We start from the raw sequence: 63,717 nt of genomic DNA, 5'->3' as shown, positions 1-63,717 counted from the left end.
AAGTTCAGCTAGCATTTCTTCATAAGCTTCGTCTACCTCTGGTTGTGATTCAGCAAGTCCAAAATTTCTTCTTTCCGAACGGATCCAATCTCTGAAAAGTACTGATTTTTCCAAGCTCTCCCTCATAGACGCTCTATAATCACCGAGTTGAAGTCTTGCTTGACTGAAAGCGCTCTCTGATGCCACTGTTAAAGCTTGAATAATTAAAATATCTAGGGTCATCCTTGAAAGAATCAGAAAGTATTTTTCTTTGTCCTTCCACCATTCCAAAATATTAAAGGAGCCGTCGGGATTCACTTCCTCAATTCCCTGTGACAAATAAACTTCAAGCTCATTTAGTTGTGAAAAATCACTAGTACTAAAAATAAACTGCCCTGTGTGACGTGAATTAATTATTCTATAAGCAATAATGCACTTTTGCATTATCCAATGCTCATCAATCCAATGACTGGTAACAGTACGGTAATCACAGTCATTACCACTTCTACCAATATCAGTTGTAATAGCAAGACGACAATTTATATGAGTAAATAAATAGCGCAAATATTGTTCATATTCATGTTTATATTTATAAATATCACTCTTTACGGTTGTGCGAGGAAAACCTTTATAAGTAGGATTAAAAAAATTTCTAATATAATGCACAAAGTGGGGGGTAGAAGAAAAACTATAGGGTAAGCACATAACAGTGCCCATCTCAACTATGGAGGATCATCTAGATTATTATTAGTTGGGTTAACTTCAGGAGCAGGACTAGTGGGTGTATCATCATCCGGTTGCATTTCATCAAAATCTATTTCTTCATCATCATTTTCATCAATAGTTGGATTACCATAAAGAGCATTCATATATTCATGGTTTAATTGTTCATCGGGTGCTATATTATGAAAAAATTGACTCTCGGTAAATTGTAATAAACTATTATCGCTATCAAGAATAGGAGGTGTAGGACGGGTAACATGTTTGGGTCGTGGAGCCGGGGGAAGTGGAGGAGGAACATATTGGCCACTAGATTCACCACTCTTCGATTTTCCCTTATTTTTACTAAACATATTTTTTAAGGAATAAGCCATCTTAATTAATCAAGCAAAGTAAATAAAACAAACAAAATTATAATATTAAAACTTAAGAGTTGGAACGAGTTTACCGAATTGACGAACAACTTGTTGGAAATTGATTATCGTTGAAGACTTCAATTCACCAACTTCACAATTGTTTCACAAATTGTAACAATAAAGTAAGCAATAGTAGAAGTAAATTAGAGAGAGATTGTGATAGATTGATGATTTTGTAAGAAAAAATAAAATAATGATAGGGTATTTATAGTTGAAAATAGGAAAAAAGTATAATTATAAAAAGTTTGGGATTAAAACAAAGTTGAGGGGTTAAATGGCTATTTCATAAATAGCCAACGGCTATTTTTTACAGTCCAAAAAAAAGAAAAAGAAAAAATTAAAAAAATTAGCCGTTGGGCTCGCTAGGCCCGCTAAGGGGACCGGTCCGGTCCCGGGCCCTGGCGGGCCAACCGGTCCCGGGCCTGACAAGCCCAATCATAAGACTGGCCCACGAGACCGGACCAGACCCGCTAAAATCGGACCAAACGGTCCTGGCCCGTTTAGCCGTTTGGCCCGCGGTCCTGGGCCGGTCCCGGGCCTGGACCGGCCCACTTGCCAGGCCTAACTTAAGGTCAATAAGTCTAAAGTGAAAAATTACACTTCAGATGCACTTAAGGCCAAAATGTTTGAAATCCAACAAACGTTTTCATACACTTAAGACCAATAAATCTGAAGTGAAAAGTTGCACTTCATATGCACTTACGGCCAAATAGGTCTGAAGTGTAACTAATGGTTTTATGCACTTAAGGCCAATAAATCTGAAGTGAAAAATTGCACTTCAGACGCACTTAAGTCCAAAAGGTTTGAAGTGTAACAAACGTTTTCCTACACTTATGGCCAATAAGTATGACGTGAAAAATTACACTTCATATGCACTTAAGGCCAAAATGTGTGAAGTGCAACCAACGTTTTCATGCACTTAAGATTTAATATCTAAATCTACTCCAAATGAGCTCAAATTTGAAACATATAACCTCTAAGAGCCCGTTTGACATAAAATTTGATGGAAGATTTTTTCAAAAAAAATTCACTTTTTTCGAAATCAACTTTTGTTCATAAAATTTTCAATTTTCACTTGACGATGCATTTTGAAAATTTTCGAAAATTTTAAAAATTACAAAAAACTGTTTTTCAAAATTTTCACTCAAATCATTCACAAAACTTCAAAAATAACCCAAAATAAAATTTATGTCCAAACACAACTCTAAATTTCAAATTAAATACCATTTTCACTTGAAAAAGAATTTTACCATTTTTTCGAATTTTACAATTCTTATGTCCAAACGCCTACTAAATATCATCAAGAACAAACTTCAATCATCAATTTGTCAAAATAACAATAAATCTAACGAACCCATTTTGCAATTAAGAAAAAAAAGATATAAAGTGTCATAATAACTCACCACTGTAAAACATCATAAATTACCTTAAAATATGTTTATAAACACCCTATAAAAAAAGAAGAAGAAGAAGAAGAAGAAGAGGAGGAGGAGGAGGAGGGGGAGACCTAGAATTGTTTAAAAAATAGACACAAGTTAATATTTTCTTTAAAAAGTAGGTACAGGTTAAATGAGGACGATCAAATAGAGCGTCCGTGCAATCTTTTGCTGCAAACTTGTAGTAACAAATAAAAATAAAACTTATTCATTCCATTGCACTCAATTAGGGCCCGTTTCGCAATAAAAAAATTCACTTTTTTTTTGATTTTTTATTTTCTTTTCCTGAATCAGCCATGAATATTTTAAATTTCACAATTTTTAAAAATTCCAAAAAACTATTATTCAAATTTTTAACTTCAAATCACTCACAAAAATTTAAAAATAGCTCCAAATTTTATTTATATCCAAACACAACTCTAACATTCAAATATTATTTTCAATATTTTTTTTTCTTTTTTCAGAATTTTATAATTTTTATGTCCAAACACCGATTTATAGCCTGTTTGGCCAAGCTTCTTTTGAGGATAAAACGTTTATTTTTTGTTGTCAAAAGTATTTTTTTCTAAAATTAAGGTGTTTGGCCAAGCTTTTAAAGGAAAAAAGTGCTTTTGAGGAGAAACATAAGCAGTTTTGGAGAAGTAGAAAAAAATAGCTTCTCTCCGAAAGCACTTTTTGAAAAATACACTTAAAAACAGTTTTTTAAAGCTTGGTAAAATACTAATTGTTGCTCAAAAATACTTTTTAAATGAATTAGTCAAACACAAACTGCTTCACACCAAAAGTATTTTTGAAAAAATTAATTGTGTGATTTTTTTTTTTTGCTATGTTCAATATTTGACTGATTAGAAATTTTGACCAGCCATCCAACCTGACTACTCCCACCTATGTTTAATTGTTCATGATATCAACCTGGTCCCACAATGTTCTATGTGTTCCCTTTTATTTTCTTTTTCTTTTTACTCGACTTAAATTTTGTCAAGGCCTCACCTGTTGGTTCTGTGCTTTTAGGAGGACTAAAACCGTAAAACCCATTTTACTCCTCTAATGTGTATTAAATATAACATACAGTATTTACAAAAATCTAATCCAGTACTGTTAGATGTGTGAAAATTAAAACAGGGCAGCTAAACTAATCACGAAAACTTTCTTTTTCCATCCTCTAGCCACCAAGTTATGCCATTTGAAATAACGCACGATTCAGTAATATTACTTTGAATTATGCTTATACATATAATTGGTCTGATATAATTAAAAAAAAATAAAACAATTAAGGCAACTGCGAAGCAGGTGCCCTGAATCAGACAAAGTAATTTAGAAAACAAATCTAGAATGAAATAGACAAATATATTATTATATTAGATAGAAGTTGTGAATATAAGAAAAGAACTTCAAAAGACGAGATAATCTAATTTTCTAAAAGATGGAATAACAGGTAAAAACTTGTAATTTGGTTTACTAAATTACTGAAATACAATGAACATGTTGTTCCAATCAGTAACATTGACACTAATTATCGTAATCTCCCAAAAAAAGTTTCCTCCATGTTAGGAATTTTATGGGAGTAATAGCGTGGGATAATCACATTTCATTCATATAATTGACAAATAACAATTATCATGGAGTTTTAAATTTCACAAGGTAAACCTCAAGATAATATTTTGGATAATGGCTATTCTTCAATTACAGAGACTGTAAAAGTGGCTATTTATGGATTTTATCCCATTCTATGGCTTGGGTGGGGCCGGGCTCGTAATATCATGGACCAGACAACTGGAGAACTAGAAATATTGGGCCTACCAAGAAAGGAATCAGCCCAAAGAAGACAAAAAAGGGGAATCAAACTTTTAAACTTGGTGAGAAATAGCAGAAGAAAGAGAAAAGAAAACCAAAAAAAAAAGAACAGTAATCGTAGAAAAGAGTAAAAGAGTGTTGATTTGGTGCTGACAGTAATCAACACAAAAAGTAGTGAAAAATGGGGTCGAGGAGAGTGACGAAGACACTGGAAGATCAATGGATGGTGGAGCGTCAAGTTCGGGAGATATACGATTTTTTCTACAGCATTCCTCCCAATTCCCAGTCCGTAATGTTAGCTCTCAACTGTTTTCAATTTCTAGGGCTCTTTTTTTCTCGCGATTAAGTCAGTTTGATCATTTACGAGCTTAAAATTCCTTTGTTGATGAACTCATTTTGTGTTAATTTGTTTCTTTCTTATAATAAAGCTTAGAGCTTCAACGTGATAAGCACTTCGATTATCTCACTCGAGGTCTCAGAAAACTTGGTCCGTCGTTCTCCGTCTTGGATGCTAAGTAAGCCCCCTCCCTCTATGCTCGTTTCTGATAACTCATTGACTCTGTGGAGTTCACTTGCAATGTTGGCGACTCTAATCTTAATGCTTAACTGGTGGCTTATAGACCAAAAGAAAAACGATCAAAATAACTGATATTATTTCTTATAACGAGCTTAAAGCGCCTTAAAATAACAGCCTCTCTACCCCTCGGGGCAGGGCTAAGGTATGCGTATACACTAACCTCGCCAGACCCCACTAGTGGGATTTCACTGGGTTGTTGTTCTTGATCTTAAAGCGCCTTAAAAGGAAAATTATTTTGTATTGGAATGGAATTTACTTGAATAAAGCTCAGCGGCTCAGTTAATATAGTTTCATATATCTGATTTCACCTAATTTGGGATCTAGGCAAGTTGATTGATTGAATGGCTTTTTAGGAAGAACGTCGTTTGCCTGTCCGATCTTAGCAAGAGAGTTGAGATTGAGCTTTTACTAATAGAAGATTTTATAATAAAGGGAGGAAAGAGCTAACAGGCTATCGTGGATGAATACATGACCTTCAAATATAGCTCTCACCAATGTTTAATTTCATTTTTTTGATAAGGCCAATGTTTGATTACATAATACAATCTAGTAGGATTGTTTATAAGTTCATGTTGACTAATCTTGTTGGTGTAGGACATAGTAAAGGTTATTTGTTCTTTTTTTTCTTCTTCTTGGGAGGGGGGGGTCACGGTGGTGTTCGCCAGCTTGCTCATACCTCGAGTAATCCATTGGTACCTACTATCTCTCACTAGCACATGTGCCGTCTAGCATGGGAAGAGATCACCTAATGCTTTTTGACTTTGTTGGGATTAGAACGCTGGTCTCCCACTTCCTACGTGCAGTGGCGGAGGCAGGATCTCCGCGAAGGGGGTTCAAAAAGAAAAAAGTTTTAAAAAAATGTAGCTAGTGGGAATTAAACCTATGACCTTACAAAGGTTTTGAACCCCCTTGACCACTAAGCTACACTTTTGGGCTGTGTTAAGTTGATTCAAAACTTAATATATAGAGATAAAAAATAGATTTTGCCTTACATATACAGTGTAATTTTTCGGCGAACTCCTTCCGCCCCCCTAACACGGGGGGGGGGGGGTCACGGTGGTGTTCGCCAGCTTGCTCATACCTCGAGTAATCCATTGGTACCTATTATCTCTCACTAGCACATGTGCCGTCTAGCATGGGAAGAGATCACCTAATGCTTTTTGACTTTGTTGGGATTAGAGCGCTGGTCTCCCACTTCCTACGTGCAGTGGCGGAGGCAGGATCTCCGCGAAGGGGGTTCAAAAAGAAAAAAGTTTAAAAAAAATGTAGCTAGTGGGAATTGAACCTATGACCTTACAAAGGTTTTGAACCCCCTTGACCACTAAGCTACACTTTTGGGCTGTTTTAAGGGGATTCATAACTTAATATATAGAGATAAAAAACAGATTTTGCCATATATATACAGTGTAATTTTTCGGCGAACTCCTTCCTCCCCCCTAATACTGGGGGGGAGGGGGGGTCACGGTGGTGTTCGCCAGCTTGCTCATACCTCGAGTAATCCATTGGTACCTACTATCTCTCACTAGCACATGTGCCGTCTAGCATGGGAAGAGATCACCTAATGCTTTTTGACTTTGTTGGGATTAGAACGCTGGTCTCCCACTTCCTATGTGCAGTGGCGGAGGCAGGATCTCCGCGAAGGGGGAAAAAAAAAAAAGTTTAAAATAAATGTAGCTAGTGGGAATTGAACCTATGACCTTACAAAGGTTTTGCACCCCCTTGACCACTAAGCTACACTTTTGGGCTGTTTTAAGGGGATTCAAAACTTAATATATAGAGATAAAAAACAGATTTTGCCATATATATACAGTGTAATTTTTCGGCGAACTCCTTCCGCCCCCCTAACACGGGGGGGGGGGGGTCACGGTGGTGTTCGCCAGCTTGCTCATACCTCGAGTAATCCATTGGTACCTACTATCTCTCACTAGCACATGTGCCGTCTAGCATGGGAAGAGATCACCTAATGCTTTTTGACTTTGTTGGGATTAGAGCGCTGTTCTCCCACTTCCTACGTGCAATGGCGGAGGCAGGATCTCCGCGAAGGGGGTTCAAAAAGAAAAAAGTTTAAAAAAAATATAGCTAGTGGGAATTGAACCTATGACCTTACAAAGGTTTTGAACCCCCTTGACTACTAAGCTACACTTTTGGGCTGTGTTAAGGGGATTCAAAACTTAATATATAGAGATAAAAAACAGATTTTGCCTTATATATACAGTGTAATTTTTCGGCGAACCCCTTCCGCCCCCCTAAATCCGCCCCTGCCTATGTGCATTCCAGATTCATTAGTCCACACCCTTGCGTCCCCTTTCCCATATCACACCACCGTAATGTAAAAGTTTGGACAATGTGTTCATCAAGGTGGGATCTTGGCCTATGTTCTAGTGCAAGGGAATAGTGACTATTATATCCTTATAGTACTATACTGACATGGAACTGAAGGTTATTTCATCATTATCAGCTATTACTTTTGCCTTACTTAAGTTTTTCTTTCTAGTCGACCATGGCTTTGCTACTGGATACTTCATTCAATCGCTTTGTTGGGAGAATCTATTGATGCCAAACTGGAAAATGATGCAATTGACTTTCTGAGCCGTTGCCAGGTCTGTTCATTTTGGATTCTGTTGTTTAAACTATTAAATTCATCTGCTAATCAAAAGTATGGATGGGCTTGGCCCAGATAAAAATCAAGAAACTTAGATTATTATATTTCGAATGGTAGCATTATAAATTATTGGAAGAAATGTTGATTGCCTGTTTTGCAACTGTCAACCTTGAGTTAAAATGGACCTTAGAATTAGAACTAGTTTTTGTCATAGCTTCTTGTATCCTAGGAGAGCATACTGACTAAACTAGTAGAAGTCAACTTAGTTATCCCCCGGAAGTAACTGTCTTTCCAGAATACCTGTGTAACTGTTTCTTTTTCTTACTTGCAATTCCACCTAATATGTTTCTAGACTTCTCGTACAATAAAATGCGATAAAATCTAGTTCATGTGTTGTTTGACATCATCACAGGATAAAGATGGTGGCTATGGCGGTGGACCTGGTCAGGCAAGTCAAATTCTCCTACTCCACTTTGAATGCCATTGTCAGATTTGAGTCAGCTGCTTTGTGCTTATTTTCACATTGAGTTTGATTTTGTGATGTTTCATTTGTATTTGGTATGCTTGCGCATCCATGTTTATCACTCATGTTAGTTTCGTCCTCTGGAGATGATGGTTGATTTGACTATTGTAAATATGTGAACTCTAAATAGAATTCTGTTAGGACTTATAATAAAAAGTTAGAGGGAAATAGTCATCAATTGATAATTACACATCTAATTATTGGCGTTGTTCCTCGTTCATTTCTAAGTTAGCTTGAAACTCTTTTTCTGTTTCTTTAGAGTCACATATATACAGTTACAAGCTCTCTTTATTCTGGTCAGCCTGTTTATTTTAGACAGTTCTTGTGCTTCCTGTCGTTAAGGTTCTTTGAAGTGATATTTATAATATATTGCTTTGTTCAGATGCCTCATCTTGCAACTACTTATGCTGCAGTCAATTCACTCATAACTTTGGGCAGCCCTAAAGCTCTGTCATCAATCAATAGGTGCACAAGCTATTCTATGTTCTTACTGGGATCTTATCTATCATCCACTCTTGTTGACATTGTCTAATAATATGCCTCAGAGAAAAATTGTATACATTTTTGCTGCGAATGAAAGACACAAGTGGTGGCTTCAGGTATGATGTTTTTCTACTTGTTTACCTTAATTGATCAGCTCTGCAAATTATGTCTTCCCTTGTATCTCCTTCCTAGTCTGCTGTATCTATCTCCTATTCCTTTGCTGACTACCAGAAATTTATATTGTCTTTATAATCTAGGTTCTTTTCTTTCAATTTGTAACTCATTTATCCATTTTAAAATTGCCATCTCTCCATTTTATGTGCTAATGTGATTTCATTGGCGCTGATTCTCCTGATCTCAATCCGAACTTCTAATTTGTTCAGTTTTCACTTATTTCGAGGCGAACTAGGCTTTTGGATGAACTGCCGTTGTACTAGACACTTTTACCCTGATCTGAAAATTAAGCATATCTGAGAATGTAAATGTATAAAATATGTGTCTGTGTGTTGCAGTACATTTTTGAGTCTTTAGATCCAAATGGATTTAATAGTCTATTTCATCAGATGATGAGAGACTTGTCTTTAACATTTTGTTTCAATATTCAATTTCACCAATGACAACTTGCACCATCTTTGCTAATGTTCAGACTTCAATTATTTTCTGCAGGATGCATTATGGTGGAGAAGTAGATGTTCGTGCCTGTTATACTGCCATTTCTGTAAGTGCGATCTCCTTGGTAAAGTGCCAACTTTTCCTATGATTATGCATTTGAATTCCAATGATATCATCATCATATTTACCGTGCTTAGATGGAAAACTCTTAAATAAGCTTAAGGCCGAATATAAAAATTTTGATCGATGAATCATGCATGCTACAGATTATTCTCAAACAAGAAAAAAAAAATCAAAAATCATGAAAGCTACAGATATAAAAACTTTAAATAAAATTCGCAGTTCCCCCTAGCAAACATTCAAGTCATGCCTCATCTACTCCTACCACAACAGCTAGCCGCAATCCCAAGAAGAGTTGGGATCGGCTACGTGAAGTCAGATTTGAGTTAGAAGCAGCTGACTCAAATCTGACCTAAACCCTCGATTCTGCATGTGTGAGCTTGCTCACATTGTCTGCCCCAAGCCCGGATAAAGGAGGAAAGTTGTAGTATGTTGATCACCAATGTAAAGATATCGATTCATGATGAATCCTTACCATACCTGAGACCTTGTCTGCTCCTACTGAAGAGACTTGGATATAATGAAGTACTCTCACTTAATGGCTTCTTGTGCTTATCAAGGGTCAATTTGATAAAACATGACTTTGTTTTCAAAAACAAAATTTAGATTCAAATGTCTCCAAGGTTTCATCTGAAAAGCAACCAAACCCTCCTGATGCAGGCCTCTATTGCAATTTAAATAGTGAATACTTGATTACATACACCATTCATGCATGTTACATCTCAACTTTGGTCTTTTTCTTCTTAATTGTCTTCGGAATAATGTGCTTTCATGTTAATTGATATATCGTGCTTTAGGTTGCAAGTATATTGAAAATTGTGGATGATGAACTGATTAATGGTGTTGGAAATTACATCCTAAGGTTGGTTTCAGCCGTGCCCTCATCTACTACAGCTTATTCAACCTACTCTTTATTTCTACCATATTTCATATTTATTGCCTTATCATATACTGACAATATTATCTTTCTATGATTTAATTAAGTTGTAATTTTCCTTTTCGATTAACTGATGGTAATTGTCTTCCTAGAGAATGACATGATGTATGATGATTTAACATATAGAATTAAAGAGGATGGCTGAAATCCTGACACAAAAAAAAGAGGATGGCTGAAATAGGAGTGCTGGGCAATCTGATAAAAAGATGCCTATCAAAATGAAAGGCAAGTTGTATACATAACGGTTGTGAGCTATGTTGCTCAGTTCCTCCAAAAATACTGCTTAACCCGCGTTGGTTGTTCAAATATGCATAACTTTTGGAGGATCCAACATGCACCCGGCAATATTCTTGGAGGATCCGAGCAACATTGATTGTGAGGCTAGCGATATTATATGTGAGTGATTTTTTTCCCAACATAACCACTAGATAAGTGTCATGAAATGCAGATGTTAAGATGGATATGCGTGAGGCTGTACATGATTAAGTCAGATTAAAATGATCAAAACCAAGAGAAGATGTCGCACCATAGATAGGGATCAGATCTTATCGGCCTCGGGAACCGTGCTTCCTTGATGTTCCTCATCGCCGATACCAGCTCCACTACGCTGACACTGAAATTGTACTCGGACAGTCTAGGATAGGTGGAATCCAGGGAACCTGATACCTCTTTGTCCTACAATGACCTGTTATTCTGGTCACGGTCAGTTCTTCTATCGGGAGCGAACCTGTCCGCCGACCTGAAACCTCTGCCGCGTCCTTCGGCCCTTTTGTAGGGTAAAAACTGGCCCTTAGAAGATCGTTGATCTGCGTCAAATCATCCTTCGACTTCAAATGTACTGGTCCATACGTACTATGTTAAAATAATTGAAGGTGCTATAAAGGTAACGAGGTTGTCAAAATCACATGTAAAAAAGTTATTGAGAAAGACCTACAGTCACCCAAAATCCAGGATATCAAGTTGATATTAAGAAAAAATAGGATTAGTTGTTGTTATAATTACGTTAGATCTTGTGTTTGCCAGAAATCCTTTTGTGTGGTAAGATACATGCTTATGGTAGAAACAGCCTAAGATTTAAAAAGCTCCTGATGTATCTTAAAGACAAATTATTGAGTATTGGAATTATCCGAAGTAATGGAATTGGAGGATTCATATAACTGAAACCAACTACTTTGAAATTGATGCTAGTTGATTTGATAGATGTTCACTGATTAGTTGTCAGTTCATGGTGGATAGTTAATTATATGTACTAAATGCATGACAGAAACTGGTGCTTTAGTTGCATTCATGATTCCCATTGAATTCACCGCAAGTAATAGTTGATGACAGCTGCCACACGTCAGGGATTAAAATATGAGATATAGATGTCGTTTCCTAATTATTACCATTGTCCTCATTGAATAAAAAATAGTGAAGGAAATATTTCTAGTTTGTTTTCCTTCTTGTTCTCTCTAAATTCCAGTCTCATCATAAGACTTATTTGTCTAGGATAAAGAAGAATTTATTCCTAGTATCAGAAATACAGGATAAGAAGCGAGCGGAAGCTCTTTCTTTTCCTTAATTAATGCGCCTCATTTTTCGTTCAATTTCATTATAAGAATATGTTTGCTTGGATAAGCCTTTCCTAAACTCTCATTTTTGCTTCAGTTGTCAGACTTATGAAGGTGGAATTGCTGGCGAACCAGGTTCTGAAGCTCATGGTGGGTAAGTCTCACCTGGGAGATATGCTCATGTTTTTCAATCTAGTTTTACTCTTTTCCTTGCATTTCTCTTTCAACGTTAATTGTCATTGTAGCACTATAACTTCTCAGCTTATGCTGTTACTGAAGCCCTTTACCTATAATTCATTTTCTAGGTATACTTTCTGTGGTTTGGCTGCAATGATTCTGATTAACGAAGCGAATCGATTGGACTTGCCAAGATTAATTGTAAGTTGCTTTTTTTTGCTTTAGGAAGGTGTTGGGGAGCAATGAATGTTGCTAATTTAATAATCTATGTATCTTCTCTTGTTCTCCATCTGGTTTACTGGCCTGTAACATTCCTGGCACTGTCATGAAGTGGAATATTAGCATATTGTTTTGTTACAGGTTTTCGTGACTGATAAAATGAAACTGAAACTAGAAAAGTGTCTTGCATTGTTTGTTTTAGTTCGTTTTCACAATGTTCCAAGTTACATTTTTATTACTTCTCATAAGAAGGAAGGGGGAATAAAAAGAATGTTAAAATGAGCTGTCTCTCAGCTGGCAATTGAAGAAATGGAGATCATTCTAGTACTCAAGGCGGATGCCACTGTGGTTAACTTAAATTTTGGTTTTAAAATGGTAGGTTATTTTGTTTTTACAGATAAAACTAGTTCTTGTATAATTATGGATAAAAAGTGAAAATAAAAAGGAAAGATGTTTGATGCACTGGAAAAGTAAACATATGGAAAAACTGAATTTTCTTATCAAAAAATGAAAAAAAGTGAATTAGATATTAACAGCTGCAATAATGTGCAGCGTATAGGTCGTTGTCCTTCATCCGGATCGCTGGAGTATGAGACTTGTGAATGCTTTTTATTACCAGTATATGGTGGATAGGAAGACATCTAGAACCCAGAAGTAGCCTTCTTGCCTTTAATTTTGCTTTCGACCTTGGTTTGACCTTATATTTACTTGAGTGGTTCATTTTTAAGCCGCTGCATGGGATCCCTTTACCAGGTTCTGCTGCTGCATTCCTGGGATGGTTGGGGTTCGATTATTAACCAATATTAGTTCCTTTTCCTTCTATCTTTCATATAGTAGTACCTCTATGTGACTTTCTCTCAGTCTCGTTACTTCTCTTAGTAGTTTTCTTCAGTGCTTCTTTTATGACTATTCCCAAGTTGAGTTCAATCGACCTGTTGGTGATGTGAAATTACTTAAATTTGGTTCATCTGACGGTATTGATTGGCATGAGATGCATTACCGTTGTGTATCTTAGGATTGGGTGGTATTTAGACAAGGAGTCGAAGGTGGATTTCAAGGCAGGACAAATAAATTAGTCGATGGCTGCTATTCCTTTTGGCAGGTGACTACCAGTTTTACCTTTATGTCCTGAACACTTCCATTTTGTAGTCCAAGTATTACTGAATTAAAGATGACTTTGATTGACCAGGGCGCGGTAGCTTTTCTTATACAAAGATTAAAATCGATAGTCCATGAACAACTACGGCTGTCAAATGAACTCGGTACAGAAAGTGCTGATGATTCTTCGGAGTCTGAGTTATCTGATGAAGAAGAGCATTTGGAAAGGACATCATCTCATGTTCAGAAGACTTGCCCTCTTGGACAAGAAGGTATATCAATTTGAGGAAGAATAACTCAAAGGCAAAACCAACGTAATCTTGTACGATTTGCTGGTCTACCCTTTGTTGCAGCGATATTTAAATAATTCCTTGGAATCTGAAAACAAAAAAAGGTGAAAACATCATGTGATTAAGGACTCCCAGTGGGCAGAATTAGATAAATGAAGGGTGGAAGAATATACTCCATTTTAAACCGCTTCTCTTGTCACGCCTTTGCATTTGGGTTGTATATGAACTTGATATTTCTAGATTGGAAGGTAATTAGTAACCTATAATGCTGTCAGCTGGGCTTCTCCTTAACTGGGTACTATATGTTTCATGATCCAAACCATGGGTGCGCACAAGTAGGGAAAATCAAATGGGTAATATGTTCGTTGGCCTGATTCTATTATCCATTTGACTGTGAGCCATGTGCACTGAGATGGTTTGGGAGAGCATTTCCTTGAAACTTGAAACATCCTTATCTTTTACTTCAGATAATGTTAGGTTATCAAGCTTCTATCTTTTTCTTTTTGCATACCCGGTCCTTTCTCTTAGGCCTAATTTCTCACACTTATTTTCTAATTGCTTTTTTGTTGTTTTGGCTGCAGGACAGGAAAATGCTTCAGATCCCACAAAGATAGCAGATACTGGATATGATTTTGTCAATCGACGCATAGCTATGCGACCTGTCTTTGACAGCTTTTATCTGCAGCAATACGTTCTTCTCTGCTCCCAGGTGCTTAAAATTTTGGAAAATATATTCTGAGGATCCCTACTCGCTGTCACGGCTCTTTGCATTAGTGTATGCATGCGCCCAGAAGCACAAGCTGGAAAATAAGTAATAAAAAAAGAGTATTTCAACGAAATCATAAACTTAGATGAAGCTAGGATTTTGTCTACTAACATCATAACATCACTGGTTTGCCTATATGTATTAGAAGCTGCTGTATGTGGAGCATGCTAGGCACAAATCCTCTTTCCTATTTTTCTTTTAAGTTCCTTTCTGATTTTGGAGCATCACACCTTTTCTCAAGAACAGCTTGAATATCATTTGTCTAATAAGTACCATTCTTTTCTTTGAACATACAAACTCAATAGCCTTTAAGAGGCACATACTATCATTTTCTTAAAATTCAATAAGATGTTCTGTATATGTTTAAAATGTGCAATTAGAACTCTATTTTCATGTACATTTATTCATTCTTCAAAGGAAAAAGAAAATTAGTGGATTTAAAATATTCTATATCAGAAGCTGTGACTCACCAAACCCTTTGAAGATATTGCATTTTTGGCTTTAGCAAGTGTTACATGATGCTCTGTGTTAGATTCTTTGGCAATATTATTCCCTGTTTCGATTGCTTTTTTGCTTTTATATCTTTTTTGAGGATTCTGATATCATATTGGGGATGTAGATAGATGGAGGTTTCAGAGACAAACCTGGGAAGGGTAGAGACCACTACCATACGTGTTACTGTTTAAGTGGTCTTTCAATTGCTCAGTATAGCTGGACCAACGAAGCTGATGCTCCACCATTACCCAAGGATGTATTTGGTCCTTATTCTCAAAATCTCTTGGAACAGATTCACCCACTGTACAACATAGTGTTGGATCGGTATTATGAAGCTCGCAGGTTCTTCTCATGCTTGTGAGAATATTTCACTCGGTAGGTTTAGCTGGAATTGTGCCACTAGCTGTTCAGAAACAGAGACAATCAAGACTTTAGAGGCATTGGATTCAGAATGGCTGTGATCAATTATGTATAAAATTTTATTTTTTGCTTATGTATACATGGTTTGAGTTGAAAGTACTGAGTTCGGTTGAACCTGCTGAACCATCTCTAGATCCGCCTATAAATTGGAAACTCACTAAAATTATTAGCTTGGAATTGCATATGCATGTTAAGTGGCTATGATCTACGAAGCTGGAAGCTGGTGATTAGTGATCTTAAATTTCATTTTTGGAAAGCAATCATCTGTCACTTGTTATCCGGCTGCAACTTTTCTCGGAGAGAATTTTATAATTGCAACTTCTATTTGCTATGTTAATTACACAAATTGTGCACTACATTGCCTGTAATCTGCGGTCGTTTGTTTTAAGATTCTGAGTAGACCAAATTGGCAATCTCTATCATAAGTAATAGAGAAAAACGCCACGTGTGTTCTCTTTGTAGTGTACTACCTTAATTTTAGGTGCTGGGATAGTGAGATTAGTAGTAGTAGTGAGGGTGAGTTGGACATTAAACTAGTTCTTTAAAGGAACTTTTACCTCCTATAGCAAAGGTATATGTCATATTTATTATAAATCAAAATCATTTTAAAATATTATTTTTTATAGCTACTTTTTATATTTTATAGTAAAATAAGTATTTATGGTATATACTATCATTGATGCATGAAATAAGGCATGAAATATGCTTTTATGTTTTTCCTATCTCTTAGACAGCTGGACATACCTATTTTTAAGGTGATTTTCGTTACTGTATTCATAAATACATAGGCTATTTATATTTTTCTTCTCTCTTAGAGAGCTGGACATATCTATTTTTAAGGTGATTGTCGTTACTGTATTCATGAATACATGGCACGAATACATGTGAATACATGCGCGTACAGCTGGACGACTCTGATTTTAGGCGCTTTTTACTGCTGTATTCATGAATACATCGCGCGAATATATGTGAATACATGCGCGTATAGCTGAACGGCGATGATTTTAGGCGCTTTTTACTGTTGTATTCATGAATATAGCAGCACGAATACATGTGAATACATGCGCGTACAATTGGATTGCCCTGATTTTAGGCGCTTTTTGCTGCTGTATTCATGAATACAGCTTCGCGAATACAACAAATACACTACCGTAACAACTGAATAGTAGCTATAGGAAGTAATTATGTATATGGTAGCTATAAGAAGTTAATAATCACTAAACAACAGTGGTTTCTGAAAATTTCTCATTTTTAAAGGTAAAAATCTTGTATTATCCGGTAACTCCAGAAAACTACAAGGCAAATTCCTCATTGTCAACTTGTAATCTTTTTAAAGTAACTAACTGGAGAAATCAATTAACTGGAGAACGGCAGCAATTGAAAATTGTATTATATTTGTCTTTCACGGGACTTCTCAATTTATATATTTCATTTATTTGGCTTGATTAAATAAGCTAATGTAGTACTTAGCTTTGGATGGGCAGGATATAACCGCAACTACTCGCATCATTTAGCGAGCTATCTGTCCCCTTTTTTGGAGAAAAAAAAACAGAAAGAACGAAGAAAAGCACAGTTTCTTGTTTATAAGTCGTATTCGTCTGTTGATATTTGTAAGTTGCATTTCTCAGTTACAATTTGTAAGTCGCATTTGTGTATTGTGATTATATTAGGAATGCGTCTCTTTTGCGTATGTTAATATTTAGTAATTACTATTATTATTGATATTCTTAGTAAATGGGAGGTATGACCAAGATTCATATAGTTGACTCTGATTCAAACTTGCTTTGTTGAGGCGTAATAGTAAATATTCGTATTTTATAATAATAGTATTAATGAGTCGAGCAATTATGATATTTTAACCTTTTCTTTTTTTTTCGTACAAAGTTGCGATTATAATGGAGTGGTACTTTCATATCCTTTCTAGATATATCATTCTTTTTTTGAAAGATGGCCCTATTTCATGTTATTTCTGACTAGGAGAAATCGAGAATACTAGACACGTGAATACAATATAGTATTAAGCAGTCCTTAAGGAGGAACAGTCTTTCCCAATTTCAGACGTAGAAAACGAAACCGCCAAAACCATCATTATCGCCGCGACCTCATCTTTCAACTCCCATTTCCCATTCATTATTTACTTTCCGTTTCAACCCATTTTCAATCCCTTTGTATCACAGTTTCTTCAATATGGAATTGAATCACACCAATAACAAGCAGACTCTGCAAGCTGCAATGGAGAATGAAAATCATCACTGCCTCTCCGATTCAGATTCTACTGACTCTGAAACAGATAAAGCTATTAAATACTCTTCTCCAGCTCGTTTTCATAGTACCGATTATGATTCAGATGATTCTACTAAGTCCGACGCAGATAAAGCTAGCAATATTAATACTAATACTGCTGCTGCTGCTCATACTACTGTTAATAGAGATTCTACTAAGGTATCTTCCCCGCCGGTGGAATCTCCGGCGAGGTCATCGATTTCCTCCGATCAAATATCTCTTCCTCACGAGTCGTTCCATCCAGAGGATAATAAACCTTCTGCAGCTCCGACGAGGAGTCCGCCGGAGAAACCTCCGTTACCGGAAGTAGTGGTGAAACTGTCTATCAAAGAGGAGCCACTGGCTATAGTGAAAGCGGATCTGGTGGTCAGTGATGGTACTACTATTGGGGAAGGTGGCGACGGAGGCGGGGGCAACCGGCGGAGGAAAGTAAGGCCGCCGTTTTCGATTTTAAGAAAGGCGAAGAGGGATGAAATGGTAAAGAAAGCGGCTTTAGGTTTTAGGATTTTTGGGTTTTTGTTTTGCTTGGTTTCGTTTTCTGTACTGGCAGCTGATAGGAATCAAGGTTGGGCTCTGGACTCTTTCGAACGTTACAAGGAGTTCAGGTTTGTCACTTATTTTCTCTTTAAATTGATTAATTTAATTCCTTAGCTCATTGAGTTCTTACGAATGATAATATTGGTCGGTGAATTTGCATTGGCAGGTACTCTATGTCAGTGAACGTTATAGGATTTGTGTATTCGGGAGCTCAGGCATTCAATTTGGCCTACCAATCTGCCACAGGCAAGAACGTCGTGCAGCACCATTTGCGCTACTTTTTTGATTTTGCCCTTGATCAGGCAAGTTGGTTCAGCCCAAAGCACTAAGGATTTTTGTTATATACATTGACATTGTGATATTCTTGTATTATCGGTATAATTTAACATGTTATTATAGTTTACTTATCATTATCTATGGAACCTTTTAAAACCTGATTGTGTAAATATTTTTCACGCCATTAGTGCATAGAATTTAAACTCTAACACGAATACATTCTTTCGCTCCCGCCTCTCTGGGACATGTGGTGTCTATTCTAAAATAATGAATACAAGACATGCCTTTATGTACGCATGTTTCATGGTCAAGTGGGTACAATGACTAACTACTATAATGGTTTTAAGCTTTAAAAACTTCTCTGACTTTTTTTTTTTGCGGTAATGGGAACTATGACTTTTATGAAGTATGATATTGCGAGCCTTGATTGAGAGGAAAAATTCGTTAATGGTGGTGATGGATTTGCACTAGCCTGGTGTGAGACTGTTCTAGCTGTCCGCCTCTTTGTAAAATGAATAGGAAAGGGGATCATATACCCCATAAAAAATGTTTATTTGTCATAGAGTTGCCTCAATTTGTTTTTTTTGATAACTGGAAAGTAATCTTAAAAGAGTTCACTGAAAAATATTCCCACAGGGTTGGAGGAATTTTTCCTTTGTGAGATCATCTGGGTGCCTATTAATTGCTAGCTTTCATTGGCTGGAAAATTCTAACAGGTCTATCCAACTGTAGAATCACCTTTCTTTTTTGTGGCATCTCATTCTGAGCCCTGTATTATTTGCCATATACTTTACTACCCCTCTGCTTTATGCCTAAGAATAATTCCTTTTCTGTTTTCATTTATCTTGAGGAGAAATTTCTTCCATTAACCAATATTGACCCCTTATTAAAAATAAACAAATAGATAGTATATTACTCCCTCCGTTTCAATTTATGTGAACTTATTTCCTTTTTAGTCCGTGTCAAAAAGAATGACTACTTTCCTTATTTGGAAACAATTTACCTTTATGCAATGATTTATAGCCACACAAAATATGTGTCTCATTTTACACCACAAGTTCAAAAGTCTCCTTTCTTTTCTTAAACTCCGTGCCCGATCAAATGAGTTCACATAAATTGAAACAGAGGGAGTATTAGATTAATGACATCCCTCTCTGAAAGGCCACCTTTTGAAAGCAGAAACCCGTGAAAGAGGGTGTTTATATCCGTTTCTTTTTCCCACCTTAATAGGTCCCAAAGTCTTAATCTAAGAGTGACTAAGCTTGTTTGCATACTCTGCACTAGCAGATTGAGTCTATAGGCTTTGTTTTGTGTGCCCTCTAAATTTCGAAAGGCTACTAAAATTACTAGAACTCTGCTATCGGCTAACTTAATCTGTACAAAACTAAAAGGAATAACACACAGTAGAGATTGGAAAGAGGACAGGTGATAGTTTTTAAACCTTCAGAACCTTCTTTTCTGTTAGGTGCCTTTGTGGATTGGTAGTTCTATTGGGCGCTAAATAGATCTTTAAAATATTTTAACTTATTGAGGTTTGCTGTTTCTTTTGTTGGGTTTTCAAGTGAGATCCTTTGGCAGTTTTTATCTTTCCATCCTTTTTTCGTTATTTGTTTACGAATAGCTAGTTTATTTAGTCGTACTCAGTGAATACTTCAGGTTGAGTGAATCTAATTCTAAGAACCAATATTTAACAGTTAAAAGGTTATTTTTTTATGTTGTGGATTGACAAACTTACCTGCACCTGGGCATGCACCAAAGCAATACATGCATGATAAGATTAATTTGATCTTCAAAAAGAAGCAATAAACTATCACTTTTATATAAAACGTATATACTTTTTATATTTTAGAGTGGACTTGGACATTTGTTGATTAGCCATGAGATGGACTTAGAAAATGCATACTTCAGCTCTAGTTAGCAGCTAAGTTGCTCGGACACGGGTGCGGATCTAAAGGTCGGATCCTTCAAGATGTAAATTCTAAGATTCGGGGATACGGATCCTAGTAAAACAGGTGCGGGGATCCGGCTACAAATAATTCAAAAAACTAAAAATATAAAAATATCTCTAAATTATGAGAAATTTGTAGAATGTGGATTTCTTTTTTATTCTCAAGATGCAGATAGGTAAATGATTGATTTCCTAGATAAGGTATGCTACTTTCTTCAAATTTATCCTAGTTTTGGTTATGATTTCGGGAATCAAATTGTATCTCGTTTCGAATTTTCCCGTCTGTCGTGGTCAAAGTACCCAAAATTGTTTGACCAGATCCGGTACGGATCCCATATCCACACCCACACCGGTGTCATGTCGACACGGGTGAGGCACCTAAATCTTCCATAACTGATCAGTTATCCTACAGTGCAAAAATAGGTGACCAACTGTTTCCACTTCATTTTCTCAAAGAAAACATCTTGAGCATAGAGTCCACTTCCTCTTGTTTTGAGTTTTCATGTGTGAGCACAACTTCCTTTTGCCAGTAGCCATGAGAAGCATGCAACCTTATATGGTATCTTGGTCTTCCAAATATGTTTCCAGTGCTAGTTGGTGACTTGAGGTATTGGTTGGTTTATCGTTTTGTAGGCTGCATTGACACTGAATTTTCCACTACGATGTCCCTGCCATCTCAATGTGTCGTCTTCATTCTGAATTCCTGTGAAGTTGTCCAGTTGTTTGTAGAACACAATCATTCTATTTATCTTCCAATCATTCAAGTCTCTTATGAGTATTAGTTCCCAACCTTGAGGTGACCACATTTCAGCTATAGATCTCTGTTGGTGATGAGCTAGAGCATATATGTCAAAGAATAAATCATTCAGAGCTCCATTCCCCAGCCAATTATCATTCCAGAAGGATGTCCTGCTACTATTTAGCACTTTAATAGAGACTTGATTTTTTAGAGCTGGCCATAATACCCTTATAGACCTCCAAAGACTAACTCCATAAGCTATGTTAACTGGTTTAGTCATCCAGTTGTCTTCTACTTCATATTTGGCTTTACTTACCTTGCTTCATAAACTTTGAGGGTCTTGAGAGTACCTCCATAACCACTTTAGTTTGAGGTCTTTGCTGTGATTCTGTTAAAATTTACTGTTTTTCTATATGACAGATGGTAACATATCTTCTGATATCAGCATCATCTTCTGCTGCCACTCGCATTGATGATTGGCAGTCCAATTGGGGGAAGGACAAGTTTCCTGATATGGCAAGCGCCTCCGTAGCAATGTCCTTCCTTGCATTTGCAGCTTTGGCCTTCAGCTCCCTCATATCTGGCTATGTACTATGCAATTCTAGATCAACATAGTCATGTGCTATGTTTTGGTCTTTATCATACTTTAAAGTTTAATGCAATTGTATGATATGAAAAATCAGTTGCAGGTTGTTCAGGTGAGTATATACTGAGGTATTCTTGAGTTAATAGTGTTGTAATGCTCCTTGTACAAGCTTTAGAATGATGTTATATGTGTTGCGCAGTTTTATGCTCTTGTTAGTGAGATCTAATTATGGGACAGACTAGATGCAGTGCAACTTGTGTAAAAGTTATCGGTTATTGTTGTCTGGTTTTTTCTAAGGCCTTTGGAATACGTAGGCCAGTGACCTTTCGAGAATCACATCTTCATGAAGTACCATGACGATATTTTTTCTGGAGAACACAATTTTGTGCTTGTTTTTCTTTGTAGTTTCTGGTAGAGCGCAATCTGGTAATTTCCTAGATATACACACATATTTGGAAATTCAAACTTATTATGCTGTCTTAATACTTGTATATATCATCTTTCTATATTCTCTGAATTAACTCAAGTGGAGCTAATTTTGCCATAAATGATTAAAGAAAAGAAAGGACTAGGGGTGTTCCACATTCACACTGCGAGATGAAAGTAACAAACCTTATGCCAACTGCCGTCTGGACTGATGATAATGATACTTAACCTGCTCCTGTCCCATCTCTAAGCTGTTAACTAAGAGTCCAGAACCCATTTGTGGTTCTTTTTGACAAAAAGAACGGAAATGCATGTAAAAAAAAAAAAAGTTACCTAACTATGTATAACGCTCTTTTAAAGAGCGCTATACCTTAACGGACTCTTAACGGAAATGTTTTGGACGTTAAGGTATAACGCTCTTTAAAAGAGCGTTATACATATAACGCCTTTAGAAACAACGCTATATATGTATAGCGCAGTTATAAAGTGCGCTATACATGTTTTGTGGGCCCACCAATAAGTCTCATGCGTTTAACTGACATAACAATAATTCAAATGGGTATAGCGCCCTTTAAAAGAGCGCTATACCTAAATAAATTCAGCCCCCCGAGCTAGGCATTGCCTTATTTAAAGGCGTTAGGATTTAACAAAAATCCATTCAAAAATATTTCTAACTCCCGTTCAATTTTTTCTTCTTGTTAAATTCTCAAGCATTTTTTCATAATGTCTGAAGAGCGAAAAGTAAGGGTTTCATTATATTTGGGGGGGGGGGGGAGGGAGGTTGTGGTGAAGTACGATACAATGATACCAATGTAGGGGGGAGGTTGTGGTGGCGAATAACTCAGTGAGCTATAGTTTATCTCTACAGTGTCATGTTAAGTTGCCACTTACAATGGAGTACGATACATTAGTATCATTGTTATGTAATAAAATGAGTGTGAGGAAACGTTCGGTGAACCTTAAAGTAACCGGAAGATATCCATATTTCGTCACTCCGCAAAGGATTGCTTGTTACGCTGAGTTTAACATCGACGATGATGAAACTTTGAGGGATTTTTTGAGGACTCCGGATGAATACCGGGAATTTCTTGTGATAAAAATGTTGGAAATGTACGTCAAGGTCGAAGACGTTTGCAATAATGAGGTTGCGCATAGTAGGGATAACCTTCAGTCACCGGGTGGTTATTCTGGAGTAGTTTTTGCCGGACAGGTTCCGGATGAAAGAGTTTGCCCTGATTTAAACTTATCACCACCGGCGAATGAGGAGCGAAGAAATAATTTCTCTCATGCTTTACATAATCCACAAGACGAGTGGTAAACTTCAATTTTCCTTTGTGTTACGATGTATATTTTTGTTGTATTGAGTTTGTATTAACGCTCATATATTCCACAGGGGGTACCGGCCAGATATGACTTTTACAAGTTATGAACCCACGACCAGTTGGAATATGCGTAGTTCTGGTGTGTTGGATCATGGTGGTCCATCCAGGAGTCATCACCAACATGATAAAGTCCATCAAGGAATGTCAACACATTACGACTTGTAAGTGAAGTGATACAGCTATATGGAAAGTATTTATTAATTTTAGTAGCTTATTATTTTGTTGTTTGTGCAGTGAAAACGAGCAAGTTGAACCACCTGTCCTGACTCAATTGCCCGACGACGACATATTAAATCGGGATCTGGCAGATGCACAGAGTGAGGAAGAGAACAGTGATTATGACAACAATTCCGATGATTCTGGAGACGACACACCCTTCCCTCGTGAGGATGGTGATGAGGAGGAAGAGAATGAAGGACCTGATTTGACGAGGGAGTATGCTCCACCCCCCGTTAGACCAAGAGTGTACGAGTCCCAAGTGCCGTTTCATTCAAGGAAGATTCCCTACCTTGATCATTTGTCAAGTATGCCGGATATGGATGCTCTGACAAGGGATTTTGATGAAATTCGGACAACAATGTGGGATGATTCTAGACCAACGGTGCTGGCAAAGGGCATGCTTTTTCCTGATAAAGTGCGCCTAAGCAAGGTGGCAAAAATGTACCGCGTAAAAGAGTGTCGTGAGATGACGGTATGTGAGTCAAGTCCGAATGTATACAAGGTTGTTTGCCGCAGATGGTTTGCGGGTTGTCATTGGATGCTGCGTGCGAGCAAGAAGAACACAAGTCTGTGGAAAGTGGATAAATATATTCCCACCCACAGATGTGAAATGGACACATTCAATGGGAATCACTACAACTTTGATATTGACTTGATTTCTCTTGTCCTTATTCCACACCTTGAAGCGTTCATAAGGTATAAAATCAAAGAGTGCATTACATCAGTCCACCAGGAATATGGCCATACCATTACCAAAAGAAAGTCATTTCTCGGGCGTAAACGTGCGTTTGAAATTGTTTATGGTAACTCGGATAAGTCATTTGCAGCTCTACCCAGGTACATGGCCGCACTGCAACACTTTAACCCCGGGACGGTTGTTGAATGAAAGCTTGAGCGGAGTACGGGAAGACCAGAATATATATTCAATTACGTGTTCTGGGCATTTAAACCACCAATTGATGGTTTTCCGCATTGCCGGCCGGTAATATCCATAGACGACACTCATGTCTATGGAAAGTATGATATCAAGCTGTTGATCGCCGTTGCAGTAGATGCTAATGGACAAATATTTCCTTTAGCTTTTGCTATTTGTGCCAATGAAAGCCAAGAGACGTAGACGTTGTTTTTGAACCATTTGAAAGAGCACATTGTCAAACAGCGTTCCGGTATTTGTCTAATATCTGATCGGCATGGTGGTATCTTAAGTTCTGTATAGAATTTGCCTGCATGGCAAGAACCTTATGCCTACCACCGTTACTGTGTGAGGTACCTGAAGGCCAATTTTTAGAAGGCACATCCCAACAAGGATCTGCATGATTTGATATGGATGGCAGCAACAAAACACCAAAAGCATAAATTTCGGAGACACATGGATTCTATCAGGCAGGAAGACGAGAGAGCCTATCGTTGGTTGATGCGACATGAGCTTGACAAGTGGACTCTACATGCGGATGGTGGAAGAAGATGGGGAATTCTGACTACAAATGTGTTAGAGTCTTTCAACGGGTTATTGAAGTCGGCAAGAGGATTGCCTGTCACTGCCATGGTGCGCATGTCGTTCAAGCAGATGGCGGAAATGTTTGTTGAAAGGGCTGCAACTGCAACGTCATTGATGGAAAAGGGTGTTGAATTTATGCCACTGCCGATGAAGAGATTTGAGAAATACAGGCGGCGAGCATATTGGCATTCATTTTTACAATATAATCACGACAGAAATATTTTTGAAGTTCGCACCGCTATCCATCAAAACCGAGGGAATAATGTACATACCATAAATGAATCTACAAGGTTATGCTCTTGTGGGAAATGATCCATCTACCACATGCCATGCTCACATGCCATCAGGTGCTTTCAACATGTTGGTTTAGGGCCAACCAACTACGTTGATAAACAATATAGTGTTATTGCATACTTAAACACCTATAGTGGGTAGTTGCAGCCAGTGGGTGCTGAGCATTATTGGCCGCCGGAACCATTTAAAATGGTGTGTAACAAGGAGTTTTTGCGTCGAATACAGGTGCAGAAGAGAACGCGTATACGGAACCAAATGGATGTTAGCGATACCTTTTATGCACGCAAATGTGGTATATGCTCGCAAACAAGACATGACCGTCAAAAATGTCCTTCGGTTGGTTTGGGTGGCGGTGATAATCCAGCTCCTGGTGGGAGTTCTTCTAATGTGCCCAACTATCAAGGATACACGTAGTAACTGGGTTTCGTAATGTAGTTGTAATAAGTGTATGTACTTGTTTATGTTGTAAGATGTATCAAATAAAATTATGTTTCCATTATTGTTAAATCTTATTGATAATGGTCCATTTTTCAGTTGAATAAATTAATGAATTTCTCCCTCCCGTTCATGTAATCAAAAATAGTATTGGATTAAAAAACGAATTTTTTTTTAGTAGACCTTCGAATTTCATGCTAAAAGTATTATTAGAAAACTACACTGTCAGAGGAGGAAGATTTTTGATAAATATGTGAATATATATAGCGCAGTTAAATACTACGTTATGTGTTAGCATTAGCGCAGTTAAATACTACGTTATGTGTGTTGTCTTGTCGAACTGAAAAGCTGCCCGCCTGCGAAAAAACTGTTTTGTATCCAAAAGAATTTTTAACACGCGAAGTATAGCGCGGTTAAATACTACGTTATGTGTGTTGTCTTGTCGAACTGAAAAGCTGCCCGCCTACGAAAAAGCTATTTTGTATCCCAAAGAATCTTTAACACGCGAAGCATAGCGCGGTTAAATACTACGTTATGTGTAAGCATAACGCGGTTAAATACTACGTTATGTGTGTTGTCTTGCCTATAAATAACAAGCACATTCTAGTTATTTTCTGCGCTTAACAATAACCAATAGCAAAACTCTCCATAAAAGCATTTTTTTTCACTTTAACAAATGTCTGAACGTCTTTATGTACCAAGGTGCCAGTGCGGCAAAAATGTATGATGGCGGACTGTTGGGATGATGGTGAAGTTGGGCGCCGATACTGGATGTGTGTGAACAAGTTTTATAGGATTCCCGATGAACCTTTTTGCAATTTTGAGGTATGGATTGATGAACCCTGTAAGCAAGAATGCTACAAACAAACTTTGCAGTATATTCATGATTTGAACAAAAGATACGAACGTGATGAGGTTATGTATAAACGAGAAATTACGGCATTGAAGGAGAAACTAAAAGAGGTGGAAGAAGAAAAAAAAAAGCTGTTGGATCAAATTTGAGTGGTTGAAGAAGAGAATAGTTAACTAAACAAACCAATGTATGTGTTGAGTGTTGTATTTTATCTTTATGCTTTCCATGTCATGTATTTTCATTATGTGTGCCGAATTTAAATTATGTTAAGTTGTTGTGTTTGTATTTATGTTTGTGTTGCAGTATTAAAATAACGAAGAACCCAAAAAATATATACATAATGCGCATATAACGAAAACAATAAAAATTATTGCTATTATTTACATCAAATACAAAAAAAAGAAAAGAAAATCAATGTGTTCCACAGCCTGTGTGCTTCAATGCAGCCGCTAGCCTGAGGCGTATGCCATCCCGCCCGGCTACGCTATCAAGATCATCCTCATCACGTCGCCTCTTTATAGCAGGATGCGCTGCAGCATGATCATCAGTAGTGCTGGCAGGATCGGTAGAAGGGGTCGTCGGTCCAGTAGTAACCTACAGAAGAATAAGTAAGCTCAGTATAGGAAAATATATATTAAGTCATAACAATTTAAATTGTCTTACCACGATCTCGTCGGGCTCCTGAATATAATCATCCGTCGCAGCCAGGTCAGTATCGCACAAAGCGGCCTCCGTGACGGGTGAGGATGAAGCCTTAATAAGAAAATTAATAAAGTTATTTATGGAAAATAAATGAGAAAAGAAAAAACAAATTTAGAATAAATACTAATAAAAATATACCTGCGCCTGTGAAAGCTCCCCAACACCCCTCGATGATGAGCCATAACTCAGCCGGCGCCCACTATCCACATCTCGGGTCGGCCGATCCTCAGCAGCGGTCGATGGGCCTGGGAAGTATGCATCCCAATCCTCTCCGGTAATGTCCGTGCCCGTGGTCAATAATGGACCCGACGGGGTCACCTGCGAAGTCATTGGAGTGAGCTGCAGCTCAAGGCTGTATGATGACATGCTGCTGGGATACTCGTCCGGCTCATGAACGTCACCCGATAGATCAACATCAACATCATCAACAAGGCCTCAATGCCCCCTTGCTGGGGACCATTTCCTCGCCGCCCACCACGACCACATGGGGCAGCCCTGCCTCGTGGGGCACCTCTACCTCGTGGAACACCCCTACCTCGTGGGACACCCCTACCTCGCTGGTACTGCTCTGGCGCCACATAAGCAGGGTCGTGTCCTAAGCGCTGATCCTCTCGGGCTCGCTGCAGTGTCCGGGCAGCCACCTCTGCAACCTACCAGCCATAATCATGCAAAACGGCCGCTCCCTCATGCTGCTGCATTTGCAATCCCATCTGGTAGACTATATGTAGGCCAATAGCCTGCACAACGTATAAAATATAAACAACAGAACACTATGTTACAGTCATAAAAGTAATAATACCAGAAAACATACCAGGGCCTCGTGCTGCCCGACGTATGGAACGTACCGACCGCCAGCTCGATGAATGGGATTCCCGAAGAAAAGTCGGGTAATGCGGCGGTACCAGGGCATATACTCATAAATGAGTAGTATCCGTCCGGCTCTGTGAAGGGGGGCTGAATCAGGTCAGCTCGCCGGTCCCAAGTATCGACCTGCGCCTCTAGCCATGCCACATATGCGTCATCCACCCTGGAACGATCATCTCGTTGATAATGTGTGGGCTCCCATGTGGGCCCTCTTGGTACAAGTTGCGGACGGCCAAACTGGCGAAGTACCCGCTCCGTGGCATGATGCTCCACAATATCGAGGCACATCAGCGGGACGGAAGTGCTCCAAATCAGTCGGCCGACCGAGCAATAATCGGGCAGGCCACCTATCAAGACTTCGCTGTATGGAGTCCAGATGAACTATTAAATAACAATAAAAAATGTGAGTATGCGCAACACATGTGAAGCTATACCAAGTAAACTTAGGTATACATTTACGTGTGCGCCCTCCGGTATATCCAACAAATCCCTGCAAAAAGGAAGATTATGCCGAGCCTCGTAGATATGTATGTATCCCCACCGGAGAACCCACATCCTAGCTAGAGGGAGAAAATGAGGTGGTACATCCGGAGGTAATGGTGGTAGAGGTGGCTGCAACTGCAGGAACCGCTCCCAGGCCCAAACCTAACATACAAAGTTGACGTAAAATTTAAGATAATTTTTACTAGATATGTTAAATGAATAGAGTATTCGAATATGTTGTCACCTGTAGCAGCGGTAAAAATCCACATACGTCATATTGGGTGCCCATGCTCGCCCGACACATCTGCCTGTACAAGTAGGCGAAAACAACAACACCCTAGTTTTACTGGGGTAAATCATCTAGCCACTGAAGATGATGAAGAAATCTCAAGCTGACTAGGTTCCCCGAAGTGTTCGGGAACAAGACCCCTCCAAACATATAGAGCAACAACAACCTCGTATACCGGTGAATATGCAGATCATCTGTCTCGCCAGTGATATCGGGGTGCAATATATCCAAATGCTATCGAATAGCTGTCAAACTCATGCTACTGGCCCCTGAATGTGCAGTATCATCCTGTGGCCTGAAACCAGTAAGCTGGTGCAGCATGTCCAAATACTGCCCACGCGTTATCTCTCTCATGGCCTGAGGCAGTGCAACAGGCAGCCCATATAAAACCTCCACGTCCTGCAGCGTGATGGTGGCCTCGCCAATGGGCAGGTGGAATGTGTGCGTCTCCGGTCGCCACCGTTCTATCAGGGCCGTGACCAAAGACCAGTCGAGCTACAGCCGCCCGATCTCCAAAATCCTGTAGAAGCCCATGACCCGCAGGCGCTGGACTACATGGGGATGGAGATCTCTGTCCTTCATAAAATCCCTCATGTCGTCCACTCTCCTGGCGCGGAGATTCTGAGCCAGTAACTCTCCCTCCCATACGTAGGCGGACCTATGATCGCCCTGTAACACTAATAGCTCATCGGAGACAGGTCCGGGATGCATATGCGGCACGTCCATGTCGTCTACTGTAAATTAAACAACATTAATTGTATGTTTGTTCTGTAAATTAAATAATTAATTTTTATAGTTATACAATATTTAATTGGACATAGTATATATCTATGGGTTCCAAACTCGATATTTGAGGCCTAGTAGCACCAAACTATCCTGAATTCTTGTATGTGTCAATTTTATTATTTTACATGTTAGTTTCATAATTTTGTATGTTTGTTGTGTAAATTAAATAATTAATTTTTATAATTATACAATATTTAATTGGACAGAGTATTAACATATGGGTTTCAGGCTCGATATTTGAGGCCAGTAGCACCAAGCTATCCTGAATTTTTGTATGTGTCAATTTTATTATTTTACATGTTAGTTTCATAATTTTGTATGTTTGTTTTGTAAATTAAATAATTATTTTTTATAATTATACAATATTTAATTGGACAGAGTATTAACATATGGGTTCCAGGCTCGATATTTGAGGCCCAATAGCACCAAGCTATCCTGAATTCTTATGTGTGTCAATTTTATTATTTTACATGTTAGTTTCATAATTTTATATGTTTGTTTGTAAATTAAATAATTAATTTTTGTATATTGGACAGAGCTTGTATTTGATCTATCAATATAAGATATACTTAAACAACAGGGATACTACGCTAAAAGGCTCTACATTTTACTAAGCTAAAAGGGCACTATATTACTAGTCTTTAAACAAATAAATAATCTAAACTAGATAAAATCAACAAATACATTTTAATCACAAAACATTCACGAAAATACATATAAAACAATAAAAGTAATTTATTAACATTTTTATTAACAAATAATAATGATTTCTCAATTTTTACATATTTTTTTAGAACACTAATAACTTAGTCCGGATAAAAATAACATACCAGTTTAAATGCAAAACAAAATACAAAATAACATGGAACACATTCAAAACACCTAATATGCATTATTTATACGAGTTTCGACATAAACTAAATCGGAATACCTCGATTTATTTTTTCGGAAAGTTGAAGAATTGAATATTTGAGTCCGAAACAAGCAAATCACAACAATAGGAATGGATGGCTAGGATGTGGGACCAACAATCTTGTCTTTTTATGGGACGGGTGGGGTCCACTAGAATTTTTTATTGACAAAATGGGGGGGGGGGAGGGGAGGGGGAGGGTTCGCTGAAGATTTTTAAAAAAATGGGGGAAGGGGACTGGTTTTAATCGTGGGGAAGAAGGGAAGGAGACTGTTTTTATCTATGTATAGTGCGGTATATAACATCGCTATACATATAGCGCTTTTATATATCGCGCTATGCATAACTGTCTTATCAGCCCAGGCATAACGCTGTTTATAAGGGCGTTGACGTTAAGGTATAGCGCTCTTTAAAAGAACGTTATACATAGTTAGATCACTCTTTTTTTTACATGCATTTCTGTTCTTTTTGTCAAAAAGAATCACAAATGGGTTCTGGACTCTATTAACTCATACCCCTCTTCTCTCATTTTTGTAAATGACAAATTTTTAGAAGTGACATAGAGTGAAAATCCAAAGCGAATTTCAGATGCCAAAGTCCATTAAAGTTTTGAAGGACGTTACAATTTGTCTGGATTACTTGGGTTTCTAAAGGTGACATAAAAAACGACATAGAGTGTGTTGTGGACTTGGGCCAATGGTAAGCTAGTCGTTAAAATAGCATGAGCTAGCCAGTTTTCGGATTGGTAATTTGAAAAATAGCCAGCATTTGCAAAATCATTGAAAAATAGTCACTATTTTACTGCAACACGGAAAGTTCCAGCATAATATACTGGAGATTGGAGTACATGTGTATGAACTTCCAGCATATTACGTTGGAACTCTAGTACATTATTAAATTCTAGCATGTTATGCTGGAAATTCACATGTAAAAAATTCGAACTCCAGCATATTATGCTGAAATATTTTCTGGATTTTGAATAGTGTTTTTGATTAGATATATCTTTATATGAAAAGTAGCTAAATTTCGATTACTTTTGAAATTGTAACTATTTTTCAATTACCACTTATAAATCTGACTATTTTTTAATTTCACCCAAGCTAGTCTGGTTCAGATCCTTGTTAAACCTGAAAATGGACCACATCAGGTGGTGCCAAATTGATTCAAGAATGGCTAATTCTGACACATATCCACATTTAGGGATGCGAATCGATACATAACCAAGATTTGCAAAATAATTGAAAAATTGTCCAAACTCAACAAAGCAGTATACACAAGTTTCTTCTTCTTGTCCCTTTTTTAAACTTCTTAATTCTTTTTCTTCTTCATAGTTCAAGTCTGAACTATGTGTTGAGCTACAGAACACTGTCATGGAGCTCACTTAGCTTTTATAAGTTTCGAATTCCAAAATATTCATTGGTATAAGTTCGAACTTCGAGATACAGTCCTGGAGTTTCACTTGAGCAGTTCTTTTATGAGTTTTGATGGTCCAGAAGTTTCATTTGCAGCACTTCAAAATCGAGAAAAACTCTCTGAATTTCACGTAAATATTTTTCAACTATTTTGCCGCATTTTTTGGTTGCAGCAATTTTTCAACTGCTTTGCAAAAACTGGCTATATTTCAAGTGGAGTGGAGCTATATGGTTCCTACTAGGGGTGTTCGTCGGTCGGTACGCTATTTAAATATTTCGGTTCGGTATTTTCGGTATTCGGTTTCCTAAAATGCTATACCAACACCGTACCTAATTAAATTCGGTATGATTCGATTTTTCTCCTTTCGGTTTCGGTTTATTCGATACGGTAACTTCAGTTTGTTCAGTTTAAATATTAACTAGTGTATAGAATCATAGATTGTAATATTCTTAATTAAAGTGTCACAAATATAAATATAAAAATGTTCTAAGCACCGTTTATAAATTTTTTATTTAAAACCAGCAAATATCAACCCATCGAGAGAAAAAAAGTACATAAAGGAATAAATTTAATCATTGAAATTGTCTTATTACTTGCTTAGAGCTAATTCCTGAACTTAAAGAATATAACAAGGACTAACCAAACAGATGCAATTCAATACACAAGAAGAAATACCTCAAAATCATAAAAGTATTACGTTAAGCAGCTTGGCATCCTAGAGAATAAAAGTCAAAATCTGCAACCTACATTGTTCCTCAATTTTCCTAAAGAAGTACATAGGCATAACTACTGGCCCCAAAGAAAAGTATTATGTTACTTAGTATGTTATAGTTAATAATATGTGTATTATGTAACGTATTATATATTTCGGTACGATATCGGTATTTCGATATTATTTTTTTAATTACCAAATACCATACCTAATACCAAAAAATTTTAAAAACTTAAACCAAATACCAAAATGTCGAATACCAAATACCAAAATTTTCGATTTCGGTATGGTAATTCGGTATTTACCAAATTATAGTTCCTATATTTGGTTACTTCAAGTGGAGTTCCTATATATATATATATATATATATATATATATATATATATATATATATATATATATATATATATATTAAATTTTCAGAACGTGATTAAACAAATGAGAAGCCTCTTGTCGAAAAGATCCATTTTATTAAACATTTGATGTGTTTTTCTATCTCGAAACAAACAGAGCTACTGGAAATTAAAGTGGTAATTTATCTAAGAGCGTTGTGAAAGAAACCATGTTGAACGACAGTTACGAAGATAAGATCACTTTACTTTCATGGTGCCTATCGCCGGAAGCTGTATTTATTGAAGTAAAAGGGCTAAAGGAAGCACACAAGAAACTAGTAGGGAGTAAAGTGTAAATAATAAAGAAGTAGTGAGGTAGGAGTATAGTTAAATAGAAGAAAGAGATCACACAGATGTTAGTTGTAAAAACAGAATTAACTGAAAAGATCTAGAATATTCTTCCTCCTCTCTGCTCTTCTCTTTCGCTCTTGATCTCGTTACTGTTCCATTGTCATGGCTAGTTGCATGTGTAAATTGTTATTATACTTGGCATAATCTAGCTCAATTCACTTGGTATCATAGCCCCGATCTCAAATCTAGGGCTCAAATTTGAAGTTTCGACTGAAGGAAGTGGAATTTTCTGAAATTAGGGATTCACAGTTCTTTGATCGGAGCAAAAATGTCCGGGAATGAAGTGACTTTACTTGAGCACAATCACTCGTTGTTTCTTCAAGCCTCTAACGCTCCAGGTCTAGTTCTAGTCCAATCAAGCTCACAGGGCCGAAAAATTATGCCTTGTGGAGTACGACGATGAAGTTAGCACTGAGAGGAAAAGGAAAGCTTGGATTTGTGGACGGGTCGTGTGTCAAAAGCACATACAAAGGAGAACTTACAGAGCAGTAGGAAAAGTGTAATGCAATTGTGTTGTCGTGGATCAGAAGCATTGTTGCAGGTGAGTTAATGTCTAGTATTGTATATGCTTCAAATGCGAAGAAAGTGTGGACTGATTTCAACGAGAAATTTGATAGGTGAAGCTTAACGAGGATATATCACCTATGGACAAAAAATGATAGTTTGAAACACGGTACAGATTCTATTACTAGTTACTACACAAAAATAAGTATTTTGTATAGTGAGTTAGATGTGTTGGTCCCAACCTCTGCTTGTGATTGTGAGGAGTCTAGACCATCCTTAGAACATTTGGCTCAACAGAGGTTGTTACAGTTCCTAATGGGGTTGAATGAGACTTACAGTAATATAAGGAGAAATCTATTGCTAAGAAGGCACGTTGTTAATGCGAATGAGGCCTATGCAATTGTAACACAAGAGGAAAGCCAAAGGTCATTAGGAGTTGTTAATATAAACAGGGATCCTTTAACAATGATGGCAGGAAGATGCCAAGTTTTTAAACCAAAGAAGTTTGGGCTGATTTGTGATCATTGTGGATACAAAGACCACTTGAAAGAAAATTGTTACAAGATCATCGGATATCCAGCAGACTTTAAGAGCAAAAAGAAATTTCAAGGTGGATGCGCTAGACCTTATGTGAATGCTGCAAGCGCTGAAGCAGGTGAAGGCCCTGGGAATCCGTTTCAAGGTCATGTGCCGACAGAGGAGCAATACAAGCAATTGATAGGTCTTTTGAACAAACCAACAACAGGAGATTGCTCCTCAAACATGGCAGGTATAGCCTTTCTATTATGTAGTGCATCACTAGAAGAATGGATAGTGGATTCAGGAGCCACACATCATATTACACATAATAAGAAAATCTTAAGCAATGTAAGAGACATGACAGGACAAGAACATAGTGGAGTTCAACTGCCAACAAGGATTAAAGCAGAAATAAAACATTCAGGAAGTACAATGGTCCTAGGAAACAAATGTGTGGACAATGTTCTACATGTGCCTGGATTTAAGTTCAATTTATTGTAAGTGTCAAAGCTCACCAAACAACTCAGGTGTTCAGTCAACTTTTATCATGATTTTTGTCTGTTTCAGGAACTTTACAGTGGCAAGGTACTGGGAATTGGTAGAGAATCAGATGGTCTGTACCTGTTGAAAGGAAGAGCAATAATGTTGGGAGGCATAACTCTAAGAGGAAAGACAGACAATACTCTATGACTTCACAGATTGGGACATGTTTCCCTGAAGGCTATACAACACTTACCTACTTTACAAAATAAAATCAGTAGTAGTGATATTGAAGATTGTGACATTTTTCCTCTAGCTAAATAGTGTAGACTGCCATTTTCTTTTAGCAGTTCATGATCAACTAATGTTTTCCACCTTGTGCATTTAGATATTTGGGGGCCTTATAAAGTGCCTACCTATGACAAAAAATAGTTTTTTATTACTATATTGGATGATTTTAGTAGATATACATGGGTGTGTTTGATAAGTACCAAATGTGAAGTTATAGTTGTGCCGAGGAACTTTATCGAAATAGTAAAGAATCAATTTGCTGTCACTGTGAAATGTTTAAGATCTGATAACGGGAGTGAATTTTTTAACTCCAAATATAATGAATTGTTTGCTTCTCTTGGTGTGGTGCATCAAAGTAATTGTGCCTATACTCTAAATTAAAATGGAGTTGTGGAGAGGAAACATTGGCACATTCTTAAAATGGCTAGAGCATTAAAGTTTCAAAGTGGAATCCTATTATATTCTGGGAAGAATGTGTGAGAACTGCAGTGTATTTGATAAATAGACTGCCAACACATGTACTAGAAGGCAAGACACCATATGAAATGCTTTACAGGAAACATTTTAATATAGAGCATTTGAGGGTGTTTGGTTGCTTGTGCTATACAAATAGCTTGCCAAGGGGAGATAAGTTTACCCCAAGAGCAAGGATAACTGTATTCATTGGTTATTATGATACCCAAAAAGGTTATAGGGTATTTGACTTAGCAAGTAAATCCTTCTTGGTTAGTAGGGATGTTGTTTTTAAAGAGCACATATTTCCTTCAAGCACTGAAGAAAATATATTTGTGCAAGACATGGTTGTTGTGCCTCTAGTTCTTCAAGACACTATCATACAACGAGTTATGCACGACACTACCACTACATAGAATACAACCCCATTACAGGGTGACTCACATTCAGCTGGACCTGATACTTCTGTAAGAGAAATGGATGACATGCATCTTCAAAGTGATCATATGACCACTGACAGTACTACATCTTAAGGGGAATTAAATGACATAGTTCCTGCAGATCATACACCTGCAGAAGTAGTCCTTGAAAGTACAACACCAGCAACCCCTGAACATGGTTCCATTCTAGCTGAAAGACCTTCATCAGTGCCTGCCAGGCCACAAAGATCCCATGTACCTCCTATCTGGATGAAAAATTATATTTCCACCCACTTTTCTTCTGTACCAATCAAATACCCCATATCATCTCATTTAGTCTATTATTATCTTTCCCCATGTTACTAATCTTATGTGGGAGCATTTTTAGTATTGACCAAACCAAGAACCTTCAAAGAGGCAGCTCAAAATCAGCAGTGGATAGAAGCTATAAAGCAAGAGATCAAGGCTCTTGAGGACAACTCCACTTGGGAGATTGTGTCTTTACCTCCTGGCAAGAAACCAATTGGATCAAAATGGGTTTACAAGATCAAATATAAAGACAATAGTGAAGTGGACAAGTTTTAAGCAAGACTTGTTGCAAAAGGCTATACTCAATGAGAAGGCTTGGATTACCATGAGACATTTTCTACAGTAGATAAAATGGTTACTGTACGCACTGTTATTAGTGTGGATTATTTAAAGGTTGACATCTTTTTTAAATAGATATCAACAATTCTTTCCTTCAGGGAGACTTGGCTGAGGAGGTGTACATGGACCTTCAACTTGGTGTGAACACTCGCTTGAGGGTAGGGGCGGATCTAGCCTATTGAATGTGGGTTTCCGTGAACCCAGTAGCTTTTACATATACCATGTATAGGTATTAAAAAATCTACTAAATATCCATAAATATTTGATTGTGAACCCAGTTATTTATTGTATATTTGCTTAAGGTTTTATGACTTTACCCCAAGGACTTAGTAGCCAGGGGAAGCATAATGTTTGTAGGCTACTCAAATCCCTCTATGGGCTAAAGCAGGCATCTAGACAGTAGAATTTGAAAGCTCACCACTGGCCTGTTTGATGCTGGCTACACACAGAGTGCACATGATCATTCTCTTTTTACTAAGAGGCATGCAATAGACATTGTGAGCATCCTCATTTTTGTGGATGATCTTCTAATAATAGGAAGTTCTCAGCCTTTGATAGATGAAGCTAAGAGTACTTTACATAAATGATTTAAAGTTAAAAACCTATGGGAACTTAAGATACTTCCTGGAAATTGAAGTCATGAGATGAAATGAGGGTGTTCTTCTGAACTAGAGAAAATATGCATTAGAATTGATTTCTGATGTAGGATTGAGTGGTTGCAAACCTATTGCAACACCAATGGACTTGAACCACAAACTCACTATAGTGAATTATGACAATCATGTTGACAGAACAGATGATGCACAACTGGAAGAAGTGGGCGCCTATCAAAGGCTAGTTGGGAAGTTGCTTTATTTGACTATTACAAGACTTGATATATGCTTTGCAGTACAGGTTTTAAGCCAATTCATGCAACAACCCAAAAGGTCACATATGGATGCAGCCCTAAGAGTGGTAAGATACATTAAAGGGGCACCACGCTTAGGGATATTACTGAGGAAAGGAGAGACTCAAACACTCACTGGTTTTTGTGACTCGGATTGGGAATCTTGTCCCAATACAAGAAGGTCTCTAACAAGTTATGTCATTAAGCTGGGGGATTCCTTATTGTCATGGAAATCCAAGAAGGAGCAGACCATTAGCAGAAGCTCAGCAGAAGCAGAGTATATGATCATGGTAGCTACATTAGAAGAGAGCATTTGGATGGTTGGTTTACTAGAGGAACTCGAAAACAAAGTGCAGAGACCAGTGAATTTGCACTGTGATAGCAATGCAGCAATGCAACAATGCAAATAGCTGCAAATCCTATATTCCATGAAAGGACTAAGCACATAGAGATAGACTGTCATTTCATGAGAGAAAAGCTCAAGAGTGGACTGATCACACCACAATATATTTCCACCAAAATGCAGCTAGCTGATCTGATGATTAAGGGGCTAGGATCAGTGCAACACCAGTCACTTCTGTCTAAGCTGAGAGTGTTAGATGTTTTCCACTATCTAGCTTGAAATGGAGTATTGAAGTAAAAGGTCTAAAGGAAGCACACAAGAAACTATAAGAAAGAGATAAAGAGATAACACTGATCTCAGTTGTAAAAACATAATTAACTAAAAAGATCTAGAATATTCTTCCTCCTCTCTGCTCTTCTCTCTCGCTCTTGAGCTCGTTATTGTTCCATTACTTTATACAGTCGAAATTGAGTTTTGCCCTTCATATGATTAATCAAGATTGGAACATAATGGTTCAAGGTTCATAATTATAATATCGAGCCATGGTACGAAGAATATGCTGTCGAGCTCGAGACCCAGAGACCGATCAAGATCGAGCTCAGTCAAGATCGAGCTCGAAGACCCAGAGACCGATCAAGATCGAGATCAGTCAAGATCAAGATCGGCCAGGATCAAGATCGAGCCAAGAGACAAAAAATTGTTACAACCGCAATTAGGGAGAGAATCTCGGCGAAAATCATGGCACGTATCAAGAAGAGGCCGATTAATTAGCCCATCATGAGAGTCCTTACTATATTTAGAATTGTAACAAGAGTAGGACTCCTCTACTATATAAAGGGGGTATGATCATTTGTAAAAGAGAGCTGAGACAGTAAAAAAAAAAAGCAATATAATATTCTTTTCTCAAGGTTCTCAATACTCTGTTACTTCGCTTATATTTTCTTTGTTGTTTCATTTGGTTCGAGGGCCCAAGATACATATCTCATTTGGTTTGCTTTTATTTTTCTTTACAGTCAATATCAATATCAGTTTGCATATTTTCTCAGTTTATGCCAAGTAAAATCACGTGTCCTTAAAATCATATATAAATTCAATTGTTATCTGCTTTTAGGGTAAACAATTTGGCGCCCACCGTGGGGCTAAGGACAATAGTGATTGCTTGGTGTTAATTTTTATAACACACACTTCTTTACACTTGTTCTTGTAAGCATTTTTGATTCCAGGATCAGCATGTCAAACTCTCAAGCAGTAACCACACACATCGACAATGGCCTTGGTTTTCATGGCAAAAACTACAACGTAGCCGCCACAGGAAACAGAGTGCTTCCAATTGACCCCGAGGGAGTACCAGTTGCAGACCCCATTGAAGTCAGTTCCCATGTTGCCCTGAACGCAAATCTGGGCGTCAACCCCGAAAACAGCGTCCGCAGAAGCATTCGATCAACAGGTCAGAACTCATAGGGTGGCGAAGAAGGCGGAATCAGCCTTCAAATAATATTCGAAATGCTGTAGGCTCAAAATCAGAACCACGTACCAAGTAGGGTCGAACCCGAGCTATCACAAGAAATTATTCACAGGGCCGAACCAGCGCTGGGGAGGTCAAATGGGAATGAGTCAGGAACCGACCCTGCTATCTTGAAAATGTTCGAGGAGCTGACAAAGCGAGTAGAATCGGGGGAGAAGAAGATTGAAGCGAATGACAAAAAAGTGGAAATATATAACTCCCGAGTTGATCAAATTCCGGGAGCACCACTGATTTTAAAGGGTTTGGATTCAAAGAAGTTCGTACAAAAGCCCTTCCCCCCCGAGCGCAGCTCCTAAGCCCATTCCGAAAAAATTCCACATGCCAGAAATTCCCAAGTATAATGGAAATACCGACCCCAACGAGCATGTCACTTCTTACACATACACAATAAAGGAGAACAACCTAGAGGAAGATGAGATTGAGTCCGTACTGCTGAAAAAATTCAGAGAAACTTTATCAAAGGGGGCGATGATATGGTACCATAATTTACCACCTAACTCCATTGATTCTTTTGCCATGCTCGCAGATTCCTTCGTCACAGTGCACGCCGGAGCGATAAAGGTCTAGACTAGAAAGTCGTACCTCTTCAAAGTAAAACAGAATGACAACGATATGCTCAGAGAGTTCGTATCTCGATTCCAAATGGAGCGCATGGATCTTCCCCCATTCACCGATGATTGGGCAGTTCAGGCTTTCACTCAAGGCCTAAACATACGAAGTTCGGTAGCCTCACAATAGTTGAAGCAGAACTTGATCGAAAATCCAGCTGTAACCTGGGCCGACGTGTATAATCAGTACCAGTCAAAGATTAGGGCCGAGGATGACCAGTTGGGGACTCCTTCCTGGCCCGTTTATCCAAACAGGACCATCGACAGAGTTAAAAGGGATATTGACCAGGAACCACGAACAAACAGAGATCGATATCAACTATACGGTGGTGATCGGAGAAACAACGGGCCTGGACGCAACCTCGATCGAACTGACAGAAGAAATGATCGAGGACAGAGCTCTCGAGGGCTCATGAGTAAAAGAGGTTTCGACAAAAATGTCAAACCCAAAGAAGCACCACGACTATCGGAATACAACTTCAACATTGATGCATTATCTATTGTATCGGCCATTGGGTGAATCAAAGACACCAGGTGGCCCCGGCCTCTATAGACTATTCCGACCCAGTGAAATACTAATCAAATGTGCAAATATCATGGCACCCACGGTCATAGTACAGAAGATTGCATACAACTGAGGGAGGAGGTAGCCCGTTTGTTCAACGAAGGGCATCTTCGAGAATTCTTAAGCGATCGGGCTAAAAACCATTTCAAGAACAGAGATTCAAATAGACAGAATAAGCAAGAAGAGCCCCAGCACGTGATCCACATGATTGTTGGAGGGGGCGATATTCCTTGGGGGTCCGTATTCAAATGCACCAAGGTATCGATCACGAGGGAAAAATGAACTCGAGACTACGTACCGAAGGGGACCTTATCTTTCAGTGACGAGGATGCAGAGGGGATCTTACAACCCCACAATGATGCACTAGTAATATTTGTCCTTATGAATAAAATTCAAGTTATATGTGTTTTGATTGATCCAGGTAGCTCAACCAACATTATTCGGTCGAGGGTCATAGAACATCTCGGCCTACAAGATCAAATCGTGCCCGCATCCCGAGTACTTAACGACTTCAACATGGCAAGCAAAACCACCAAGGGTGAAATTACTTTGCCAATGAAAGCGGCCGGGACCATCCAAGAAATAAAGTTCCATGTGATCGATGGTGACATGAGGTACAACGCCCCTGCTTGAAAGGCCTTGGATCCATAACATGAGGGCAGTGCCCTCGACTCTTTACCAAGTTCTGAACTTCCTGACCTCGGAAGGAGTCAAAATTGTGTACGGGGAGCAACCCGCCGCCAAGAAAATATTTTCAGTCGATAATGTGATACCAGTATCGGCACTCGCATCAACGAAAAGATCGAAGGGAAAACAAGAGGCCAAATAACAACCACAGATACCGGCCTCGACCCAATTGCAGGAGCAAGGGATCGACGAAGATGATGACTACTGGATCCCTTGATCCTTCGTAGTCCCCGACGACTCTGATGCCACCAAGTCAACGGTCGAAGATCTGGAAGAAATCACACTGGCCAAGCATCAACCCGAACGAAAGGTATACCTAGGCACGGGGCTAACCCCCGAGCTCAGGAAAAAACTTATTCATTTCCTTAAAGCTAACACAAATTGCTTTACTTGGTCCCATCTTTATATGACATGGATTCCACCAGAAGTCACCACTCACAAACTAAGCGTGTACCCTAAATTTCGCCCGGTAAAGCAAAAAAGAAGGCCCTAGTCCGAGGTCAAACATGCCTTTATCAAGGACGAGGTAACCAAACTTCTCAAAATAGGATCCATTCGGGAAGTAAAGTACCCCGAATGGTTAGCAAATGTAGTGGTAGTCCCTAAGAAGGAAAACAAACTTAGAATGTGTATAGATTATAAAGACCTGAATAAAGCATGCCCCAAGGATTCTTTTCCTTTGCCAAATATCGATCGTATGATCGATGCCACAGCCGGCCACGAGATTCTCAATTTTCTCGATGCCTACTCCAGGTACAACCAGATACAGATGAACCCGGAGGATCAGGAAAAGACATCGTTTATCACTAAGTACGGTACCTAATGCTATAATGTAATGTTATTCGGTCTAAAAAATGCTGGTGCAACTTATCAACGCCTAGTAAACCTGTCACGACCCAAAATCTCACCCGTCGTGATGATGCCTATCTCAATACTAGGCAAACCGACAATCCTAATAAACCACCATATCTTTTAAGTTTGAAAATAAAATATCTAAATTTAGTGGAAGAAAAACTCACAAATACATATATAAACACTCCCTAAATCCGGTGTCACTGAGTGCATGAGCATCTAATATGAATACAAGTCTGGAAAATATGGTCCATAATAGTCTGAGACCAAATGCAATAAATAAGGAGATAGGGAAGGAGAGGCAAGGTCTACGAAACACGGCAGCTACCTCTGAATCTCCGAAAAATCAACTGTGCGAAAGAATTAACACCCGCTATGTCCGAGAACACCTGGATCTGCATATGAAGTGCAGGGTATAGTATGAGTACAACCAACTTAGCAAGTAATAATAATAAATAAGGAACTGAAGATAGTGACGAGCTACCCAGTTATAGTTCACTTTCGGTAATTCCAGCAAAGAATATAGATGCTTTCAAATCCAACAGTTTAAGTCAAATCAATTTTATACAGTTCAAGTTTATGAAATTCGGATATAAAATCTTTCAGAGAATTTTACAACAATGACAGATAGCAACTAAGTGCAACAACAAATGAAAAGCAATTACAGCCTCTCAGGGCAACAATCACTCAACTCGTCACAATAGCTCAACCACTCGGCTCTCAGCCCTCAACACTCACACTCAATGGGTACCCGCGCTCACTGGAGGTGTACAGACTCCGGATGGGCTCCTACAGCCCAGGCACTATAATTCGCACGGACAACTCACGTGCTATAGTATCAATATCTGGATCCGCACGGATAACTCATGTGTTGCACGGACAACTCACGTACTATAGTATAATATCTGGATCCGCACGGATAACTAACGTGTTGCACGGACAAGTCACGTGCTATAGTATAATATCTGGATCCGCACGGATAACTCATGTGCTGCACGGACAACTCACGTACTATAGTATAATATCTCACAATCAGGCCCTCGGCCTCACTCAGTCATAAATTTCTCCAGTCTCTCTGGCTCTCAGTAATCATGAAATCAACCCAAACAACAATGATATGATGTATCAATAATAGAAATAGAGACTGGGTTAAAATAAATAAGTAAATTGTGACTGAGTACAAAACAACAATTAAGCAGATAGTTCAACATGTACACGACCTCTGTGGGTCCCAGCAATACCAACATATAGCCTAAATATGGTTTCTAACATGATTAATAGTCAAATCTCTACAACACATAGAGAGCATATAGCTAACAACAAGTTACTCAACTTTACATAGAGAGCATATAGCTAATAAACAAGTCACAATCCCCTCGGTGCACGCCCACACGCCCATTACCTAGCATGTGCGTTACCTCCAAAATAATCATATGACACAAAAATCCGGGGTTTCATTCCCTCAGGACCAGATTTATAACTATTACTTACCTCAAACCGTGAAATTCTTATTCCGCTAAGCCTTTGCCTCGTGAATTGGCCTCCAAACGCCTCAAATCTAGCCACAAATAATTGGATTCAGTCAATAAAATTTATTGGAATTAATTCCATAAGAAAATGTTAATTTTCCATAAAAATTCGAAATTTATCTCAAACATTACCCGTGGTGCCCACGTCTCGGAACCCGACAAAATTTACAAAATTTGAACACCCATTTCTATACGAGTTCAACCATACCAATTTTATCAAATTCTGATAAAAACTCGACCTCCAAATCTTAAATTTTCGTTTTTGGAAGATTTTGCAAAAATCTCAATTTCTTCCATTTAAATCCGAAATAAATGATGAATATAATCATATAATCATGAAGTATAATCACTTTCGGATATAGAACACTTACCCCAATCCATATGGTATAAATCGCCTCAAATATCGCTTCAATCCGAGCTTCATAGCTCCAAATATGTTAAAAATGGCTGAAGCCTCGAAATATAGCTACTGCCCAGGTATTTACTCTTCGCGATCGCAGAAAATGCTTCGAGATTGCGAAGCACAAAATTTTTCAGCCCCAAAATTACTCTTCGGGATCGCGGAAATCCAATCGCGATCACGTAGAACAAACTCCCCAACTCTTCTAGACAGCCTCTAGTATAATATTCATAACGTTTTGTACAAAACTCCAAATTATAAATGGTTTAACTTTTTGAAAACTAGATACCAAGGTATATAACCTTCATTTGTCGCTCATCTCTCAATTCCTTATAGATTTATAGATATAAGCTTCCAAATTCAGCCCTGTGCAACAGAGATTTCCAAACTCTTCCCAGACAGCCTATAGTTTATCCACTATAACATTTTGTACACAACTTCAAATGATAAATGGTTTACCTTTCTGAAAACTAGACATCATGGGCTACAACGTTCGTTTTTAGATCATCTCCAAATTTCTTATAGATTGCGAGATATAAGCTTCCAAAATCGGGTTAGTGTAGCAGAGATTTTGTTCTACGCGATCGCGAAAGAGCTTTCGCGATCGCGATTCACAAGGCCCGAAACTGCTGTTTGCTCTTCGCGAACGCGACCAAATGTTCGCGATCGCGATGCACACCTCTGTAGGCAGAAAACAACAATTAAAAATGGCCTAGAAATGGTCTGAAACCACCCCGAAACTCACCCGAGCCCCTCGGGACCTCAACCAAATATACCAACAAGTCCTAAAGCATCATACGAACTTAGTCGAAGCCTCGAATCACATCAAACAACGCTAAAACTATGAATCGCACCTCAATTTAAGTCTAATAAAATTTAAACTTTCAAATTCTATATCCTTTGTCGAAATACATCAAATCAATCCGGAATGACTTCAAATTTTGCACACAAGTCATAAATGACATAACGAAACTATTCCAATTTCCAGAATCAGATTCCGACCTCGATATCAAAAAGTCAACCCCCGGTCAAACTTTCCAAATTCAACTTTCGGCGTTTCAAGCCTAATTCCACTACGGACCTCCAAATAATTTTTCGGACATGCTCCTATGTCCAAAATCACCATACAGAGTTATTGGAATCATCAGAATTAAATTTTGAGGTCGTTTACACATAAGTCAATATCTGGTCAACTATTTCAACTTAAGCTTCCAACATGAAAATTCATTCTTCCAAGATAACTCCGAAATACCTTAAACCCAAAACCAATAATTCACACAAGTCATAATACCTCGTAGGAAGTTATTCAAAACTTCAAATAGTTTAAAGGAGCGTAAATGCTCAAAATGACCGGTCGGGTCGTTACAAAACCAAATGTTTGAAGAATAAATAGAAAAATTAATGGAAGTTTATATTGATGACATGTTAATTAAATTAAGTCCATGCGAGCAGAGGACTATTTAAAGCATTTGCAGGAAACGTTCGATATATTAAAAAAGTACAATATGAAGCTCAACCCCGAAAAGTGTGCATTCGGAGTTGGCTCAAGAAAGTTTCTTGGTTTCATGGTGTCCAACCGGGGAATCGAGATCAACCCCGATAAAATCAAAGCTATCGATGATATCACGATAGTGGATAATATAAAGGTCGTGCAGATGCTGACGGGGCGGATAGCCGCCCTAGGACGATTTATTTCGAGATCCTCAAATAGGAGCCACCGATTCTTCTCACTGCTTAAGAAGAAGAGCAATTTTGCATGTACTCCGGAATGCCATCAAGCCTTAGAGGAACTAAAGCGGTATTTATCGAGCCTGCTGCTGCTTCACACCCCGAAAGTGGACGAACAACTTTACCTGTACTTGGCAGTCTCGTAGATAGCGGTAAGTGGAGTCCTGGTCTGAGAAGAACAAGGTACGCAATTCCTTGTCTATTTTGTTAGTCGGACCTTGGGTGAGGCCTAAACTAGATATCCCCACTTAGAAAAATTAGATCTTGCTTTAATAAGCGCTTCTAGGAAACTAAAACCGTATTTCCAATATCATTCAATATGTTTTATAATAACTTATCCTCTTCGAAATGTTTTGCATAAACCCGAGCTTTCGGGTCGATTGGCCAAATGGGCCATAGAAATCAGCGGGTACGATAATGAATATCAACCCCGAACCGCCATCAAGTCTCAAATTTTGGCAGACTTCATGGCTAACTTTACGCCAGCCCTCGTACCCGAGGTTGAAAAAGAACTACTGATAAAATCGGGTACATCTTTGGGAGTATGGCCCCTCTTTACGGACGGTGCTTCAAACACGAAGGGGTCCGGACTAGGCATCGTGCTAAAATCACCCATAGGTAGTGTAGTAAGACAGTCTATCAGAACTATAAAATTGACTAACAATGAGGCCGAATATGAGGCCATGATTGCAGGTCTTGAACTAGCTAAAAGCTTGGGAGCAGAGGTCATAAAAGCTAAGTGTGATTCCCTCCTCGTGGTAAACCAAGTTAACTAGACTTTTGAAGTTCGAGAAGACCAAATGCAGAGGTACCTAGATAAACGACAAGTGGATCTAAATCGATTTAAGGAATGAACATTGCAACATGTACCTCGAGAGAAGAATAGCGAGGCCGACACTCTTGTAAACTTAGGTTCGTCGATCGAGGACGACAAACTCAACTCGGGGACTGTCGTACAACTCATGAAATCGGTAATTGAAGAAGGGCACGCCGAGATAAACTCCACGAGTTTAACCTGGGATTGGAGAAACAAGTACATAGAGTACTTAAAGAACGAGAAACTTTCATCGAATCCAAAGGAATTGAGAACTCTGCGCACAAAGGTAGCACAGTTCACTTTGTCCGAAGACGGAACGCTGTTTAGATAGACGCTCGATTGACCGTTGGCAATATGTTTAGGACCAAGAGATACCGGCTATATCCTACGAGGAGTTCACGAGGGTACTTGTGGAAATCATTCCGGTGCCGAATCGCTGGTACACAAAGTAATCAGAGCAGGGTATTATTGGACCGATATGGAGAAGGATGCAATGGAGTTTGTTCGAAAATGCGACAAATGCCAAAGGCATGCGCCCATGATTCATCAACCCGGGGAACTACTCCACTCTGTACTCTTCCCATGCCCCTTCATGAAATGGGGAATGGACATCGTTGACCCTCTCCCGTCAGCCCCAGGTAAAGTTTATTTTATTTTATTTATGACTGATTATTTCTCTAAATGGGTTGAAGCACAGGCTTTTGAGAAAGTCAGAGAGAAAGAAGTCATAGGCTTCATTTGGGACCACATCATATGTCGATTCGGGATGCCCTCCGAGATTGTATGTGATAATAGAAAACAATTCATCGGCATCAAAGTAACTAAATTTCTCGGGGATCACAAGATCAAAAGGATCCTGTCAACACCTTATCATCCCAGCAGGAACAGACAAGCCAAATCGACCAACAAAACCATCATCCAGAATCTTAAGAAGAGATTGACCAACGCCAAAGGAAAATGGAGAGAAATACTACCCAAGGTTCTATGGGCATACCGCACAACATCGAAATCCAGTACCAGAGCAATACCATTCTCATTAGTTTACGGCGCCGAAGCTCTGATCCCGGTCGAGATCGGAGAACCTAGCATCAGGTTTCGATATGCAACAGAGGAGTCAAATAACGAAGCCATGCATACGAGCTTAGAATTGTTGGACGAAAGACGTGAAGCCGCTCTCGTCCGATTTGACGCCCAAAAATAGCGAATCGAAAGATACTACAATCGAAGAGCCAATTTTCGACATTTTAACACCGGGGACTTGGTGTTAAGAAAGGTCACCCTCAACACCCGAAATCCGAATGAAGGGAAACTGGGTCCGAACTAGGAAGGACCATACCAGGTTTTGGAAATCGTCGGAAAAGGATCCTACAAGCTTGGCACGATAAATGGCGAACAACTGCCAAACAATTGGAGCATATCTCACCTAAAATAATACTACTACTAAGGTACAACCCTTTCCGTTTTCATTTATATTTTACAACTAACCCTTGAAGGTGTTCGACCAGGAACAATGAGGGATTCTTCGACACGAAGCCTTTAGGTCTGAAAGCACGCGTTGAACTCTTTTTCCCTTAGACCGGTTTTGTCCCAAATGGGTTTTTCGGCGAGATTTTTAATGAGGCAAGCATTGATCGTGCTAACTTAGAACAATTCAACAGTATCTGAGGTTTCTTTACAATTAACCTCGAACATTGGGGGGCATTTCCCTCGAATGTCAACTTTGATACGAGGAAGTTACTTCACGGCAGCAGGGTCTAGATAGGAAAAATTTATAAGGGCCAAACGGTCAAACGAACCATGCCCGCATAGTTTGCTCGAGCCCTGGCACAAAACATGTATGCATGTATAATCATTTATAAAGAGAAGTATTTTCCTATACAATTCCATACTCTCGACCTATTATGTAAATAGGCTTAAGGGCCGACTATAACCAGAGTTTGGATAATTACCCCCAAGCTCGGGGATTGCCGTCCGAAAAATAAACAAGATTGAATTATATAAACTCTGAAGATCATAAGACCTCTTAGGCAACCCTCGATTCTATAGGCCACGGCCACCCCACTCGGGGACTGACACTTCGGGCAAACTCGAAGTAAAACGGGAAAATAACCCTAAGAGGCATCCCGAAATAAAGAGGCTACAACCAAATTAATACGGATCGGAGACGTCCGAATTCCGTAACAAAATAGGCCTTTCAAATCTTTCATAAACAAATAAAAAGGCTACCTCCGACAAAATCATAAAAGGCTTCGATAAATACCGAAGCCTCAAAAACTCTAATGAGTACAAAGTTGTTCGAACTCTCAAACAATTCCTTATTTCATGCCAAGGCATTACAAGTTTTGCAAATACAAATGATAAGAAACTCTTTCAAGCCAAAAAGAGGACAAAGCCTTAAAAAATCTTTTTACAAAAGCCTAAGGGCTGTCATTTGTCTCGAGTTCGAGAGACCGTCCTCACTCAAATAAAAAATTTAAGGGTTACCTTACTTCGAATTCGAGCAAGTACTCACTCGACCATAAAGTCTAAGGGCTATACTAATTCAGTTCCAATTAAATTGTTTAAACCTCAGATCTTGGAATACAACTTCATAATTTTATAAGGCGGAAAAGAAGAAAGTTTTATATATATGTGTCAAAAATCATTTACAAGGGCAGCATGGACCGATCAAGTTTTTCTACAAAAAATACTAAAGGACTTAGTCCTCTCCGGGAGAAGTATCTTCTCCCTCGAGGCCTCCTTCGCCTTCAGATCCACTCATACTCCCGGTATCATCATCATCAGAAAAATCCAACACTCTAGCTTCAGCTTCAAGTTCCTTAGCATTCTCGATCTCAACTGTAAGATCGAAGCCACAAGCATGGATCTCCTCGAGAGTCTCCCTCCTAGACTGGCATTTAGCATGCTCGGCAACCCAGTTTGTTCGAGCCTGAGCAGCCTCGACAACCTCCTTTGCTCAAACTTGAGAAGCTTCAGTATCGGACAGGTAGATAACCACCATTACATCAGCAGTAGCCGTGGCTATTTCGACCTCCGATTTGGCCTCTGCAAGTTCTATGGCCAATCTCTCTCGATCAAAAGTTGCTGAACCCAAACGAGATTGGAACTCCTCGATTTTCTTGGCTTGCACCAAGGCATTCTCTTTCAAGATTCGGAGTTGGGTCTCAACCGAGGCCAGTTGAGCCCGGGCAGCCTCCTTTTCTGAGGCAAGGCAGTCCATGTTCTTTTTCCACTCCTCGGCCTCCGCTTTCACTGCTTCCACTTCAACACGAAGCTGCTGATCACATCGAGCTTTTGTTGGACCTGTGGGACCGAACTATTAGCTATCACGCCCAAGTCAGTGTTGTTAACTTCAAAAATTCTTTTTACCTGCTCGGACAAATCGGCATGTTCTTTCCGAGCTATTTCTAGCTTAGTCCGAAGTCCTTCTGCTTCTCCTTCTCTCTGCTCACTGAGAAGCTTGAAGGCATCTCTCTCCTCAGTAAGCCCTCAGATTTTAGCTTCGTACCGGATCAGCTCCCCTCGGGATTGGAGAAACACCTCGTGGTGATGCACAGAGGCCTACAAAAATAAAAAGAAGGAATTATACAAAGAAAGAAAAATACAAGTATTAAAATTGACAAAGAGAAAATGAACTTACCCGATTCAGGGCCTGTTGAGCTTCGTTGAAAAGACAAGAAACTCCCGCCTCGCCCGAGCTCTTCTTCGGAGCCTCCATGTCACTCAGACCGGTGACATCTTCTACCCCGACAAAATAACCACGGAAAGGATCTTCCTCTTCGTAGGCTCCCTCCCCGTGATAAGTCTCCATAGCTTGAGCATCACGTATCATCGACTGGCAAAATGAAGGAAACGAGGGGGAATCCCCGATCTCCATTACCCCAAGTAGGTTTTTTAGGGCACCGCCTCCCTCTCGATGAGCTTCAAGCCCGGTTTCTGCATTGGCATCCACCGCCTCTTCAATGGTATCTTCACCCCGAGGTAAAGTATCTTCGGTTCCCCTCAGTTTTGGGAACTTGGGACACAGTCTCCTCTTCGACCTCGTCGAACCTAGACGGAGCAGTATCGACTCCCACCGGTTCCGAAGTCTTCTGAATATCGGTGCTAGCTCGTGCACGGGCCACCAACCTAGAATCACCTTCTTCTTCTTCTTCTTCTTCTTCTTCTTCTTCTTCTTCTTCTTCTTCTTCTTCTTCTTCTTCTTCTTCTTCTTCTTCTTCTTCTTCTTCTTCTTTATTCCTTAGTCTTTAGACCGACTCCATAGTCAGTGGGATTGTGTTCCCCTTGGGTTTACGGGCCATTCTTTTCTTGGGTTTTTGACCCTCGGAGTCCAAGGCCCTTTTTCTTTTAATCACCTTCGCCGGTTTCAAGATATGCGGTAAGGCTTCTTCATCACCGGATGAGGGTCTCATAGCCGCATCCTTTCTGAGACATACAAAAGGAGAAAATAAGTAAATTTATGCTTGAGAAAATGCTCGAACGATAGGCAAATCGGTAATCCAAGAAGAAGGCCTACCATGAGTACGAGCCTCCCACCACCCCTTTGACAAATCGCGCCACGCGCGCTCGGCGTATGTTGACGTCAAAACCAGGCTTCTCACCCAATTCTTGAGGTGGGGAACCGCACCCGGCATCCAAGCAATGGCTGAATCGAGAAAAACATTGACGAAAAAGGATGAAGAAGTAAAAGCAACGAACGGAAATTAAAAATGGGATCATACTTACATTTCATATTCCATTTCTCAGGAAATGACATGCTCTCGGCCGGGATTAGGTCCGAGGTCTTCACCCGAACGAACCGGCCCATCCATCCCCGATCTTTGTTTTCATCTATACTCGAGATGAATACCTTGGTGGCCCGGGGTTGAAGCTTTATCAACCCACCTCAATAGATTCGAGGGCTGTATAATCTTACGAGGTGGTCGAGGGTGAAAGGGAGCCCATCGATTTTACTCACGAAGAAACGGAGCAATATCACGATCTTCCAGAAAAAAAGGGTGAATTTGGCCAATGGTCATCTGGTATTTCTTGCAGAAATCGACGATGATCGGATCGAGGGGACCCAGCGTGAAAGGATAAGTGTAAACACTCAAATACCCTTCCACGTAGGTAGTGATCGCTTCCTCCGGTGCCGGTATCACAACCTCTTTGTTTTCCCAATTGCAATCGTTCTTCACCAGATCAAGAGGCCTTTTGGGTATCGAGCATATATATCTCGATACCGGCTCGCATCGACCAGCAACTGATGAGGTTTTCTCGACCTTAAAATCAGAATCAATAACACATCCCCTGGGAATAAGTTCCTCAAGGCGTGGCTCCACCACTTGTTTCTCGCAGGCCGGCCGAGATGAGGAAGCAACCTCTTTCTGCGAAATGGTTTTAGATATTTTTGCCATTTAATTTTTATGAACAAAGGAGAATGGAGATTGAAGTATTTGGTGTTTTAAGAAGAACAAGCAACAAAATTTGTAAACCTGGAAATAGGGAGCTTTGGAGAAGGCAAAAAACTATGAAGATAGGAATGGAAAAGTTTCGAAAATAAAAGTTTGGAATGATGAAGAAAGGAACTATTTATTGGTTTCACAATGACGGTTCAAAACTGGTAATGGCCGACCATCAACTGACGCGCATTTAATGCCTTGATAACCGGACCGATGAGACGTTTGTCGCATACGTCACAATCAGACTCGTCGCTGACATCATTATCCACCAAGTCGAAGTTCAGAAATTCATATCGTTTCTCATTATCTTCTTTCCTAGAAACAAGGGGACTATCTGTATACGGTCAAAACCGAGTTTTTCCCTTCTTATGATTAATCGAGATTAGAACATGATGGTTCAAGGTTCATCATTGTAATATCGAGCCATAGTACGAAGAATATGCTGTCGAGCTCGAGACCCAAAGACCGATCAAGATCGAGGTCGGTCAAGATCGAGCTCGAAGACCTAGATACCGATTAAGATCGAGATCAACCAATATCAAGATCGGCCAGGATCAAGATCGAGCCAAGAAATAAAAAGCCGTTACAGCCGCAATTAGGCGGAGAATCTCGGCGGAAATCACGGCACGTATAAAGAAGAGGCCGATTAATTAGCCCATCATGGGAGTCCTTACTATATTTAGAATTGTATCAAGAGTATGACTCCCCTACTATATAAAGGGGGTCTGATCATTTGTAAAAGGGAGCTGAGACTGTAAAAAAGAAGAAGCAATATAATATTCTTTTCTCAAGGTTCTCAATACTCCGTTACTTCGCTTATATTTCCTTTGTTGTTTCATTTGGTTGGAGGGCCCAAGCTACATATCTCATTTGGTTTGCTTTTATTTTTCTTTACAGCCAATTTCAATATCAGTTTGCATATTTTCTCAGTTTATGCCAAGTAAAATCACGTATCCTTAAAATCACATATAAATTCAATTGTTATGTGCTTTTAGGGTAAATGCCATGGCTAGTTGCATGTGTGAATTGTTGTTATACTTACCACAATCTAGCTCAATTAGCTGTATTAACAGTATTTAACTTGAAAAATTCACAATTTAGCTATTTCATCCTTTATTCAGTAGAATGTAATATTTCTTCCGTTTCATTTCATAAGATATGGAGTATACTTTACTATATTAGGAATCATCCAATTTTTTTCGGCTATACTTTTTTCGAATCTTTTAAAACTTTAATTGGAAAGTATCATCTATCGTTATATAATATCGAAAATGTCATCTATAGTTATTGAGTTGTAGCATGTTGTTCATCACGCTTCTAGAAGGGAAGCAAATCATAATTAACTTAAAGTTAATAATATACAGTTTAGTTTATCCCGTCACCATAAATGTACTATTGTATGTTACCCCTAATTGAAACTAGCTAGAAAATTAAATCACTTGAAGTATATAAGGCGCATATTCAATACAAATTGACACGGTCACTGAGATTCATATAATCAACTTCAACTTGTTTGGAATTGAGACGTTGTTATTATTGTTACACATGACAAAAAAGTACTTGCTTATTTTAGCAACTAATTAAACTCATTTTTATTTCAACTATAAATCTTACAATAGCAAGTAGGGATACAAATACTAAATTTTCTTCATGAATATCATGATTTAAATTCTTGATATCTACTAAGAATTCATAAAACGTACATATCGAATATTGTTGCTTTATCTCTATCTTTTCCACCATTCGTCTTCTATTAATTATATATCTTGTGAGTCCAAGCACCAACAATAATAATCAGACCTTGAGAAATCCAACAGCTGCTCTGGACTCATCCTCTCAAGCTCATTTTGCCTCCACGTTGCAAAATTATTTTTATTTTGGGGATCTGAAGAAAGAGGGTAGTTTTCTTTTTTGTGAAATTGTGATTTCATTCGCTTGTAGAGCTTCATTGTTGCAACACAGTCTTCATAAGGATCTTGTACTCCAGTTTGAATATCATACCTACAAAATTTTAATTTGTCCATTTTTAGATTCTAAACTTGCTACAATACTAGTGGAGGACAAGGATAAAGTTTCATGCAATTACCCTAGGTAAGCTTTGGTCAAGTATTTGAGAGAGTTGCTGAGCTTGCTTGTTTTCATCAGTGGTGGGTATTTTGCAGTATCCCTTCAGAATAAAAATAACCGAACAATTGTTAAAACGTTCATCTATAATAATAATAATAATATATAACTACGACTACAAATTAATTTCAACTTTATGTAATATAATAGTAAAGTTATAGAATTATTTTTTGTCACATTAAATTAATTGAATTTTATCTAGTACTATAACACTAAAAATCACAAAACTATTTATTTTTCTCACATTAAAGTATCTGAACATTATAGTAAAGTGAGAAAATCTTCACGTTGAACTTTGGTGACTTTACTATTTTAGCGGGTAAAATTCAGTTACTTTATTTGGGCAAACATAATTCAATGAGCTTACTATTTTAGAGGGTTAAATTAAGTTAGTTTAATGTGACGAAAAAAATTTTGTGAATTTATTATTGTAGTAATAAATTTTAGTTATCATGCATGAAATTAATCATTGAAAATTGCATAATGTTAATTTTGGTTCTTAGATAAGCTGATCAAAGAATTAATTTACCTGATCTTTATTGCTGGATACTCCATTTCTAAACATTTAAGATCATGATCCAAACCATGGCCAACAAGAATCCTAGACCTTCCGCCTTTAGAACGGATTTGCCAAATAGGTTCCCCATTGCAAAGGAATTCTTGAATTTTTCTTGACACATTCCTTAATGGCATCGCATCCCTCAAATATTCTGGTCTTATGCCCGTTGTTTCATACCTAATAAACACATAATTTCTTGTCATTGTTTAAGCTCTATATGCTGATAGTGTACTAAATATTTACACGATAAATATTAGTAATTGATAATAATGTAACGAATTTTACGCTAGCTATTAGTGTATATAACTTAAATTCGTTACCTATAACTAGTGACAGGAAGGTTTGGTTTGATATATGAATGAAAGAGGATCCTCTCATGTTCATCAATGAGACAAACTCTTGCACATAGATCCAGAGATCCATCGCTGCCACCACCAACCATTTTGCAAGCAAGGGAAACTATTCTTCCTCTGCTGTTATCAATTCTTAGGTCATCTTGAATTCCCAAATTTGCCATGCGATACAGCAAACCCTGCAAAAAGAACCAATATACAGCTTAAGCTTTTAGATAAGATGAACAAAAGTAGGCTAGCTAGTTTCTCGGTTCGAGTCTCACACGCCTCCCTTTATCGAATTGTTTATCACGTGTTTTGCCCATGAAAAATATTCAAACCACACATGAGGGAGCGTGTTAAAGACATAATGAAATAATTTAAAATGTATTCCGTGTAACAATTTAAGCTTTTTAGATGATATGCGCACAATATAACACATCATTGTTGTGAGCTATATCATAGGCTTGTATTAAGCATACATTATTATTTGGACGTGAGAGACATGAGTCTCTGTGAGCCCGTAGAGCACTTCGGCTACCAAGAATTGTCAAACAAATATCACATCCTCTCTCCTTGAAAATTCTTTCGCATTCTGCCTTTGGAAGTGGCCCTGATCATATGAATTTGGAGTAATTAACGCATAAATCAAATCAGACCTCATAACCAAATAAAAAAGTAGCTAGGCCACTAAAAGTTGTTGCTGCTGAAGAAAGATTTGGGTACGTACCAATAAGGTGCTCCCTCAAAGATTCAAAAGAGCGACAGTGTTTTCTACAAACTCCACACATGGGCTCATGAACTGAATGATAGGATATTCTCATGTGTTCCACTAAATGCTCTTTTTTGTTGAACTGTCGATAACACGCTGCACACTTGTTCCTGCAACATATATATTTCCAATGAATTATACAGAAACCTTAATTAATATTCTGCTTGTTTTCAAGGACTGAACTACGATAATAGGGGATGGAACCTTTCCACGACGAGTTCAACTGAATTCAATATTATTTTATGTGAAACATAAATACTTAAATTTTAAGAAATAGGAGTAGTAAATTCTGAATCCATAATTTCAAAAATATAATTAATATGAGTTCAGTCTAAAAATTTAAAGATTAACCTGAGAGTATCGGAAGACTCATAACTAGGATCCATTCCAGTAACAGTGGTTGATGCTTCAGTCTGTACTCTGTAGACTCTAGTTTTTAGTAGAGAAGGGATAGCTGAGAGAAGATTTGAAGAAGAAGGTGAGGGTGTCAAGCTATTTATACAAGTCTTTGAAGGACGAAAACCTTTTAAAAGTCTTGGTGTTAAGTATGATCTCAAAAATCATTATGTTACGACAAAGCACGACCTAAATTACACTTTAAAGGTATATTACGAACCTGTTTGTGTGATCCAAACAGGCTAGTTGTATATGTCACAAACAGAAAGTGAAACAACAAATGCCTCGGGCCCACACTTTGGGCTACTAGAATATTTCTTGTTTTAATTGAAAGTACAATGTCCCAGCATCAAAGCGCGCAGAGAGATACATTACGTGGGTTCAGATATACTATAACCAAATGTCTAATTAAAAATGTGTTTTTCTAACATCTTAAAACTGTTACTATAATTTAATTAACATGATAGTAGTGCAGACCAGAGATAAAGTTCAAATACTACCACCATAATTAAAAATGATTCTACATGTTCTGTCTTACATTAAAAAAATCGGGTCGACAAGGATTACATCAGAAGATTGTCAAGTTGCAGCAGCAGGTCCGTAGGTAAAGGTGACTGCCGGCAAATCACTATCTCATCTGCATACGTGCACATGACACTTTTCTCATAGTGATAAAATAATACCCCTTACGTTTTAATCTATAGAGATTTTAGTACTACATACGATATTTGTTTAAGATCACAAGGTTTTTTACTTTTTAAAATTTCATATTCGGTCAAACTAATTAAAGCACATAAATTGTAACGGAGGAAATAGTGCTTTAATTTACTGATCCTTGTAATTCTCGGATTAGATCCTCTAGATGTCCTTGACAAAGATACATAATACTTATATGTTGTACGATGATCTCCATTTTCATTGGTAATTGAAGCCAAACATAAGTAAATCAGGTGCAATTTAATCCTTATTTCTAGCAATGATTTCCAAAAAGCATGCAAAACCTGAAGCTATGGGATAAGAAGTGGGCTACGAAGAAAGATTAGACAAAAGTCGATCGGAAGGCTACCATTCCATGCATGCACGTTAGACTGCAGTGGACTTTCGGCAAAAGCAAAGATAAAATTCTTGTGTTGACTGACCAATGCAATTTACAATTTTAAATGAACCTAAATGAGAAGGAAGAGGAAAAGTATTAAAAAAAAACTAAGGAGATCATTATGTATCTATCTGAATCCAGGATTTGGGGTTCCACGTGCCAAGCAGAAGAAAAAGATGTACCTTTGCCACTGACACCTTGACGACTTTTATTATGTGGGTGGCACTTTAAAATATATACTATTTCTTATATATATTTACATATATACATAGAGTTTTCGCTGAAACTTGCGGATGACGTACCACCCGAATCATATACATAGATCCATCCTCGATCTAAATGCTCGTTAACCACTTTCGATAGTATGCGCTTCCCTAACCACCCCAGTAAGCTACTGGCCGGTCAATAATTTGCAATATCAGGTCATTTAAAGAATATTCATAAGTAAACTTTTTTAGAATGTGAGGTTTATAATATTCGAAATGAGACATGTTACTTGGTATAAAAATTATAACAACTCAATTTACTTGCGTGATGTCAACCGTGTAAAGAATATTTAAAGAGTCATGTCTTGGCCTGGCCACTTTCCTTCAACAATATATCTTTGACCAAAACTCCCTTCCACCCATCTTTTACAAACCCACCAACATATTCGTATGTAGTGATACCCCTGAGGCCCCGAAGCGACTTAAAGTCCCATTTACAGAATATTTCAATTTATCCCAAGACTTGGGACCATTTCATTCCTCTTTCAAACTTTTTATTTTTTTTTCTTAAATTATGTATGCAGTCAAATAAAATCACGTAAAATGAGATAAATTAAGTACTAATAAAATAAATGATAATATGTTTATTATTATTTTGTCCCTATTTGTCTGGCATGATCGGAATTTTATAATATGATTTTCGATACACAACTTTAACATGTGTAAAATACTTAAATTACTCTTTCCGTGCAATGGAAAGAATCTCGTTAAGAACAAAATAAAAGGCAAATAATAAGAGTTTATATATAAAAAAATGTGCAAATCCTTTTGAGGAGTAAAAAAAATATTATTAAATAAATAGGAACAGAGAAATAATTTTTATTACTTTGTTAATTTCTATAAGCAAGTTTGTTTGGGTTCTTCTAAAAAAAGGTTTTGGTTAGTGGGACAATTATTAAAAAAAGGTTTGGGTCAGCTTCCGTTAAAAGAAGGGACAATTTTAAGCTTAAATTTAATGTTAAGGGCAATTAAGATTCAATAGGTGGAAGGGGAATAATTTTAATTTTTTTTTCAATAGGTTAAGAGCATTTTTTACCCTTTTCCATTGTCTAAAAAATGGCAAGTATTTCTGAAGTAGGTCGCCTATCGTATAAGCGACTATGGTTAAATAGAATTCGCCGATTTGTTCTCTTTGTTCTAGGAGGACCGAACAGCACATTAGATGAACGTTGCTAAGTAGTGTTATCAGTGTTTATTCAAAATCAATAAATCAATAAACGTTAGTTTAAAGAAAAAACAAAGTAGAGAAAATTTCGAGCCCACAAGTTTTTTATGTTTCCTTAAGGAATTTAATCCCCTCATAATGCCCAAGGTTGCGGATTAATTCCTCCCAGGATAGAACGGAATAACTATTCTGTGATAGCGGCACTTCAAATCACAGAATTTTAGCGAACTCAAATGGCAGAGCAAATCACACAAAATACTTACATTTTGCTTTAGAATAACCAATGCAGTATGCAGAAAATTGAGGGGAAAGATTTCAGATTTTTTAGTGGTGGACAATGAGGCTAAGCCTCTCTATTTATAGACAATGAAATGGTGGGATGAATAGGTGCAATCCAAGAGGTGTCTCTTCCACTTCCCATTCACACCCCAATGAAAGGGTGAGATAAAGATGTGCAATTCAAAAAGTGTCTCTTCCATTTTCCATTCACACCCAAGAGGTGTCTCTTTCATTTCCCTAAGTAGAAGTTAAAAATTGCCTTACTTTCATGGAAAAGCAGAGAGGTCAAACGTCAAATACTGAAAACATTACCAAATTCATCTTTTGTGACTAATGAGCTCCAAAAAATACCTTGACTCAAAGTCAAAACGTCAAATATTGACAAGCATATATATATATATACCTAAATTCTTTTCAACATTTACAACTAAACCAACTAGAGAAATCTCCTTCCTTGTAGATCTCATGCAAAAAAAGAAATTGAAAAGTCACGTAATATATGAGCAGCTAAATTCCAAGATTGAAAAATACATACAATATCAATATCCACATGTTCAAACTGAGTTACTATAAGCTATGATGTCTTCATAATTTTTTTCTAACTTCATAAGATTCCTCTTTTTTCACTTTCATGGATTCTGTTTACTTCCTCGATCGTATTGGCTAAAGAGAGCAACTAAGCTAAGGTGAATATACGAGGGAACCTTTAGTCTTGAATTAGGCAGAGTCAAAAGTCCAATGCAATAAAAAGGTATATATGCATATAAAATAAAAGCCACAGATTGAGAATGAAACTTTCTTAGACATGTTTGTATCTGATCTCATTGCTCCGTCTTTTTTCTTCTTTTTCCCATATGAGCCAAAGCTCCAACACCAAAAGATGGGATCTAAAAGTTTGAAAGTATAAGATTCTTGAGGCCTCAAAATTATGGGTCAAAGGTCAAAGGAGGAGAAAAGTGCACTGCATTCATGTGGATGTGGATGCGAATATGGAAAGATATTGGACATACATGTGCTTTTCCAATGGTAATAGGGCCCTTGGAATGATCCTTAATTACTTTCCAGGCTGTATCGATGTCTAATGCATGCAGCCTTACATCCTCTGCTTGATTTCCTCCTGCACCACCAAATTCGGGTTAATTTCACGTATCGTTATTGAACTTTATTATTGCACAAATTTTTTCCTTAACTAGCCTTGATGAGTATGCTTTGTCGTGATATTTAGTGACCTTATGTTATAGTCAATTACTTAATTACTTTATTATGACAGAAAAAGTTTTATGATTTTATTGTTATATATGGTGTATAAAGTTTAGCGACTTTATAGTATTACAAGTAATTGACAAAGTTAAGCTACTTTATTGTGACAAAATATTTTTTTGTTATTTTATTATTATAGTAAATAAAATCTAACCTAAATAGTTAGCCTCTGATTCCCTCTTGCATCACCTCTCTTTTCTTTTCTTCTCTTTTATATATATATATATATATATATATATATATATATATATATATATATATATATATATATATATATATATAATACACCACTCTAATTTCTTTCTTTCTTTGACAGCCATGAACAAGGGCGGATCCATATGGAAGGGGTGAATTCACGTAAATTCGTGTTCTCTTTCGTAGACTATGTATATCACTTGTATTTTGTTGATTTTATTCTTAAATAAGTATGTGTGAACTCATGCTCAAGTGAGCACTTTGGCTTAGTGGTCAATGAGTTAGAGGTTCAATCCTTGCTTTCTTCGCCTAGACTTTTTAATTTAAAATACTTCTGTTAATTTCTTTATTGTTTCCTTTTGTTTCTTGGTTACTCGGCCTTAATTCTTTAATAAGAAAGTTTTCACTAAAATATTTTATGAAATGTGATATTGTGATCCCATCTTTATCTCTTGAAAATTATCACTAATTATATAGTAGGTTGTATGCGTTCATTAAAAAAGAGAACTCTTTAAAATTGAAAGGTTAATCTCTCAAAAAACATTACATTTTGTCAAGAAATGAAGTACCAAAAAAAGATAATAAAATTAATGTTAAACGCCCACAATAATCAAAAACTAATAATATAAATCACATATCTACGGGGAAATAGAAGTACATAATTAAAAGATCTACGTAATAGGACAAATGAAGAATTTTTTAATGATATTTAGCTTGTTATATATAATACTTATAAGATATCTAAAAATATAAGTAATGATACTATTATTGATAATTTTCAAAGTATGAAAATCCGTGAAGGACATAAATAATGCTAACAATATTAATTAGAATTTGCTCGTCAACTTGGGTTATTGTAAAAAAATTTATATTGTCAAATCATATATTTATCTAAAGATAGTAGTGCGCTCGTGCTCTTAAAATCCGGGATAGCTACTTTAATTAGTGCAAATAAGTTTTTAAGACAGCCATATATATGGACAAGAGAAGATCTCTTCTTCGTCATATAACAATATGTGATTTGATGGATTGACAATAATTAACCTAAGCAGACGACGTGAATTCATGCATGCATGGAATGCAGTACTACAGAACGAAAATAAGCACACGTGTGCATGAGATATGTGAGTGGAGACTGGAGACCCGGCAATGGCGTTTCAGTGCTATTCCATTTAACAATTCCTTTGCCTTTTTGCTAACAACTGGGTTTTTTTATCTCTACCTCCAATTGTTTCTTTTGTATTCAAAGGTCCAAAAAGGAGCACCAGAATAGGAAAAAGCCTAAGTTTGACTAAGCTTTCATAAGTTGCCGTGACCACAGATGAGAACGAGATGAACGCAATTCCTCCCCACATCATCTGGCAATTGTTTTCAGAGAGTCAAAAATTTGACAATCTGTGTCAAAATAAATAAGATGGATTTTTATAAATTTTTCGTTTTCAGTTTTTCCAATATATATTCAAAACTGAAATGGAAATTTGAAGCCAAATTTTAATTTCCATCTGAACAAAAAAAAAGTGAAGCATTGGATTCGTCAATTTTTCGAACGTACACCCTTCCGATTTTGAGTTCAGGTTTACAAATCATTTTGCCTGTAACATCTGGTTTGATCCTACGGGAAAAGATAAACCAATTATTGTTTTTCCGTAAAACGGTACAGTTGAATTTATACGTGGTTTCTAGATAAATGAATTAATTTACTCCTGAAATAATAAAATAATTAAGGAAATACACAATACTTAACCTTGAAATGAAGATAAAATCACAAAAAATAATAATTCGGGAGCAGAGCTTCCAGGTACAACAGTGATGAAAATGAAGAACATGAAAGTAAAATTGTATAAAGTATATTATTGATTATACCATAGGTTTGCCATATAATGGTTTCTTCCTCAAAGAATACCAGTTCTACAAAGAACAAGAACAAAACCGAGGACTCCGCTCCCTATAAGTCTTATTACAACAAAAGACTTCTAAGAGAAATTTTCTTCTGCTAGCTCTCGTACATGGGCCGTCAATAGGTATCCTTCTTCTATCCGTCCTTCTAGCTTTCCTGCTGTGAAGGAAGACTGTTGCTGTCAGGACCTAACCGCTTTTGCTCCCGATCTGATGGAGCGGGTAACCCTACCCAAAGAGGGTTTTACATACTTTTACACATATCGCATTACTTTGGGTGTCTTTGTTTGAGTGGAGAAGTTGACTCCGTTATTGTGGAGTTCTGCCTCCGATATCAGGTGTGTTTGGCACAAGTAAGTCCTTATGTGTGGAGGACGGTTTCTTGCCTTCAGCGTTTGTGCCAAGAGACGGGAGAGGAGCTAACCCAAGCTCATGTGATGAATCTCTATTCCCCCAAGATCTTCCCTAGGGGAATGATAAATTTCAGCAAGCGCGGTTACCATGCTCTACTATCTAGCATGGATGACGACAACGACCGTGGATGGATGGAGCGGTTCGTTGCTGTTGCCACCAGCGATATCATTCCGGCAATGACTTCATCATTTCCGGAATCATGGAACCGCACTCGTAAGCTCCTTGTTTAATATCCCTTTTGCTAGAAATTTCTTCATATTTGCATTGATCCTCCACCTTTCGCCTGTTTCAACAATTCGGTGGGTTTCACCTAGGGTTGAAGGTTTGGCCCGGTGGGTCCAGAAAATCTTGGACGTTACTACGCTCGAGACCCGCACATGGAAAAAGTTGGCCCTTAAATACGGGGGGAAGGCCAAAAACCATGATAACTCAAACTTGTCTCGTTTTTGCTTCTCACGCTAAGAAATTGATTGACTCCTTCTCCTTTTATCCTAAAATCAAGTCTACATGTGGCATCAATTGCCGTCCCCGAGGACGACATTTTAGCTGATCTTGCTGATGCGGCGAGGCTGCTTCAGGAGGCGCTTACTCGAACAGGTGTCTCCGGGCCTACTTCAGGCACGGGTGTTTCTTCATGGAGTCCCCGGCCGGAGAACAAGTAACCAAAAAAAAGGAG

General features: G+C 38.0%; 3 protein-coding genes across 5 annotated transcripts; 2 read left to right on the top strand and 1 right to left on the bottom strand.

Annotated features, from left to right (window-relative positions):
* The first annotated feature begins 4,364 nt into the window (after positions 1–4,364).
* On the top strand, positions 4,365–15,415 carry LOC107827532 (protein farnesyltransferase subunit beta). 3 transcript variants are annotated; one of them, XM_075234666.1, is made up of 14 exons: positions 4,365–4,639; positions 4,774–4,860; positions 7,417–7,522; positions 7,937–7,972; positions 8,430–8,512; positions 8,593–8,646; positions 9,197–9,248; positions 10,060–10,124; positions 11,847–11,903; positions 12,055–12,127; positions 13,161–13,247; positions 13,335–13,515; positions 14,115–14,242; positions 14,923–15,415. In XM_075234666.1, the coding sequence occupies exons 1-14, from the start codon at positions 4,527–4,529 to the stop codon at positions 14,983–14,985; spliced, it is 1,185 nt and encodes a 394-aa protein (XP_075090767.1). In that variant the 5' UTR covers positions 4,365–4,526; the 3' UTR covers positions 14,986–15,415. The 3 variants fall into 3 exon arrangements, with proteins under 3 accessions (XP_075090767.1, XP_075090765.1, XP_075090766.1); XM_075234664.1 differs by having other exon boundaries at positions 14,919–15,415; XM_075234665.1 differs by having other exon boundaries at positions 4,406–4,630; positions 14,919–15,415.
* A 1,314-nt stretch (positions 15,416–16,729) lies between these two features.
* Positions 16,730–21,790, top strand: LOC107808433 (CASP-like protein 4B3). Its single transcript, XM_016632957.2, has 3 exons — positions 16,730–18,102; positions 18,201–18,336; positions 21,418–21,790. Exons 1-3 carry the CDS (start codon positions 17,402–17,404, stop codon positions 21,610–21,612), a joined length of 1,032 nt encoding a protein of 343 aa, XP_016488443.2. The 5' UTR covers positions 16,730–17,401; the 3' UTR covers positions 21,613–21,790.
* Positions 21,791–53,891: 32,101 nt separating this feature from the next.
* LOC107775243 (RNA exonuclease 4-like) lies at positions 53,892–56,520 on the bottom strand. The gene is made up of 7 exons (XM_016594958.2): positions 56,426–56,520; positions 56,033–56,184; positions 55,785–55,915; positions 55,291–55,502; positions 54,941–55,147; positions 54,374–54,454; positions 53,892–54,288 (listed from the first exon to the last, which is right to left on the bottom strand). The coding sequence occupies exons 1-7, from the start codon at positions 56,458–56,460 to the stop codon at positions 54,045–54,047; spliced, it is 1,062 nt and encodes a 353-aa protein (XP_016450444.1). The 5' UTR covers positions 56,461–56,520; the 3' UTR covers positions 53,892–54,044.
* Between the last annotated feature and the right edge of the window lie 7,197 nt (positions 56,521–63,717).

The sequence above is a fragment of the Nicotiana tabacum genome, chromosome 17 (genome assembly GCF_000715075.1).
Source record: "Nicotiana tabacum cultivar K326 chromosome 17, ASM71507v2, whole genome shotgun sequence".
NCBI classification, from domain to species: domain Eukaryota; kingdom Viridiplantae; phylum Streptophyta; class Magnoliopsida; order Solanales; family Solanaceae; genus Nicotiana; species Nicotiana tabacum.
The sequence above is the reverse complement of the archived record's forward strand: the minus strand, read 5'-3'. Positions and strand labels throughout refer to the sequence as shown.

Coding starts and splice junctions, on each gene's coding strand:
- LOC107827532 (XM_075234664.1), top strand. CDS start 4,527: ATGGGGTCGAGGAGAGTGACGAAGACACTGGAAGATCAATGGATGGTG. Junction 8,513..8,592: donor GCTCTGTCATCAATCAATAG/GTGCACAAGCTA, acceptor AATATGCCTCAG/AGAAAAATTGTATACATTTT. Junction 9,249..10,059: donor CCTGTTATACTGCCATTTCT/GTAAGTGCGATC, acceptor ATCGTGCTTTAG/GTTGCAAGTATATTGAAAAT.
- LOC107808433 (XM_016632957.2), top strand. CDS start 17,402: ATGGAATTGAATCACACCAATAACAAGCAGACTCTGCAAGCTGCAATG. Junction 18,103..18,200: donor GAACGTTACAAGGAGTTCAG/GTTTGTCACTTA, acceptor TTGCATTGGCAG/GTACTCTATGTCAGTGAACG. Junction 18,337..21,417: donor TTGATTTTGCCCTTGATCAG/GCAAGTTGGTTC, acceptor TCTATATGACAG/ATGGTAACATATCTTCTGAT.
- LOC107775243 (XM_016594958.2), bottom strand. CDS start 56,460: ATGGATCCTAGTTATGAGTCTTCCGATACTCTCAG. Junction 55,916..56,032: donor TTTGAGGGAGCACCTTATTG/GTACGTACCCAA, acceptor TCATATGATCAG/GGCCACTTCCAAAGGCAGAA. Junction 54,289..54,373: donor TTGACCAAAGCTTACCTAGG/GTAATTGCATGA, acceptor AAAATTTTGTAG/GTATGATATTCAAACTGGAG.